Raw genomic sequence first — 72,089 nt, forward strand, 5'->3', positions numbered from 1 at the left:
TCCCACCTTAGATTAAATTCCTTATAAGGTCAGATGTGGTCTGAACAAGAATTAATTCAATCTCATTGTCACAAATGTCCTTCAGAGACTGAGCTTTGAAATGAGGACTTCAGAAAAGGGGGGAATCCTGGATCTCCCCAAATCATGGTTATTAATACTCATTTTTCTGATGTTAAATAAAAAGTAGTAGGCAAAATCAATCAATAAACATCTATTATGTGCCTATTATTCCAGGTCCTTGTGCTAGGCACTGCAGGGAGAAAGACAAGAAACAACCCCTTCTTCAAGCAGCTTCACATTTGACTGTGGCAAATAAAGGATATGCATGTAAATATAATAAATATAAAATTTAATAAGTAAATGTAAAACACATGCAAATTAATTGAAGCAGCATGACTTAGTGGAAGAGAGTCAGGAAGGCCTGGTCATATCCTTCTCCGACATTTCCTGCACAAGTCACTTAAATTGTCAGTGTTTGAGACAACTCTCTAAAATTCTAAGTTGGAGATCTATATGAGTAGAAGGAGCTTCCTCACTGAATGTTCCCTACAGCAATGAAATCATAGGCCCCAACAAAACATACGAAGATATCAGCTGTGAAAGGTAGCAGGAAGGACTCCGTGTAAGGAAGTAGAGCTTGAGCTGAATTTTGAAGGAAACTAGATTCCTAGAAGTAAAGCTGAAGAGGAAAAGTATTCCAAGTGAGGAGTAAGGGATACTCAGAAGTAGAGAAGCACATCAGGTGAGGTGAACAGTAAGTAAGCCAGTTGGGTGAGAATATAAACTGTATGAAGGAGAGGGATGTGTATTAAGTCTGGTAAGGTAGATTGTGAGGGGTTTGAAATGCCATATAGAGGAATTTGTATTTAACCCTTGAGGAAATAGTAAGTTATTGGTTCTTATTTAGCCGGGGAATGACTTGGTCAGACCTGTCAATATCCCTTTGGCAGCTGTATGGGAAATAGACTGAAAGGGGGAGAGACTTGGGGCAGAGAAACCAATAGGAAGGGGTTTGCAACAGTCCAGGTAAGAGGTGATAGGATGGTGGTCTATGTGAATGGAGAGAAAGGGAGAGATGTGAAAGTAGAATGAACAAGTCTTCTTGATCTCGAAGGTTCCCTCCAGCCCCAAATCCCAGAACATTTTTATTTTGCAATCAACAAAGGGTGAGGTCCTTTCTGAAATGATTACTTGGAGGTACATTTGCGGTGGGGTCGGAGCAAGAAGCATAAACAATAGTTTCCTACGGGTTACGCTGTTTTTGCAAAATATTTCTTAAACTGTGGATCCATAGTGATGAAAGGTGCTACTCTTTACCCACGTTCCCATATACCCACTCAACTTCTTCCACTCATTAATTCCAGCCACACACTCCTTTGTTGTTGTAGTCTTTCCAGATGATGACAAGGAGAGAGAAGTAGGGCATAAAATTAATAGACCACTTTTAAGAGCTTGGAGTAGACACCCTGGGACCACCTGAAATCCTGGAGCTTTCTCCCTCGCCACCGGCAGCACCCACAGAGCAGTTTGGGGAGGCGCCTAGGGAGGAGCTTCAGCTAGCTTTGTTCTCTGAGCTCTCGGCTAAGCCAATGAGCAGGGCGCCAGGCGGCGAAATCACTTGGTAGCCTAGTGAGAATCAGGCTTCTGGGGTCGGAGGCGCGCGCGCAGTTCAGGGTTTGGGCTGGGGTGGAGAGGTCCGTGGGGACATAAAGCGCGCGTTCGGGAAGAGAGTACTATGCGCCGCGTGGAGCAGGAGCTGCCCCGGGTGCTAAGCGGAGCGCGAGCCTGCCCCCGGCCCAGAATCTGGTCCTGGGAGCGCGCGAGCTGGAGAGAGCCAATTGCAGTGTCTCAACCTCGCCGAGAGCTTCGAGGCAGCTGCAGCCGCAACCACAACCACGGCTGTGCTTAGTACTGCCGAGCCTTCCGGCCCGGAGCGCGTGCTCAGCCACAAACGGGGAACAAAAGAACCTGGAATGAGACTGGTGAGTTTGCAAAAGGAAAGTGAAAGCCGGGCTAGGAGCTCTGAGGCAGTGGCTGAGTGAGAAACTGAGAGTCTGTCAGCCCGTCCCCCCAGGCGCAGCCGAGCGTCATGAGCTCCGGAATGCGGAGTCTCGCGCCGGGTTCCCAAGGCTAGTTTTCCCCGGCCGTCCTCGAGGGGACCAGCCCTGCAACCATGGCTATAGCCCACCTGGCCACGGAGTATGTGTTCTCGGACTTCCTGCTCAAGGAACCCACTGAGCCCAAGTTTAAGGGTTTGCGCCTGGAGCTGGCGGTGGATAAGATGGTTACTTGCATCGCCGTGGGGCTGCCCCTACTCCTCATCTCACTGGCCTTCGCACAGGAGATCTCCATCGGTAAAGATGTGGGGGGAGAGAAGGGAAGAGGGGGGATTGGGCGGAGGAAGGGAGGAGCCCCGAGTGCTAGTTTGCCTTATCTGTGCAGATTGGGTCTGAAGTCTTTCTTGGCCTTAAGTTATCTTTCCACCCCCTGGGGTCAATATCTCTGCGTGCTCCTGGCAGTTCCTGTAGTTGCGGTTTGGGAGTGCATTGGTTTGTTTAAAGATTTAATGCATCGTTTTGTAGAAATACTTCACTTTGCCAAGTTGCACCTTAAAGTATAAGGGGTTATGAGGAAACCATTAACAAACCTTAGGTACCTGCTATGTGTCAAGCACCATGCTAAGGCACTAGCTAAACAAAAACAAAAGCCAGTCAAATCTTACCCTCAAGGAGCTAACATTCTACCAAGAGGATACAATATGTTCACAAATATGTATATAAAAGATATATACAAAATAAATAAAAGGTGTTGGGGAGGCACTGACTGCAATTGCAGTCTATTTCGGAAGTCAGTTACAGAGTATTTCTGGCTCTGGGCCCGCACTGTATACTTTTTCATTCCCTGACATCCACCACTACAACCACCACCACCACCCACTCTTACAGAGCACATTGCTCATAAAAAACCTGTGAGGGAGGTAGGGTAAATGTCGTCTCCGTTTTAGAGCTCCATTTTTCGGGAACCCAGAACAGCGGCGGAGCCAGAAGTCGAATTTGGGTGTTCTGACTAGTTGCAATGTTCCTTGTACTACACAGTGGTTCTAGGATAATTATAATATTTTCCATGTTTTTCCAGAATTAAATATAGTAATGCAAAATAGATTTGATAAGGTTCCTTGAAAATTATTTTTCAAAGGGCAATGTTGATCAACACTTCTACCATGTTTTTTGATAATAGGCTCTCAGCTATTAGCACTGTATGGAGCACTAGAGGGTTAGAGAAGGAGATGAAATTGACTATTAAAGGGCAGTGGTAATGCCAGATCAACAGGCATTTATTAAGTGCCTACTGCATTCCTGGCACTTTGTTAGGCACAGTAGATACAAATGACTGAATAAATGAAAAATCTTTTATTCTATGTTATACTGTACCTGGGCTTACTATGCCCGGGGAATCGTTTATCTCATTTGATCCTATGTGAGATAGGAAGGGCAATTATGGGAAGGTAGCTGTAGTACAAAGGGCATTGGTTTGGGAGTCAAAAGAACTGGGTTCAAATATAAGCTCTGTGCTTACTATCTGAGTGAGCTTTGGTCTCAGTCTCCCTTGATGACTCACTGAAAAATGAAGTTTGGATTCAATGGACACAGAGGACTCAGATGTCCATTATAGTTCTAAATTTGTGATTCCATGGTCTTCATTTTTCAAGAGGAAATTGAAACACAGAGAGGTTGAGTCACTTGTCCAAAGTGAGGAGCTGTTAAGGCTTCCACTGTAAATTTAGTACTAGAAGAAAGCTTTTCTCATCTTGTCAGTCTGTGAATTGAGGTGGTGCAGTGGATAGAGTGCCAGACCTAGAATTAGGAAGGCTCAGGTTCTCCAGTTCAAATCTGACCTCAGACAGTTACTAGCCCTATGACCCTGGGCAAAATGAGCTGGAGAAGGAAATGCAAACCATTCCAGTATCTTTCCCGAGAAAACTCCAAATAAGGCATCAAAGATCTGACATGACTAAACAACAGTTGACTTTTTATGTTGGCAGCAGCTAGGAACAGCTGAGCCTTCCAACAGTGATCATCGTGAGATTGATTTGGAACACAAATGCATGTGTTCCTGGTGTAAAATGTTTATGTTTCATATGATTCTTTCTCAGAGTATTTGGGAATTTCAGCCTTGATCAGAGTCAATTCAGCAGGAATTCTGCTAAAATGACGATTGGTAGGGGAGGTAATGCAGAAGAAATCCCCATTTTTATGAATCATCAGCTTACTCTGCTAAATGAAGGGAAAGCAATGAAATGTAGTTAAAGTACTATGCAAATGTAAGATATTAGTATTGTAGTGGCACATATTTTTACACATATTAACCTTCTGCCCAACAATTGTGTAAGATTGGTAGGCAAGTATTAATATCCATATTGTATAGTGGAAGAAGCTACAATCTGAGATTACCCATCCAATGAGAAACCGTATGGGAGTAATGTATAGAATACTGAACTTGAAGTTAGTAAGACCTGGGTTCAGATCTGTGAGAAAGGGTACATATCAGCACAGTGGAAGAGTCCTGGCCAAGCTGAGCTTTGTTCCATAGTCAGGGTGGGGCCTAAAACATTTGCTTAGTCTTGCTCTGATGTGGGGCCAGCACTCTTTCATAATAAACATCAGAAACAGAAATTTCGTTGGGCTACCAGCTAGTTATTTTAGCTTTAGATTTGGGGCTGGAAGATTTTTTCTTTTTCTTTTTCTTTTTTTAATACTTTGGATGGTCAACTAAGGCTTTTGGAGTGTGTGAAGCAGCAAAAAAAAAAATTATTGTCTTTGTGGATGAATTGGATTACTCACACTCTGTCCTTCTGGTGAGTTTGTGCCTGGTATGGTAATATGGGATAGAGGGGCTTATAGAGGGTACCAGGAACAAAAGATATAGAAGTTGAGTTTTTTCCATCCCAACTAAATTGGAAGTTCCTTGGAGGCAGGGGTAGGTGGCTAGAGAGATTATTTATTAAGTGTTTATTATGTGCCAAGTGCTGGGCTTAATAGATAGGAAAGTTGTGAACTGTATGAGACTGTGTATTGAAGTACCAAATATTGGCTTTAGGAATGCCTAATTATAATTGATCACTATATAATGCTGTAAGGGTTATAAGATGCTTTCCCCACAAGAAGCCCATGGAGTAGGTTGTGCTAGCATGACACAAGATCTCCATCGGATATGTGATCTCTCTTCTATAGGTACTCCTAAGGTTTGATGGAGCCTGCTCCTACAGAGAGCTAATTATTAAATTTTCAGTGTGAGCATTTCCATCTCAGAAATGCAGACCAGGGCTTAATTTATTGTTTTGTTGATTGTCTAGATGTAAGAAAATGATGGAGAAAAGGTTAATAAGGTTAAAGGTAACCTTCAAAGTATGTCCTGCATGTTTTGGAGAGTTGAGTTAAACCTTTACCAATATACCCTTGACCTAGTATTCCCTCTAATAATGCATATTATAACCAATTCATCCCAGTCTAACCTGTAGAATTCTTGTCCATGGTCTCCAGAAAGGATCTACCTATTATACAGAGGCCCTTCATGAAGGTCTTGTAATACTTAATGGGTATTGTTGTTTATCATGACCATCCCTTTATGATTTCCTCATTCTCCATGCATGAATGGCCCATTTTTCTTTTTTAACAAAAGGAAGTTTACTTAACAGTAGTATAGAAAAGATATTGAGCAGGAATACAGCACTTCATTTTGTTGGCCCATCTTCTTTTACAATTGCATATCTTTTGAATATCTTTTATGCCACCTGTTGCACCCATAAGTCTAATATAGCCAACTTATGCCTAGCGTACATTTCTGTGTTATCTGTTGGGTCACCTGCAATTTTGGTTATTTGTAGATAGTAGTGTCACATAATTTGTAGCCATATAGCATTCCCAAGAGAATGTTAATGTTAAAAATAGATTTTTGTGTTAATTAACAGCTTGGGATTATTGAAAACACTGAATGATTTCTAACATGTAATCAATCCAGTTCGCTCTTTTATTCCTATTTAATATGGCTTTAGTTCATTGTCTATTTGCAGTGCCTAAGATGCAGGATAACTAATTAAATGGATTGCCCACCCAGCTGCACGTCATGCTTTCTTTTTTCATGGGCATTCTTCATCAATGTTTTATATTGTTGTACTGAATGAATGAATGAGTAAAAGAAAAAGCACTTGGTATGTGGTGCATATATTTTGCTAAGCACTAGTATACAAATACAAACACTCAAAGGCAATCCTTGTCCTACAGGAGCTTATATCCAAAGAAGAAAACAGATAAAGAGGTATGGTAGCAGAGAGAAGTGTTTTGGAGAGGAATGGTCATTGGAGTAATAGGGCAATTGATTGGCTTGGCCTTACAGGGAATGGTGATGTTGGAGAGGGTTGGACTTAGGGGACTTAAGGTCTCCTTCAGCTCTAAAATGATGATCCTATGATCTCTAAAGCCCCTTCCAGGCCTAAAATTAGGATCCTGTGGTAGGTGTGTCTATTCCAAGTTGGATTTATACACACACACACACACACACACACGTGTATATATCTATTTATGTATATATGTGAATGTGATATGACACATATTATGGAATATACTGTATATACATGCATATATATAACACATGTGGATATTATATGTATACATACTACATATACATCTATAGATTACATATTAGCCCCCTTCATTCAAGCACAGATATAGTATGTGAAGCTTATATATATATATATACATATATATATATATATATACACGTGTGTGTGTGTATGTATATATATATATATACCTATATATATGTTATCTATCTCTGTGTGTGTATGTGTATGTATGTATCTATATGAGAGAGAGAATGACGATGACAGCATCTGTGTGGGGGAGATGGAGATTGACTAGAAATATAGATTACATGAAGGCAACCAATGTAATTTAAAGTTGGAAAGATAGCTTGGATCTAGATTGTAAAGGACCTAAAATTTCCTGAGAAGAGATATGTGTTTTGTCATGTAGTTAAATAGGGAGCCACTGAAGACTTTTGACCAGAGAATGACATAGGTCTGATGTGTGCCTTATTGGCAGTTGTGTGAAGATGAATTGGAGGCAGGGAGACCTGCTAGAATCTTAGAATGATAAGATTTAGAACTGGAAAGGACCTTAAGACCATATGTTCTGATCCCAGGCCCCTCATTTTTTGCAGTCAGTTAATCAACATGCATTTATTAAGTACCTATTATATGCAGGTCCCATGCTAGGTTCTGGGGATACCAAATCAAAAGTGAAACAGTTCCTTTCCTCAAGAAACTTAAGAGTCTGTTGTGGGTATGGAATCAAAAGTTACTCAAGACCCAGAAAAAAAAAAGTTTTTGGTATACCAAAGTCCTAGGCACATGGTTCAGCAAGAGAAATGGATTTGGTTCCATGCAATCAGGAGGGTGGGGGGTAACTCCAGTTGTTAGGAAGTTTGGTTTCTTGTCTGTCTGTCCATCTGTTTGTCTTTCTGCCTAATCACCTAACAAATAAATGGTCTAAGCCATTGGAGTTCAACTCAAATAGAAACGGGGATTACTAAACCATATATAAAGATCCCTGCAGGTACATACTGACTTAGAAAAACCATGTATTAACATTATCTATATTCTATTGTATTTTTATTTTGTCAAATATTTTCCAATTACATTTTACTTTGGCTCTGACTCCAGCCTGAGAGCTGCATGTTTAACACTTCTGCTGTAGGTAACTCTCAAAGAATAGAAGTTTAAAAGAAGAGGAGTGTGACTTGTATTGGTAGAAGGAGTTCCCTCATCCCAGAATTCCCTAGTTCAGTGAAATCACAGGTTTATGATATCCTAGATCTATAAGTATATCTATACATGTGAGTAATCTACATCCATGTATTTATACATACTTGTATATATGTTTATATATGTATAGTTGTATATATACATGTGTGCATACATATACACCAATAACTTTCCCTCTCTTCTTCAAAGTTCTGCCTTCTGGACTAAATCAGAACAAATCTAATTCCACTGAATCTTCTGTTTTCCAGAGGTCTGAGTGACCAGGCAAGAACCGGGGGCAGCTGAAGAAAGAGGGGCTACCAGCTTAGTAACTCAGGGATGTGGCCTCTTTTTTCCTTCTTTCTGATGAAGCAATCAATCAATCAATCAGCATTTATTGAAGCAATTCTAGTTCTTTGTTATTTACAATTCTTTATCTAGAAGTTTACTGACTATACACTTAATATACAATCTGGAAGTTTACTAGGAATTGTAGTAAAGTTCACAGTCCTATAGTTGTAGATTCTGTTTTCTTTGGTTCTTTGAAAATCAAGATATTTGCCCTTCTTAGATTCTGCCATGCCTTTCTCATTCATCAACATCACCAACAGTGGCTCAACAATCTCATTTGTCTGATTTTTTTTTCAAATCCTTTTATATTTTTTCCCCATTTACATGTAAAAACAATTTTTAACATTCATTCTTTCAAAACATTGAATTCCAGATTCTCTCCCTCCCTTCCTTCCTCCTCATTAAGAAGGTAAGCAGTTTGATATCGATTACACATGACTTAGCTATTCTCAGCAATACAATTCAATAAAATATGTTTCTCAGCAAAACAATTCCCAAGGACTTATGATGAAAAATGTTATCCACATCCAGAGAAAGAACTGATGGAGTCTGAATGCAGATTGAAGCATGCTTTTTTACTTTCTTTATTTTTCTTTTTTTGGTGGGGCATGGTCTGTGTTTTCATTCATAATATGGCTATATGTTTGTGTGTAATATATGCATGTGTTATAATCATAATATAGTATGTATTACATCATATACATACACACATTTGTTTGTGTACATCTATAAATCCAACCTGGAATGGACATACCTAACCACAGGATCCTAATTTTAGACCTGGAAGGGTTCTTAGAGATCACAAGATCATTCCATCAACTATAGGCAGTTCACTATATATCTTCTTCATCCTTAAAGCAAGAATATTCTCTAAATGGAGTCTTTCAAACAAAAAGTAATATTGTGAAATAAACATCAGTGTGCTTAGTGAAACCATCATAAAATTTGTGGAAATTCAGTGTTTGAGAAGACACCAAATAAGCTGGGGCTTCATCAATAAATAAAACACCTTATGTGTTCATTTATTTGAGAACCGTTTATTAAACACTTACAGTTTGTAGAACTGGATGCCAGTGGAGATACAAGGTCTAGATAAGATAAGCTCTGCTATTGTACAGTAAATAAGTCTTTTTTGTGAGTTTGAGTCACAAAACACAGTTATTAAATAGATAGTGTCTCATGGTAAGGATATTGGAGAGTTGTGAAACCAAGAGCTAGGGAGACCCAAGTGAGAATGTTCTTACCATTGGGAGGGGCAGGGAAGTCTTCATGGAAGAGGGGCATTTGATTTGGGCTTTAAGGAGTAGGAAGGACTTTAACAAGCAAAGACAGGGAGGGAGGATGGACCTGTAAATGAGTGTAATACTTCAAGTAGCGGCAGGTCTCTACTCCCAGATATCAAACTGACAAATGAACATACAGCCATTAAGCCATGATATGTCTCCCCATAGTAACACCGAAAACTTTGCCAAATTTTTAGAAACATTTGCACAGTATTGCAGTAATACCTGGTGTGAGGAAACTGACTCAGTTGAAATAGGCCTTGGTTCTTATACCTGAGATCCTGTCTCAATTCCATTTGGTTTTTGATTTTTTCACACTATTACTGTTTTTTATTCTTTCTTTACTTGAGGTGGTTTTTTTCCCTATAAGTCTGTACTGCTCCTTTCCGTCCTTTTCCAGCCAGACCTGGATGCAGGATCACAGAATTTCAGAGGTGCAAGGGTGGCACTCTAGTCCAATGCAGACTTGAAAGGAATTTCTTAACAGCCATAGCCAGAAATGATTGTCCAGGCTCTGTTTGATTACCTCCAAGGAGAGGGAACTCGAAACCTCCTGAAGCAGTACTTTGCCCTTTTAGACAGCTCTTTAATTGTTGGGAAGTATTTCCTAACTCCAAGCCCAAATTTGCTTCCTCATAACCTCCACCTTTTCTCCTGGTTCAGTCCTCTGGGGTCAGACAGAGTCAAATCCCTGTTCCATGTGATAGCATTTCATATGTATGAAGCCTGTGACCGTGTCTTCCCCATGCCTTCTCTTCTCCAGGATTAATAGCTTCTTCCTCCATAGCTTATCCGGAAGTTAGAGTTTCCAAAGGGTCTCTACTAGTAATCAAAGGAAAGAAGGTAAAATAAAACATCTGGAGTACAAGATTGTTAAGTTACAGAGCACATAAATCTTATCTTAAAATATCTCTAAGTAGCCAATATGCAAACTTCCAGGACTAAGTAGTTCCTCTTCCTTTTTAGTTTGAATCTCAGCTTGGCATCCACAGATTTTTCTCCCTTCCCTCCCCCCCTTCCTGAGATGGTAAGCAATTTGATATAGGTTATACATGTGCAGGCATGCAAAGCATATTTCCATATTAGTCATGTTGTGAAAAACACAGATAAAAAATACATGAAAAAAATAAAGTGAAAAATAGCATGCTTTGATCTGCATTCAGACTCCATCAGTTCTTTCTGGAGGTAGATAGCATTTTTCATGGTGAGTGAAAGGGATTATTTAATATTCATCTTTGCACAAATGTAATACAGTGCCTAGCCACGGAGTTGGTACTGAAATGCTTGTTGGTTGGCTATATGGTTGGTTGGATTCTTTGATCATTACTTTAGGCCCTTCTCCCTTAAACCTTCATATTGGCAAAGCTACATCCAGACTAATAGAATCATAGCTTCTACAAAAAACCCCATAGGTCTCCTTTAGTTTCCACAAGTCATAAGGGATGAGTCATTTCTTTACATTTTAAATGCTTATTTGAGAGCCTAGTGTAGTCATAGCTGCTGCCATTCATATTTGCCTCTTGGGGCAGCTAGGTGGAGCCGTAGATAGAGCACCCACCCTGGAGTCAGGAGGACCTGAGTTCAAATTCCGTCTCAGACCAGATCCTTGACACTTACTAGCTGTGTGACTCTGGCCAAGTCACTTAACCCCATTGCCTAGCAAAAACAAACAAACACACAGAAAGGATGTGTCCTATTTGCCTCTTGATACGTGATGGTATTTATGTAAGGGATATTAATAAAGACCACATGATTTGGATGTAGATGGAACTCTAGAGAATATCGGTAGCAATATTATCATTTATAGATAGGAAATTAGAGTTGAGGGAGATCATAGAATCATAGACCCAGAACTACAAGGAACCTTTGACATTTTTTTTGGAGGAGATCAGGGGGTTAAGTGATTTGCCCAGGGTCAGACAGCTAATAAGTGTGCGAGTCTGGATTTGAACTCAGTACCTCCTGACTCCAGGACTCTATCCACTGTACTCCCAAGAACTAGAAGGAACCTGAGAATCAAGTCCAACCCCCTCATTTTAAAGATGAGGAAACTGAGGACCAGGTTGGTTAAGATGTATGAGCCCAAAGTCACACAGGCAGTAAATGTCAGAGATAGGATATAAATCCAGGTCCTCTGACTCCAGAACTAGTACTCTTTCAGCTGTGCTAAGCCAGATCGTACATCTAACAAGTGGCAGAATCAGGAACCAAACCTAGTCCCTTAACTCCAAATCTAGTGCCCTTTCAGCTACTCCGGAAGTAATTACTTTACCTTAAGGACTCATCCTTTCATCTCTGTGGGCAAATCTTTCCAATAAGAGTATGTCACACGTTGCCAAATGTGGCCCCAAAATGCCAATTCTCATGAGCATGAGGGAAAATGACATAGCAGATAGGGCCCTGGACTTGGAGTCAGAAAGACCTGGTTCCACTATTGCTTCTTACTAGCTGTGGGACTCTGGGCCAGTCATGACCTCTCCAGGTCCCCCATTCTTCATCTCTGCTATAGGGGAATCAGACTCACTGGCCTCTGGGCCCCCTTTGGACTCTGAATCAAGTATCCTTAAATGACAGATGGTGTGTTGTTGGACCTCTAGCTTTTTGAGGAAGGTAGGATTTGCCAGTACTTGAGTTCTGCTGAAACTGGCCCCAGTTATCTTAGTCCCATGATGTGTTATCAGAGTAGGCCTTTATTGAAGAATCTTAGTTAATAGTCTAGGAAATTAATTTGGTTTTCATTATAAACAGGTTTTTTCACTTCTATTTCTTAATGAGCTCTTGAGAAATTAGACTTTTTCTCAAAAGGGACTTGTGACTCATTTCATATGTCAGCTGAAAGGAAAGAATTTTTGGTTTCATTTTTGAGTCTCTCTCTTTCCATTTGTAGTGATTTCATTTATTAACAAATATCATTAACAAATATCACAAACCAATTTGGTTTGTGAAATCGTTGGCATCAGCCACACGGTGTCTTAAGAATGTCTTAACATGGTCAAACCTGGTCATTCACTTAGCAAATACATTTATTGAAGTCTACTTACCCTTCCAGGTACAATACAAAAAGAGTACTTGCTTGGGCTGGGGTTACAGAATCACAAAATGGAAGGAACTCGGGAACCATCTAGTCCAATCCATCCACAAAGGAATCTTCTACTATCACATAATCTAAGTTGTCCACCAGCCTCTGCCTCTCCGAAAGGAAGGAACCCATCACCTTTTGACAGTCCATTCTACTTTTAGACAGCTCTTACTGTTGGGAAATTTTTCCAGATATTGACCTCAAATTTGCCTAGCTGTGTGACCCTGGGCAAGTCACTTAACCCTGTTTGCCTCAATTTCCTTATCTGTCAAATGAGCTGAAGAAGGAAATGACAAACCGCTCCAGTATCTTTGCCTTGCAAACCCCAAATGGGGTCATGGAGAGTCAGATATGACTGAAAAATAACTACACAACAAAAACCAAAATATGGCCCACTATGTGCCAGCACTGGGCTAGGTGCCAGGCTTGGAGTCAGGAAGATGTGACTTCAAATCTAGTGTCAAATACTTGTTAGCTGTGTGACCCTGGACAACTGATTTAACCTCTGCCTGCCTCAGTTCTTCAACTGTAAAATGGGGGTCATACTACAGTTGTTGTGAGAGTCAAATGAGATTTGTAAAGTGTTTATCACAGTGCCTGGCACATAATAGGTGGTTTTAAAATGCTTGTTTTAAAAAAGGGTCTTCTAGGTTGGGGAAGCAGGCTTGGAAACTATGCTTGCTCTCCTGAAGTGGTAGAAAAACTGTTAAAAGTTCCCTTTCTTTCTCATGGTCTATAAACAGCAGAACTTTTGTGAACTTAGAGTGACCGACACAGAAAGAGAAATGAACTGTCAGAAGGGCTGAGTTCTAGACCTACCTCTGCCCCTACCTAGAAGTGTTCCATCTATAGTTTTCTCTCCATGCTCTTGCTTACATATAACATCTCATCTCCTGTCTGCATGGGTTTATACAGTCTATCCCCTAAGCCTGTAGTGCATTCATTCCTTACCCCTACCTCTTTAATATCTAATTTTTTTCAAAGCTCAGTTTATATTGTTGGTGTTCAATCATTTTTCAGTCATGGCCAACTCTTCATGACCCCATTTTGGCGTTTTCTTGGCAAAGATACTGGAGTGGTTTGCCATTTCCTTCTCCAGCTCATTTTACAGATGAGGAAACTGAGGCAAATAAGGTTGAGTGATTGCCTAGGGTCACACAGCTGGTAAGTGTCAGAGGCTAGATTTGAACGCAGGAAGGTGAGTTTTCCTGACTCCAGGTCTAGCACTTCATCCATTGCACCTCCCAGCTACACTATGTCCTACCCTAAATATGAGTCTTTCTTGATCTTTCCAGCTGAGAGTGTAAGCCCTCCCTCTTGTTCCCCCAACTACCATATATTCATGCACTTGATGCTAAAAGTCCCTTTCCTTTGAAATGCACATCAAGCACTATCTTCTGCGGAAAGCCTTTCCTGTTCCCCACCAACTGCCCTTCCTCCCAAACTATCTTGTATTTAATTAATTTGCATTTATTTATATTTAGTTTATCTCTTCCTCTCAGTATCTGTACACACACACACACACACACACTGTAATACTTGTATGTGTACCTTTTGTCTTCCTCATTAGAACATGAACTCCTTGGGAGTAGGAATTGCTTTATACTTGTATCTCCCTGTTTAGCACAGTGCTTCAGCACACAGTTGGTGCTTAAAAAATGCTTACTGATTGTTGACTTTATTTTGTATACATATATACGTGCATTTTGTGGAATATAATTCCTTTAGGGCAAGGACTTTTTTTTTCCTCTTGTATCCCCAATGCCTAGGACATTACATAGAGCTTAATAAATCCTTGTTGATTGATTGAGTGACTTTACCCAGACCACTACCTCTATAGCCCTGCTTCCTTAACTGTCAAATGACAAGCATTGGTAATCCCCTAGAGGTCTGTCAGGTTAGAATGTTCTCTAATTCTATGCCTTCCCCCTCCCTTGCTGCACACTAATCACCTGAAACCTGTAATAACCTTTTAGCAAATTGCTGTGTTTATAACCAAGTCCTATGACCATTTAGAGCAGCTGTTAACGCTTCCTTTGATTTCATAAATCCTGGCAGCAGTCACAGTGATGGCATCTTTGTTTTTGGACTCATAGACCTTTGATGCAAAATCTAGTTTAGGTGATCTAAGTCATTCCTGTGATTTAAAAAACAAACAAACTTCTTTTTAAGCAAAACAGTTTACTTATGTAATAATTGCAAAAGATGCATCAGAAACCTCACTGTCCCTAAATGTGTGTAGGCCTGACTTTTCTGAAGGTGATAGATGATCATCTCATTTGTGTATTGTCTCTTTGCAGCATTTATTAAGCATCTACCAGGTACAAGGCACTGACCTTAACTTAATTAAAACATGATCCCTGCCCTCATAGAGTTTATAGTATTTGTAGTTTATTTTAGTGATTACTTATCTTTATCTTTTTTACAGGAATTGTGTCATGTTAGAAAAAGAATAGGATTTGTATTTAGAGAATCTGGGTTTGAATCACAGCTCTGCTACTTATCACCTGTGTGACCCAGAACAGACAGGTCCTGTAACTTCTCAGTGCCTCAGTTTCTTCAGGTGATCTGAGGACTTCTTTAGCTCCAAATCTATGATTCTGTGTCTCAATCCTATGCTTCAAGTTTAGTGCTTTCTAAATTAATTATTGTGGAGGTGGAGAACAATTAAGCATAAAAATGATCTTTTTATATTTAAAGGCATTTGTTTCCATTTATTTTTAAAAAAGAATTTCACTATAAAGTTAACAACCTATCAATAAAACCAAGAAACAAAGCAAGGAATAAAATAAGACTTTTAAACTTTAAAATACTGAATTATTTTCAGTTTATTAAAAAGAAAAAAGATCTTATATATATTGGTAAAGTGATATCTTACCTGCTTTTGTGCCCCTCCAAGGTTTTCTTCATCTTTTAAAAATGGGAAATTCCCAAGTAAGCCCATTGCCCAGTGCTTGAGCAGAACCAAGTATATGGAGCAAGAATGGGTTTCCCAGCTGTGTGAGGGCTTTGTATTCAGGGCCCTCCCAAGTCATGGTTATTTCCGCAGAACTCACTTCTCTCCGTTTTATGGACTGACAGGGAGGTTTCTCCTTATGGGACCTAAACATAGAGCAGAAGCAGCCCGAGATTTAGAGTCAGAGAACCTAGAATTTAGTTCCAGTTCTCGTTGTGTGACATTTGAGCAAAGTGCCTAATCTCTCTCACTCTCAATTTCTTCATCGGTAAAATAAATGCCATTCTCATGCTTATTCATGCACTCAAAGGATCTGGCAATATACTTTGTTCATTAAGCTTCAATGTGGACCCGAGGCACAGAGTTACAAATGACCTCAGCCAACAGCACCAGCGCTAATAACCTTTACCCTGCCCTTCACCCATCCCTTTGCACAGACTGTGTCCTTGTGCTTGGAGCAGTCTTTCTTCTCCCTTCTGCCCTTTAGAATCTCTCACTTCCTTTAGAGCCTAACTCAAATGCCATCTCCTAAGTGAAGCCTTTCCGGCTTGCTTTCTTCCCCTAATGACTTGATATTTTATGTACTTAAGTCATGTACGTGTTATTTTCCCCAATATAATGTAAGCTTTCCCAGGGCAGGCAGTATTTTGGTTTTGTCCTTATATGAACACAGCCTAGCACAATTCTAGACACATAGTCAGCAATTATTAAATGATTATTAATTGATTTAAATGAAGCCCTTAAATAGAAAGGTTGTCTGGATCAAAACAATGTAAAAATAATGATAATGATGATGATGGTAATGATAATGATCATTGTTGTTGCTAAGTCATATCTGATTCTTCACATGACCTCATTTGGAATTTTCTTAGTAAAGATACTGGAGTGGTTTGCTATTTCCTTCTCCAGCTCATTTTACAGATAAAGACCTGAGACAAACAGGGTTAAATGACTTGCCCAGGGTCACACATCTATTAAGTATCTGAGGCCACATTGGAACTCAGTTCTTCGTGACTCCAGGTCTGGCACTCTATCCACTGTAATACCCAGTTGCCCAATAATGACCATAGCTAGCATTTACTAGACGCATTAAGGTTTGCAAAGCACTTTACCACTATCATCTCATTTAATCCTCACCAAAATCCTGTAAGGTGGGTGCTATTATTGAATTGTAGAGAAGTGAAGGTATCTGTCAGAGGTCACATAGCTAGTAGGTATTCGAGGCAGGATTTGAATTCAGGTCTTCCTCATCTGGATTCAGTGCTGTATCTACTGCTTCACCTAGCTGCCTCAGAGCTATTGCTAATATGTACTGTAACAACTGTAAGACACATAGGCCCAAGAAGTATCTGTAGGGCTTTAGGGAGACCTTATTTTCAATTCAGCAGACTTTTCTGTATCAGATACCAAGCTAGATCCTGGGTGTCAAAAACCAAAAATGAAACAAAGCCTATCCTCACGAAGCTTATATTCTACATTTCTCATACCTACGTTAAATACACTAGCCATTGCCTGAGCATTGCCAGCAGTTTATCATTTTAATGGAATGGTAGATATGGTGGGCTTGCTTTCCAGGGTACACTAGATGTATTTTCCATACATTATCGTTTCTTCTTTTTTTAGTCTTACACTTTTTTTTTCTTATTCCTCTGGGTCATGGTGATTTTTTAGGACAAAGGACAAAGAGTTCTTTTTGGTTTGTGTCTTCTCATTCTTTAGCATGCTAACTTGAATAGAAATCCCAGCATTATTATTATGAATATGTGGCACATGTGACATTTTAAATGTGGCAGAGCTCTTTACATATATGCTTAGTGAAACATAAATAAGGAGGAAAAAAATGCCAGTGTCATGCTCTTATCTCCGGTCTTGATCTTAGCCCTGTTCCATTCTGTTCTTGGCTATGGTGGTAACCACACCTCCCTGCTTAGCCCTGGTCTTACCTTTGAGACACTAGCTATTACCAGGTAACCAAACATGACTCCTACCTACGTTTACTACTGCCTCATGCATCAAACTTTAAAGCCAGAAAGGACTTAGAAATTGATCATCTAGTCCAACTCTTTCAGTGTACAAGTAAGAAACTTTAGGTCCAGAAAGGGTATTAGGTATCCCCAAGGCCACACAACAAGGAAGTCTGCTGACTTGCTCTTCCCACTACATTTTGCCATCTTCATTCTTGCCTAAACTAAACGAAGTACCTTTTAATATTCTGTAAAGTAATTAAGTTGTATATACTTGAAAAGTACACATTTTCCCTCACAGTGAGGCAATATTACAGATATACTGCTCAACAGTGCCTGAAGAAATTGCTCTGTTTAATCAAATTATTTGCCTTCCCCTGTTGAATAGCCTTTGCCCAGTCTTCTATAGAGACAGAAGAAAAATGATAATTCTCAGCCCTTGAGTAGTTTAGGGCAATGTATCTCAGGATGTGGATAGTGAGAAGGACAATTTTCTAAGCCATCAATTTGTACTCTAGAGAATGAGATTTGATTGGACCAATTTTAGTGGAACAATTGTTACTTTGTAAGAAACATCATTTTTCTGTCTATTGAGGTTAAGATCAAGTGTATTTCTGCTCCTCCTTTCATAAGCCAGTTCTAGTAATAAACCAAGGAAGGCTTGCAGGAGTGGAGAATCTTCAGCCTCAAGGCCACATCTGCACATGTGGCCCTGAGGCCAAAGGTTCCCCACCCCTGGCCAAAATGAATGTATTTTCTTTTACAATTCCAGCTTTCTAGTTTGAGACTCAAAGAGTGCTAGTGTCTCATGGATTTGAAAGAGTTGGTTTTTTACCTTTTTTACCTTGGTGGGAGGGGGGAAAGTTTAGAAGCATCTGTTTTATTCTGGTTAACATTTTTTAGACTTTGGGATTCTAGGATTTAGAAGTGGTAAGGACCTTAGAAATCATTTAGTCCAGGGTCTTAACCAGGAGTCCATGAACTCCCAAGGGATCTGTGGACAGATTTCAGGAGGGTCCATGAACTTGGATGGGAAAAGAAGTTACGTCTTTATTTTCACTAACATTTGGTTTCCTTTGTTAATCCTATCTATTTTATTTTTATATTTAAAAACATTATTCTGAGACTGGGTTTATAGGCTTCACCAGACTGCCAAAGAGGATCAAAGCATAAAAAAAGGTTAAGAACTCCTGTTCTGATCCAACCTCCTCCTGTAAAAGATAAGAAAATGAGGCCCTGAAAAGGGCAAATGACTTGCCCAAGATCACACAGTACTTAAGTAGCAGAGTCAGGATTCAAGTGCTCTAATTCCAAATCTAGTGCTCCTTGAAACTCAATTTTTACATTTATTTCTCTTATTTTAAAGCTTCTTTCACCAAAGTCCTGTTCTGATGTTTCATCATAGCATAGAGGTGGTGACTATTTGAAGGCTGTTCCAAACAAGCATTATCTCTGATGCATTTAATTAGGCTTTGTGATTTAAACCCTATTCATGGGAAGTATGTTTTTTTTGGTTTTGTTTTGTTTTTTGTTTTTTGGTCTGGTGACCAGCCTCGCTAGCTAAGTGCCAAAAAACTCCTAGATACAACTTTAGATAAAAAAATAATGAATTTATTTTCAGCCATAGCAAATCACAAAAAATGTAATCTGTGTAAGTGAAAGGACTCCTTACAATGATGAAGTCTCTGGTACTTGAAGTAAGAAAACAAAAGGTACTTGTAGTAAGGTACTTGGCCTTAAAAGACTTAACTGCTGTTGTTCCAACTGATTGAGGTCTTACTGAATTCTCACTGTCATGTTAGCTATCCTTTCCTGTTTGTGTCCTCTGTAAATTTAATAAGCATTCCTTTTATGTCTTTTTCTGTATTGGTGGCAAAAATGAAAAAAAGGACAGGGCCAAGACAGAATTCAGTGAAAAAAGTAACCCCCTTTCAGGTTCACAATAGTTCATTAATCAACACTCTTTGGGTATAGCACATCCACTAATTATGAATCCATTTAATTGCTTTATCATTGGGCCCAAATTTCTCAAACTTATCTCAAAGGACAAGAGAAAGCTTGATGTAAGAAGGCAGAGGTATCAAACTCATGGCCTGTGGACATTTGGCTTACTACAGCCCTAAGTGCTACAGGAAGCAGATTAAAATGTAATTGGCAAATGTTAAACAAAATAGATAAAATTCAGTAAAACATAGATGATATTAATTTGTTGTTGTCTAATATTCAGCCTGCAGGAATCAAACTCCATTTAAGTTTGATTCCATTTCTCTAATGGATCCAGAGCAAGTCTCGTTCAGCAAGACCTTGGTTCAAATTCTGCCTCTTAACATATACTAGAGCATGACCATGAGCAACTCACTTAACTTGCCTACATCCCCAGGTGGCCCTCAAAGACTGAAAGTTAGGGATGAACTGTCATTTGCATTATAGGAGAGAATTTCCATGTGGAGAATTCCTCACACAGATAAAATCATGTACACCCTCTCCTTGCCTTTATACATTCCCTCATTATGCAAGGGCATCATGAGAAAGTTAATATATATGATTTTCACCAATGGGTTTGACAGTTTTGACAATATTTTCTTCATACTACAAGTTTACTACTCTATCCAAAAAAAAAGAAATTTATTTCTCATTGATTTACTCTTTGGAGAACATTTATTGGTTCATTGTGATGACTGCTTCCTTCTGGTGTGCATAGTACTTTGGTTTAATAATTCAGGCTAGAATTTTATCAAATATCACTTTTAAAATTATTGGTCCACAGTTTCTTAAACTCTTGTTGAAAGGAACAATACATGGACCTGTCCAGGCTTCTGCCTCTTCCATTATTCCCCAGCATTGCTGAAAAATTCACAATTATATCTACAAGTTCTTTTAGTACATAAAATGTAATTCATCTGATATTTAATCAGATGAAAATTGGGAGAATGCTGTAACTGTATTGGGGAAGAGAGGAATATCAGACACAAAAAAAGACCTCAACTTATAGTGCATAGGTTGATGACGATAAAAGAAGAGGAGAAGCTATTTCTTATTTAAATTTTGTTTTCTCTGCCATAGAGAAGGCACTTTAGTCTAGAAAGAATACAGTAAAATGACCAGTTGGGAGCTGATTTCAAAGACGAGTAGGGTGATAGTAAAGACCGCCTCTAGTTGTCTTTGATGAGCTGCTCACCACATAAACTGCATCTGAGACTATTCAGAGAGTGGATAGATGTCATCATTGTGTCCCTGTCACCAACGTCAGCAAAAGATCTCATAAAATGGGAGAAGTACCGTAGCTCTGGAGGGGCAAATGTTTGAATAGTCCAAAAAAAAAAGGCAAAAAAATAGAATACTTAAGCTGGAGGTCAATGAGCTGGACTTTTATTCTTAGCAAAATTATAAGGCGTATTTTAAAGGGATGGCTAGTGAACACAGAGAAAGAGAAACCACGATGGCTAAATTAACCATAAACTCATTTGCTTGGCATTGAAAGCCCTTCAAAATCTGGACCCCAACCTGCCTTTCTAGACTTACTATACAAACATTACCCCCTTTTCCAAACTCTATGGTCCAATAGACCTGGCCTTCTTGCTGTTCCTTACATGCACTCCAACTCTTGTCTCTATGCCTTTATATTGGCTCCTCCCAGTGTTTGAAATGCATTCTTTTCTAGCCTCTATCTCCATATCCCTTGTGTCCTTCAAGACTCAGCTCAAGTCCTTCTATCTAACCTCCCTCCATGTTCCAGTACCCTACATCTCAAAATCACTTTGTATTTGTACATCATATTCTATGTATATACATGTATACCTGTATATATACAGACATACACACATGCACCCGTTGTCTTTCCCAGTAGAATGTGGGTTCCTCAAGGTCAGGAATGGTTTCATTTTTGCTTTCGTTACTCCTGTGATAGATGATTAATTGGACTCCTATCTTATTCCAATCAGTATTAATCAGTTTGACATGATTTAGTGATTATAAGTTTTGATATTAGGCCTCAGAGCTGTGAACTGCAGACTGTAAGTTCACTTGCTTAGTCATAGGAAGCTAACTAGAGGATCTCCACCCTTGTTTTTCCTTATTATGGTGACCGAACCCGGCATGGCAGAGGTGACTCAAATTACATGGAGAGTAAATAAATGTTAGCTATTATTATCTATTAACTCTTGTGCTAAGTGCCGTATCACCAACCACCCATTAGATATTTTGATCTGGAAGTCCCATATACATACATCTTAAATATATCATGTCTAAAACATATTTCATTTTCCCCTCAACTCACCCCTCTTCTAAATGTCCTGATTTCTGTCAGTTCACACCTCAGTGGCTTTCTTGATTCCTTAATCTCCCTAATTCTGCATATCCAATCAATTGCTAAATTTTATCATTTCCACCTCCACAAGATCCCTCATATCAATCATCTTCTCTCGACTCACATGGTTACCATGTTAGTTCAGGACTTCAGCAGCTCTCACCTGAACTATTACAGTAACTTAGTTGGTTCCCCAGATTCTAGTCTCTTCCCTTTTCAGTCCATCTTCCCCACAACTACCAAAATTGTTTTCCTGAGGTGCAGGTCTGACCATGTCACCTGCTTCCTTAATAAACTCTAGTGGCTCCCTGTGGCCTCTATTTGATAAAAATTGCTGGGAAAACTAGAAAGCAAAAACTAGGCATAGATCCACTTTTCACAGCATATACCAAGATAAAGTCAAAATGGATACATGATTTAGACATGAAGAGTGATATCAAAAGCAAATTAGGGGAGTATGGAAAATTTTAGTTGTCAGATCTATGGATAAGGAAAGAATTTATAACCAAACAATGGATAGAGATGATCACAGGACATTTAGTGGATAATTTTGATTAAATGAAATTAAAAAGTTTTTGCACAAATAACACCAAGGGAGTCAAAATTAGAAGAAGAAAAAAATCAGGAAATAGGGAAAGAATAAGAGCTATTCCCCAGTTGATAAATGGTCAAAGGATATGAACAGGCAGTTTTCAGAAGAAGAAATCAAAGCTCTCCATAATCATATGAAAAAATGTCCTAAATCACTACTGATTAGAGAAATGCAAGTTAAAACAACTCTGAGGTACCACTTCACACCTATCAGATTGCTTAACATTGAAAAAAATGAAAATGACAAATGCTGGAGAGGATGTAAAAAAAAAATAGAGACACTAATATACTGTTGGTTGAGTTGTGAGCTGATCCAACCATTCTGGAGCAAAATTTGAAACTATGCACAAAGAGCTATAAAAGTGTGCATGCCCTTTGACCCAACAATACCATTACTAGGTCTGTACTGCAGAGAGATCAAAGAAATGGGGCATAAATGTACAAAAATATTTACAGCAGCTCTTTTTGTATTGGCAAAGAATTGGAAACTAAGGGGTTGCCAATCAATCGGGGAATGGCTGAACAAGTTGTGGCATATATATGGTTGTGATGGAATACTACTGTGCTATAAAAATGATGAGTAGGATGCTTTTAGAAAAATCTGGTGAGACTTGTATGAACTGATGGAGAGTGAAGTGAGCAAAACCAGGAGATCAGTGTTACATAGTAACAGCAATATTGTAACAATGATCAACTATGAAAGTCTTAGCTACTTTGATCAATACAATAATTCAAGATAATTCCAAAGCACTCATGATGAAAAATGATATCTGCCTCCAGAGAGAGAACTGATGAACTCAGAGTACAAACTGAAGTATAATTTTTTCACTTTCTATTTTTCTTGCTTTTTTTTATTGCAACAGGGCTAATATGGAAATATGTTTTGCATGATTTCACATGTATAATTGTTTATTATTGCTTGCCTTCTTAATCAGTGGCAGAAGGGTGGGAGGGAGGGAGAAAATTTGGTACTCAAAATTTAAAAAAAGAGTGTTAAAAATAAATAATAAAAATTTTAAAAAGAACATCTGGCCCTGGTGGCTTGCATTTATTAAGAGCAGCTCTCCTTTCTTCTCAAGAGTTCATCAACTATCCTCACTTAATATTCCATTCCAAAAAATGACCAGGATTCATCATTGATCTCACTGGCCTAGAGTCTGAAATGTATGCCTTTTTCTTGCCTTTGAAATATCAGGAAACTTGTCTGTCTCTTGCCTTGAGGCACCTTTCCCTTTTGTGGTGATTTTTCAAAAATCACTCATGATACTTCACAATCCCATCTATACATTCTATGTGTACCATTGAAAATAATTCCAGAAAGCCAGGGGAGATCATCTACCTCCTCACTTAGCTTTTCTAAATTTTTTTAAAAATCTGTTCTCCTTAAGTTTAAATTTCATGTTTGACCATGCTAAGCATTGTCTTCTTCTCTGTTACGAACACAGCCTAACAAGTAGGAGTATACAGTATGGCAAAGTAGAAGTTCAAGTTGACTCACTTTAGATGTCTCCTGTGGAAATGATCTACCTTTCTGACAAAGGTATTAGAGAACAAACCAGATGGAGCTGTAAACTGGTCCGGCCATTCTGGAAAGGAATTTGGAACTATGCTTCCAAAACCACTAAATTATGACTATTGTCCCAGTGATACTGTTAGTAGGTATGTACCCCCAAACATGTCAAAGACAGGGAAAGGATCCATGTGTACAAAAAATTTGTAGCAGCAATTTTAAGAGTTGGGGGAAAAAAAGTGAGTGCCCAGCAGTTAATGAGTGGCTGGTACAAATTGTGGCACATGGATGTAATGAGATACTGCTGCACTGGGGGAAATTACGAATATGGCAAATACCCTTGTCTATCTCAAAGGAACCTGGGGTAGACTGGTATGAACTAATGTAGAGTACAGTGAGCAGAACCAGGAGAACAATTTATACAGTGACCACAATATTTGAAAACACAGCTTTGAAAGATTTCAAAACTCTGATTAATGCAAAGATGATTAAATAATTCTACCCATTTCTTGGCAAAAAAGGGTAGAAAGAGGCGTCCATTTTCAGATCTGCCCAATGTATTAAATTGTTTTGATTGACTATATGTCTTACAAGAGACAGCTTTGGAGGCAGGCTGAGTTTATGGCTAATGATAGAGATGCAAAAAAAGTTTTAAAAATTACAAAGAAGAAAACAAAAAAGTTCAGAAGGGGATGTACATAGGACAACTTTGTCCTATGTACATTTTTTAAAACTATAAAATAGTTTATGGTTTTATGTACAATCTTCTCTTGTTTTTCTTTGCATATTGAAATGTTTATTTGTTGATGCTTAAGTTTGTAATAAAGAAGAAAATAAAAATTTCTAAAAAGGAAAAAAAAGCAGAGCAGAAGATTATGGAGACAATATTCCATCAAACTCTGAAAACCTCAGTATAATCTGCCACAGATATTTTGTTATCCAGAGAAGCTAATGGGTGACTTTGACTGTTTGGAAATGGTTAGATAATTGAAGGATTTTTCTCATGTGATGGGTCCTTATTCAGTATCCCTTCTTACCCGGCTACACCCACAGAAGATCAACCCTCTGGTATCCTGGCAACCTCAATTCCATTGGTCTCCTTCTGGTATTCTTGCCCTATTTTCTTACCCCACTTCCTGTTTGCTTCCTGCAATAAACAGGGATCCATGCATACTGAGACGTCCTCATGAGTGGGCAGTCACTGACACTTGGCCCAAATAGTCATAGAGCCCTTTCGAGCAAGCCTCCTTAAAAACAGAACCAACAATAACAGCATACTGAGACAGAATGCCAAGAAAGAATTGGCCAAACTCAAGTCTTATCTGAACCAGACTAAGGAAGTTGAGAAGCTGTTTACATGCTCTTGGCAATACTTTCCACCTGTCATCAGGCCACTCAGGGCTTTCTGACCCTGAGGTGGTGGTGTCTGTTTTCTCTTAGTGATGTTATACCCGACTTTGCCAATCCTTACAGCATAATACAGGGCCAAGCAATGGCCCAAGTGTTGCCTGGGTTTCCAGCCAGCAAAAAGACTACAAGTAGCCTGGAGACACAGGGCTGAGGCAGAAAGAAAAGTAAATCTGCGCTACTCTAACTTACTTAGCAGGGTTACCCTTTCCTGCCCAGAGTGGAAGTGGCTCCTCATAGCCAATAGAAGGTTAACCTGCTCTATTTCTTACCTGGGCTGGTTCACCTGTCTGGGCAGCCTGGTACCTCCTTCCCCCAAAGGGCTCACCATCTTAATGCCAAACTTAATGACACCCAGTGTGAACAGCCTACCGCAATGCTGAACACCCAAGCTTGTGAGACCTGACCCTCCATTTTCCCTGTAGCTGTGCTGTGCACTGCCACATTTGGCAATAACTTGACATATCTTGCACAGGTTTTGACTAGACCTTCGTGAGCACATATTTCCTTCCCTTGATGTTCAGTTACACTTGGTCAGACACAAAATATCAGAGGTGGGAAAGAGTTCAGGGACAACTATGATAATCCACATGTAAACAGGAATTCCCTTTAGAATATACCTGACCAGTGCTCATTGTCTAGTACTTGAATACCTCCAATAATTGGGAATTCACAACTTCCTAAGACCATTTAATCCATTCTGCTTTTTAAACAGATCTCGTTCTGAGATTATCCTCATATGGACTCAGAATATCTTTCTGAAACATCTATCTGTGGGATCTCATTTCTGCTGTCTGATGTCAAAAGCACTTGCAACATGAAGAGATTTGGGGGTCAGTACCCCCCTTCCCAGCCAGTACCTATAAGGACTGCAGTATGCTAGGTCATAAGACCCCCCCCTCCAACTTTTTGGGAGAAAAAAGACAAACTTCCTCTATAGAAGAGAGAGATTTAACAAGGGTTCAGTGTGCTCAACAAAAGACTCCCCGTTGGCTAATTACCCAATACCTTTTCCTTCTCTTAATGTAAATTTATAATACTTCTTATTTAAAGGATTAGCTTTTATATTAACCGTAGGTGTGGCTTATTCATACTGCCCTCCAGTACCCACTATCTTGTCCTCCTAGGCAGGTAGGCATGTATGGTGCACCCCCTCTTCTCCCTTGTTATAAAACCTCAGTGTATTATAATGCCTTGGTTTTAAATTACCAAAACAAAAGGCACCTTCTTATTATTCTTTAGAAATCCATTGCTGTTGGGCGCCCAAGTGTTTCTTATCTATGTAATTTTCATTCTTGATTGTGGTCCCATGGCCACACTTAGAACACAATGCTTAAGAAATCAGGCTTTAGGCTTGATCCCTGGAGAGATCAGTTAGCAACAGTCTGCTTCTTTGTCTCAAATTGGCACCCATAACTAACCCCCTTGCAAATGTACAGCATTATAAGGCTAGCTAGTCAGCCTGCAGAGACATGCCTACTGCTCCCAAAGCAGAGGGGGAAAGCATGCATGGAAGCAAGCATATGTACTTCACCGGGGTCGGGGGTGGGGTGGGGGTGGGAACCTTGCACTCTTTGTTAACAGTGGATGACATGGTAGGCTGTGTTCATTACACAGATAATACCTTTGCACTTTATTACATGATGTCTTACATTGTTAACATAATGGAAAGATGACTGTGACCAAGAGGTCCACACTATTCACATCAGACCTTTTAAGAGCAAAACAAAAGTTGTAGATAGAGCTCTAGACTTAACTTAAGTTCAAGTTCTGCCTCACACTCTTCCTAGTTGTGTGACTTTGGGTAAGTAACTTTACCTCTTTCAGACTCACTTTGCTCTTCTGTAAAATGGGGATTTAGGAGAATCAACTGAGATAATTTATGTAAAGTGCTTTGTAAACATTAAAGCCCTATGTAAACATCAGCAATTAGTATTTATTATCACTTTATTTCAATTCAGCCAATATTTATTAAGCCCTTATTCTGTGCAAGGTATTTGTGCTAAGCCCTAGAGATAAGAAGACCAAAGGACACATTCTCTGCTCCCAGAGAATTCACATTCCACTGAAAGTTTGGGGGTAAGGGGTAAATATTCCTCCATAGGGAATGTGGGGACAGAAAAATTTAACTGGATGTGTAGCTTGAGGAGGCTGGGTTAGTTGAGTGCTAAGGTCTCTTCCAACTTTAACAGCTGGGCATGCTCTGTCTTCCTAGCCTAGACTGCCGTCAGATTCCTGGCATGGTCCAAGTTGTCAACATCTAATGAGTCTTGTTCTATACAGCCTCTCCCCATCCCCTGCCACCCTACCAAGACGGTGCTTTGTGTAGTTGCCAGTTGAAGTGGATGCTGTCTGGGGGAGTGAATGCGTGAATGAATGGGTCAGAAGGCACATTACATGTGTCAAGTGCTGAAATAAATCAAAGTCAGGAGTTGAGGGATGAAGTGTCTTAAAGTGAGATGACCAGGTAGCAAAGTTGCCACCTTGGGAGATGTCCAGTGGGTTTCCTAACCAAAGAAGTTAGGAAAAGGTTTTTATAGTTTTAGGAGGAGACAGGGAGGAGGCAGTATGAGGCCTGGTCATGAGACCCCAGGAGGCCTTGGCAGTCCAGGCAAGGAAAGCTACTTCATTCTGACTGTTTTGCCTTTCATGCCCTGAGTCCCAGTGGAAGCAGGCAAGAACACTAGCTGAGATCTAGCTTGAGTTGGGCTCCCCAACAAGGCAACATCCCTGGGTGGGGGGACCTAGGGTGTGGCTCAGCTCAACCTAATGGAGAGTAAATATCTTAAGAGCAGGAATGCAAGGACGTTACTGAAATTCTGACATTGCAAGGGAATGGCAGCCCATATTACATTTGGTATTAATAATTCCTGTCATATTAACAATGATATTAACAATTTTCTGTCACAAAGATGTTTTCAGTTCTTAGCAATATTGTACTTTGTTTCCTAGGTACACAGATAAGCTGCTTCTCTCCCAGTTCCTTCTCCTGGCGCCAGGCTGCTTTTGTGGACTCCTACTGCTGGGCAGCAGTTCAGCAAAGGCATTCCTTGAACAGTGATTCAGAAAACCTCCCATTGTGGCTCCATAAGGTACGGTGTAGGTGTAACTCCATGACCTCAGCTTAGAACCTGAGAGATAGTGGGGCAGCTAGGTGGTGTAACAGAGCCCCGGACTTGGAATAAGGAAGACCCAAGTCAAATCCTTCCTCATCTTCAACTCTTCCTCCTTCTTCTTCTCTTTCTTCTTCCTCCTCCTCTTCTTCTCCCCCTTCCCCTCCTCTTCCTCTTCCTCTTCCTCCTCTTCTTCTTCTTCCTCTTCCAGATGAAAATAAAATCTACCTTACAGTGTTGTGAAGCTCAAATGAGATGATGTATGTAAAGCTCTTTACAGACTTTAAAGCACTGTATAAACTAGTGGTCAATTGTTGTCATTATTGTTGTTTTTGTTGTTCTTGTAATCTGTCTAACCCTACTAGAATGTAAGCTTATTGAAGGCAAGGATTGTCTGACTTTTATATCCCTAAAGCTTAGTGCTGTGCTCGCTACATAGTGAACATTTAGTAAATGTTTTTCTTTCATTCAAAACCCTCTTATATCATGGAGAAAGAACTGCAGAGTGGTTTGCCCATGTGTGACAGGATCAGGATTGGAACACTCCTCTCTGATTGACCTAGAAAACAAAATTACTAATATGGAAACTAAAGTGATTTTCAGTGCTTTTCTCTTCTGAATTTGTTGGATTACATGGAATTGTATACAGCAGCTTTGATAGGGCTCCCCGCCCTTGGAGCTAGAGCTAAATGTTGTATGGAAGATAGACTATCACAGAGGGTGATGCTTCTCTGCCTGGAAGGCAAAAAATAACATCAGATAACTAACTCTAATGTTGATGAACTTTGCTGTAGTGTTCCAAATGGCATTTTTCAAGAAGAAATCTCCCTTAGTGATGAAGTGGCTCATAACTGCCTTTTATGCGTTAATGAAAGCAGAGCCCTGTTTCAGCTGGCCTTCAGTACCAGCCACTGATTCCTTTTGTCCGTCATGAAAACAAATGGAGTAGTTGTGCATCTTTTATAATCCCCATCTGCCTAGAGGAACACAAAGATGCAGCTCTCAGCAGGCTTATCCCGTCCTGAAAAGCCAAACACTGGAGTTTACTTTGCTCTGTTCTGCTACAGGACACAGATACAACACTAGCATTCTCCCTCTTTTTAAAGTAGCTTTTTTGCCTCACTCACTCTAGTCTCCTTAACATTTCTTTCATGGAATTTAGCTTATTGTTGGGGGCCCGACAGTTGGCACCCTTATAATGTTTGTGCTGGGTCCCCCCTCCCCCTTGACTTTTTGGCTTTCAGCCCTGAGGGTAAGCAGGGTTTGTTAACTATAGACTTTGGTCACCAGGGAAGCAAAATAGTCCAGAAAAACACAGTTCTTGAGTGGAGTTCACAGGTGCAAATTGTACAGCCAGGAGGGACCCAAATATTCTAAAAATATTTGTCTACATGCTGGGGGGAGGAGTCATATTCCTTTGGTAAAGAGCTAGAAGTGTCCTCAGGAAGCCCCAAGTTCAAATCCAGCCTCAGATCTTAATAGCTGTGTTACCCTGGACAAGTCACTTAACTTCTGTCTGCCTCAGTTCCCTCTTCCATAAGATGAGGATAATAATAGCACCTACTTCAGATTCAAATGAGATAATACATGTATATGACTTTGTAAACCTTAAAACACTACAGAAATGCTTACTATCGTTATCTTCCCAGAGCAGATGGATGGTTTTCCTCTCAGAGTTAAAGCCCTCCATTTGCAGTTTTAAACTTTTTGTGTTATTGTCTCCTGAAAGTGCTAGATCTTAAAGCAGCAAGTGTGTGTTCTTAGTTAATGTTATACAGCCCTTTCTGGTTTACACAGGATCTTACCTTTATTATCTCATTTGGTTCCACATGACAAGAATGGTCAGCACAGTAGTAAGTACTTATTTATTTATTATGCTCACTTTGCAAAGGAGGAAACTTGGGGTCCAGAATGCTTGTGTCTTGTTCAAAGTCACAAAACTAGTAAGGGTCAGAACCAGGACCCAGGTGTTTTTACTCCAAATCCAGAATTCTTTCTTCTCCGTCTACCACACCTCTTCATCTGTATTCAGACCTGTGCTGGTGGGGAGGGTGAGAGAGAACACACGAGAAAAATAAAACAGCTCCAATCCTTCAAGGAATCTGTTATCTCATTGGGGAGAGATCACCAGGGCACCTCAAATATTAGACAACACAAATTGCTTTTACATGTAATTAGGGGAAAAATAAAATAATATTTTTTAAAAAGTTGGACAACAGGACCATAACCATGATAAATGATGTCATATAAATGGTAAGCTTTATAGGAGTTCCGTTGCTCCCAGTAAAATATCAATTGTCCTAGGGCACAGACTGTTTTAGGTTTTGTTTTTGTATCCCCAGAAGCTAGTATGGTTACATAGATTTAGAGCTGGAAGTGACATCTTCCTGATCTGATCCAACCCTTCATTCTACAGATGAGCAAACTGACAATGAAAAAAACACTTATTAAATGCTTACTGTGTGCAGGTCACTGGGGACACAAATATCAATGGGAAGTTGCTATAATCCCTGCCCTCAAAAAGCTTATATTCTAATAAGGGGATTCCACACGTATAGGGGAATGTTGGCCAGGGAGGACATTTTGGTTTGAAATCTACGGAGATGGTTAATGGAACCATGGGGGAGCAGATTTGTACAACATCCTTACTAATTGCAATGGCTGTATTGAATTGGCTGTAGTTTCAGAAGTAGGAGGTGGGAGTGGTAGCCAAGGGGCAGACAGTGGTTCATGCACAATGGTTTATATAAGATGTCTAGAGAAGAAATGACTGGGGAGTAAAGGAAAGCATGATCAGAGTCTGTCTAGGCTGGTCAAGTTAGGCTATGTGAGCCACTCACCCAACAGAATAAAACTCTAATATGTCTCCTAAGCATCCTCTAGGTTTAACACCTCCAGTTTTGGAGATCCAAAGGAACTCTTAAGGCTTTTTGTCATCTTGGTTGCCTTCCCTTAGCTAGTTTATCAGTATTCTTCCTCTTTAAAATAGAGTCCATAAATGACTGTAATGCTGCCAGTAAAATCTGACTAGGACAGAGGACAGAGGGATTGTTCCCTCTATAGTCATGGAAGCTTTCTTTTTGCAGACCAAGATCACATTAGCTTCTGAAACCTGCCCTTCACACTTGACTCAGTCCATGAAACTTTTGGGTCTGGCCATTCAACTCATTTACTAGGAAGTTTGGGAGGTTTCATGAAAGAGTAAGACTTTAAAGGACAGGTGGGCTTTGGGTGGCTGGAGAGGAGTGGAAGAGGACTCCAGGCAGAGGAAACAGCACAAGCCAGATCAGAGAGGTAGGAACATGGACATTTATATGGGGGGAAATTAAGGACTCTGGCTCGACCAAAAGGAAGATTTCATATTGGTGAGTGGTGGGGAATGCACAATGTTGGGAACATAGAGTTTAATAAATAAATACTTTTTTATTAATTTATTCATTCAAATATAACCTGTTATGTATTCAACAATGCCATACTTTTTCATCTAAACCAAATAATTTAATTCAATTAATATCCTTTGACTACCTGTTTTGTGCTAGGTATTTTGGATACAGACAACACAGACCCTTCTCTCAGAGCTTATAACCACCTGATGGCTTGTAACTGTGATTCCCTAGCATTTGAATTATTTAACTGTCTTATGATCCTATAAAGGCTTGTACCCCAGACTACAGCAAGGAGCTGCTATCATCCTAGGTCTGCCCACTTCCTAGGGGAGACGTTCCCCTAAACCAAAAGATTACCATCACTTTCCCCTTGTCCTTTCTTAAGTCCTACAAAAGTCCCTCTTGGTAGTCACCTCTAACCAGTAATTACAGTATAAAAGGAACTTTTTAGGAATCACAGGTGAAGCACACAAAACCAAAATAAATAGGCAAATACAGCAAACTAAGACACTCAAAACCTGACTGTAAAGATAGAAATTTGTTCTGATATATGTCTCTTCCTTTCTTCAATGATATTTCTTGTTGCACCCCTGCTCTCCACACAAACACTTTTAGCCAGGTTTATCCAAATGGATTTGTTTAGAGAGGGCTGTGGATGTGTCATCTTTCTGGAATGTGATTCTCCCAACCCTTTGGCCTGGAGGGTGAAATCCTAGTGCTTTTCTCCTATAGTTAGTTCCGCTGTTTAGTCTGGCTTTCAAGATTAGGCTTTATTGCACCTAAGTTTGCTACCTCAGCACTCCAATAAGGAGCTCTCCTTGTACCCCCACCTCCTACCCCTATGCCTTCCAAGCTCTCTCCCTCCTCAGGGTTCAAAATCTAGCTGTTCTGTAGATCCCTGTGCTTGGGTCATGAAAATTCTGTCATTGTTACCTTCTTTCTTCTCCTTAATTATTATTATTATTATTATTATTTTTTTGGCTAGGCAATGGGGTTAAGTGACTTGCCCAGGGTAATAAGCTAGTGTTATGTGTCTGAGGCTAGATTTGAACTCAGGTCCTCCTGAATCCAGGGCCAGTGCTCCATCCACTGCGCCACCTAGCTGCCCCTCTCCTTACTTATTTTTAAAAATTATTATTGCTACCTTTAATTTTCACATCCCCATCTTTTCTAAATGTATTTCTTTTCCCTCCCCCCACTTCAGAGACTCTATGTCACCTCTTTCACAATTCAATAAACTTCAGTGACTCTCTATTTCCTCCAGGATCAAACATAAAATCCTGTTTGGCTTTTAAAGCCCTTCCCAACTTGGCCCCTTCCTATCTTTACAGTCTTCTTATACCTTATTCCCTTTTATTCCCCTGACCTAGTACATTCCAAACATTTTTGCTGGCTACAGCCAGGTTTGCATGCCTGGAGCTCTCTCCTTCCTTCTGTCTGACTCCTGGCTTCCCTGGCTTCTTTCAGGTCTCAGCTCAAGTCCCATCCTCTTCAGAAAGTCTTTTCCAGTCCTCTTTAATCTTGGTGTCTTCCCTCTGAGACTACCCCAAATTTATTTTGTCTTTCTCCTTTGTAGATAATTGTTTGCGTGTTGTCTCTCCATTACACTATAAACTCCTTCAAATCCAGAAAGTTTTTTGTTTTTCTTTGTAACCCCAGCACTTAGCACATAGTGCCTGACACATAGTAGGCACTTAATAAATGCTTACTGATTGATTGTTTGGAATATTTTTTAGAGAAAGAAAAAAAATTCAACAAAATTCTAACTAACTTCACCCCAAACTGGTGATTGTCTTCACTGTTTCACACCCGTAGTCCCCCACTTCTGCAAAAAAGGGAGGTGTGTTTTCTCATTTCTTCTTCTGGGACAAGTTTGGTCATTATAACTAGATGAAATTAGGTGTCATTTTCTTCTGAATTCTTTCCATTTACATTGTTGTGGTTATTATGCATTGTTTTAGATACAGATAGGTGAGTGTAATAGAGACAGGGTTGGCCTCAGAGTCAGAAAGATGTGAATTTCAATCCTACTTCTAGCCTTTGCTAGCTCTGTAATGATGGGCAACTGACTAAAACTCTCTCAGCCTCAGTTTTCTTACCAATAAAATAGCACCTACTTTGAAGGGTTGTTGTGAGGGTCAAATGAGATAATATAAGTAAAGGACATTGCAATCCTTAAAGTGCTATATAAATGCTGCCCAATACAGGCGTACCTCATTTTATTGTGCTTTGCGGATATTACATTTTTTACAGATTGAAGGTTTGTTGCAACCCTGCACCAAGCAGCTCTCCCCACACTGTTTTTCCAATAGCACGTGCTCGTATCATGTCTCTGGTTCACATTTTGTAATTCTTACAATATTTCAAACTTTTTCATTATTATTATACCTATTATGGTGATCCATGATATTATTGGAATTGTTTTGGGGTACCAGGAACCACACCCATGTAAGAGAGTGAACTTAATGAATTTTGTGTGCTGCTCCAGGGTCCAACTCCATCTCTCTCCCTCTCCTCTGGCCTCCCTATTCCCTGAGACACAGCAATATTGAAATTAGGCCATTTTAATAACACGACAATGGCCTCTAAGTGTTCAAGTGAAAGAAAGAATCAATGATGTGGCAAACTTCACTGTTGTCTCATTTTAAGAAAATGCCACAGCCACCCCAACCTTCAGCAACCACCAACTCGATCAGTCAGCAGCAGTCAACAGGGAGGCAAGGCCCTCCACCAGCAAAAAGATTGTGACTCACTGAAAGCTCAGATCATGGTTAACATTTTTTTTTCAGCAATAAAGTATCTTTTGATTAACGAATGTGCATTGCTTGTTTTAGACATAATACTATTGCACACTTCATAGACTACAGTATAGTGTAAACATAACTTTCATGTGCACTGGGAAACCAGAAAATTCATGTGACTCACTTCATTGCAATGTTCCCTTTATTGCAGTGATCTGGAACTGAGCTCACTCTATGTCTGAGGTTTGCTTGTTATGCGTACTTTGTATCAGTTATTGTGTCTATGATTTTTTGCATTCTTTTTATTTACCGTTTCCTACAGCATTATATTATTGCAGGACGTTCATGTTATTTTGATCTACTAGAAGCAAAATTTCCCTAGATGAGTTGTAGCATTCGGGTCTGCTCTTCATGGTCCTGTTGTTTCCTCTATCTACTGCTTTAGGCTGGCATTAGTTCCAGGACCAGAATTCTTCCCATCCTTCTATTAGCCTGCTTTCCTGCCGATGTTACATCCACCCAGAGGTTTCTTCAATGTGTAAAGATCTTAGAAGGAAAGATAGCATGCTTAGAGGCAGCTGAGTGGCACAGTGGATGAAGCATTGGACTTAGAATCAGGAAGACTTGCACTCAAATCCACCTTTAGACACATACTAGCCTGTGACCCTGGGCAAGTCACTTTAACCTCTGTTTGCCTCAGTTTCCCCATCTGTAAAATGAAGATGATAATAGCCCCTACCTCCCAGAGTTGTTATGAAGATCAAATGCAATAATTGTAAAGCACTTAGCATAGATTCTGGTATATAGTAGGTGCTGTATAAATGTGAGTTGATGTTGTTATTCAGTTGTTTCAGTCACACCCAACTCTTTGTGACCCCATTTGGGGTTTTCTTGGCATCGATATTGGAGTGGTTTGCCACTTCCTTCTCCAGCTCATTTTACAGATGATGAAACTGAGGCAAACAGGGTGAAGTGACTTGCCCAGGCTCACACAGCTAGCAAGTGTTTAATGTTAGCTAATATTATTCAAATTCAACTTTAGATACTAGTTTTGTGACCCTAGGCAAAGATGTCTCAATTTCCTCCACTATAAAATGGAGATAATAATAGCGCCCACTTACCTCCTGGAATTTTTGTGGGGATCAAATGAGATAACATTTGCAAAGCACCTAGTATGGAGCCTGGCTCATAGCAGTCGCTTAATAAGTACTTGTTTCCTTCCTTCGGGAAGGCAATTTTCCACATTTCTTCATAGTGGTGAAGACTCAAACGAAGAATATTTATCTGAAATGTTGTTAAATCAGAGAGTATTAGAGCTAGAAGCAATTCTAGTCTAATGACCTCATTTTACAGATGGAAACACTGAGATTCCATTCTGTTGAGAACCTAGCTCTTCTCACTCCTATTCTGCTGCCCTTTCATCTGACCAATGCTAATACACATTTGGTGTGTGCATCCATCATTTTTTTTTTAGTGAGGCAATTGGGGTTTAGTGACTTGCCCAGAGTCACACAGCTAGGAAGTATTATGTGTCTGAGGCCAGATCTGAACTCAGGTCCTCCTGACTCCAGGGCCGGTGCTCTATCCACTGCGCCACCTAGCTGCTCCTGTGTATCCATCATCTTGTCAGCCCTCAAGATGAAGTTGAAAAAACTCAAAAGAGCTTATAATCCCCAGCAGAAATTGGTTGCTGTCTTGTTTCTATGATTTCTTCATGCCTATTGAATCAAGTCCAAACTGCTTAGTCTGGCATTCAAGCACCTATTCCATATGGTGTCACCCTCCACTTCTGGCTCATGTCTCACAAATGCCTTTCCTGTCTGGGATGCTACAACTGATCTGGGCCATGAACATGAAGTTATCCAGTACTCACTCCATACATTGGCTTTTGTTCTTCTTTATGCGTGAAAGCCCTGCCTCATCATTGAGGGCCAGTTGAAATCCTGCCCATTATTTCAGTACAAATACCATTTTCTTCCTGAAGGCTTCCCTGAATCCTTCCATCCCCATCCTCTTCTTGGTGAGGAAGTTGTATTGTCTTTTATTTGTACCTCTCACAGATTTCAGTACATGTGTGACCTATCTCAGGGAAGTAGGTATTCCTTCCAGTGGTACAGATTGCCACTCTTCCCTTCCTTCTCACCTTGCTTGCCTCTTCTGTGTATCCTTCAGTGAATCCTTGACAGGGTATTCACCTAATATGGTGGGGGCCTTCAGATCATAGATTTAGAGCTTCCTCTAGACAAGATCTGATGCAGCGTCAGGACATCTTGTCTAAGACTTGTTCAAACTCAATCGCTGTAAAGCACTTAGCATAGATTCTGGCATATAGTAGGTGCTATATGAATGCTAGCTGTGGTTGTTGTTGTTCAGTCATTTCAGTCACGTCCGTCCCTTTGGGACCCCATTTGGGGTTTTCTTGGCAAAGATACCGGACTGGTTTGCCATTTTCTTCCCCAGCTTATTTTGCAGATGAGGAAACTGAGACAGACAACATTAAATGACTTGCCCAGGATCACACAGCTACTGTCTGAGACCAGCTTTGAACTCAGGAAGATGAGCCTTCCTAACTCCAGACCTGGTGCTCTATCCACTGTGCTATGTAGCTGCCCTTGTTCAAGACTAGCCCTCTTCATTTTCCCATTATGCGCTTTTTGATGACACTTTTTCCACTGCTTCCTGTGTGTAATTCTTCTTCTTGAAAATGTAGTACAGCCTGTTTATACCCACCGTGCTTCTCCCCCATGGTCCTTTGGATGGCTTGGAATTTCCAGTCTTCAGAGACTGTGGTACTGTGTTTATTCTGTAATATGGTCATCTATGCCTGCCTTTTCTTCCCTGCTTATACACTCTAAGTGTCTTGAGTACAGAGGCCCCTATCTTACTTTTTATCTTTGTATCTCCCTTAGTCTGGCTTGTTGATTTGCAAGTATTAGTCATCTAATGAGTTTGTTTAATCAAGATGCTTACTCCCTCCCCCCATCCACTTTCCAGCATCCCTTTATATATTGTCTCCTGTTAGAACATAAGCTACTTGAGCAGGGACTCTCTTGATTTTTGTATTTGTATCTCAAGTCTTTAGCACAGTGGTTCGCACATATTGAGAGCTTAATAAATGCCCCGTCTATCTAAAAACAATACTAATAGCTAGTGTTTAGGTAGCACTTTAAGGTTTGCTAAGTTCTTTACAAATAATATCTCATTTTACCATCATAACAACCCTGGGATTTAGATGCTCTCATTATTTTTATTTTATGAATGAGGAAACTGAAGCGAACACAGATTAAGTGACTTATCCAAAGTCACACAGCTAAGTTAGTGTCTGAGACTGCATTTGCATTCAGGACTTCTTGATTCCACCCCAGTGTTCTATCTAGCACACCATCTATTAGAGGAACCACAAAGTGTCCCCATATGGACCTCATTCTTTTCTCTTTTTCTCTCCTTCCTCCCTTCTTATATACTTTCTTTTTCTTCCCCTTTTGCATAGGCTTTGCTTGATGGCTCTTATAGAAGTTGTGGATGCTGGCAGTTGAGAATTAAATAGAGCCCAGCAGATGGCAGTATAGTATCATTTATTCAAAAAGGTTTGGTGATGTAATACTGCTTACCTCCTTTCTGCAGCACTGAAAAGCTCAAAATATAGCTTTTTTAAAAAAAATTCAAAACTTTTTTAATCAATTTTTTTAACCAATTTTTCTTTGACCCTTGGCTTCTAGGAACAGAAATGTCAATAATGACATTTATCAGTGATAGCATAACATAATAGCTGGTAGGGCACTGGGTTTGTAGTCAAAAAGACCAGGGTTCAAATCCTATCCCCCCCCACACACACACACAGAGGCTATGTAACCTGGGCAAGTTTTATAACCTCTGTGTAGCCTTTGAAGTCCCTTCTAACTCCAAATTTAGGTTCCCCTTGACTATCAAACCCATATCCAGTGATTATGTAAAGTCCAGTAATGAGCACCTTTGACACTGGTAAGGACCCAAGAATAAGATATCTTTAAAGCTAGACAGCTGAAAATTCTCTTCTACAATTATGCGCTTCCTTTTTGTGAGGAGGGGGGACTACTATTAAATCACTGGTAAGGGTAACAATAGTAATAATAATACTGGCAATTAAGTAATTTAAGTAATTAATTTAAGCATTTAAGTAATTAATTAATTTAAGTAATAATGGCATTTAAGTAGTTCATTAAGGTTTCCAAAACATTTTCATATACTGAATCATTTCATTTCTGTGGCCATCTCCTCTTCCATAAATTGAAGGGGATTGGACTAGATGACCCCTAAAATCCCTTCTAACTCTAAATCTGTGGTCTGATTATTTTATTTAATCTTTACAATTCTGTGAGGTAGGCACTTTAAGTATTATTCTCCCTATTTTTCAAGATTCAGAAACTCAGGCTCAAAGAGGTTGTGACCTGTCCAAAATCATATAGCTAGTAGCATCAGAGGTAGGATTTGAACCTCAGGTCTTTCTAGACTCCTCTTGTATACCACAGTGCCTCTGACAAGGTCTTTATATTCAATAGTATAGTCATGCATTTGAGAGAGGATGGATATCATAAGATTTAGAAGAAAGAACCTTAGAGACAATCTAGTACAATCCCCTCATTGTACAGATGAGGGAAGTAAGGTGGAGAGATGTTACTCAAGGTCATAAAAGGCAAGAAGTTTCAGAGATGGTATTTTAGCCCAACCCCTCTGACTCTAGATGTAGCCTTTCTTCTATGCCACACAGAAGCCTTTGCTAACTTGTCAATTTATCTATCTCTGTTTTCCAGTGGAACCAAAGCAATCACTAAATCCTGAATCTGACCAAACCTTTTATTCAGTATTGCTGCCCTCTCACCCCTCATGCCCATGGATATTCCTGAGTCTTCATTGCTCCTCCATTCCCATGATGGAAACCTTTCTACAATCTAGACTCCCCATTCCTTCCTAGTTCTAGCCCTCTCCCTTCCTCAAACCACATCTGGGTGGATAGCAGGAGAGCTGGAGGTAAGGGAACAAAACAAGTGTTATGGATGTCTGAAAATTTAGAAATGAAGCCACTAGTGAAGGTCTCATGACTGTTTGCCCAGGCCCCTCTACCCCAGGCAGAAATGAATGGACAATATCTTTTCAGCAAATGACCTACAGCTCTCTTATGAAATATCCTAAATCAAATTTTGAAGGGAGGAAGTTTGTAGACACATACACAAACAGCAGGTCTCTTTTACTAAGATGCTTTTCTCCCATATTTTTCATTGTTTTTTGATTTCTCCCAGTGACCTCTCCCTCCAGACTCCCCACCCTAACCCATCCATCGAAATAAATTCCCACATTAGCCACATCTGAAAATGTATGTCTCTGCATTTTAAGTTTATCACCTCTCTGTCAGAAAATGAATGGTTTTTTTCATCTTCCTTCTTTTGGATTTCTGGTTTATTATTGTGTTGATTAGAGTGCTAAGAAGTCTTTCAAAAGCCATCCTCATGTTTTGTCCATGTTCTTTGTTTGAGTGAAGAGAAATATTAAAAGCTATAATTGGTCACTTTTCTAAGTATGTATTGGTGAATTAACTTTTAATCCCATCTTCTCACGAACTCACCCAAGGTTTGACCCCTTCCTATCTTTCCAGTTTTCTTACATATTAATAATGCCCACTCTGCTGTCTACGAGAGACATCCATACTGGCTTCTTGGTGCTCCTTGTATAATGTTTCATCTCTTCTCTGTGCCTGTACTTACTGGCTGTCCCCCATTCCTGGAATGTTTCCCTCCTCATCTCCTCTTCTCAGAATTCCCAGGCTTCTTTCAGGAGGCCTTTCCAAATTCCCTGCCCAACCACTCTCACTCCCCCCTCAGCTGCTAGTGCCTTCTCCTCCAAGATGTAATCTTGTATCTAATAATCTACTCATTGTCTCCCCCACTAGAATATGTTGAGAGCAAGGCCTTTCTTTTGTTTTTTTTGTTTTTACCTTTCTTTGAAGCCTGGCTACTTAGTAAGTGCTTAATAAATCCTTGCTGATTGTTTGATTGGTAGATGGGGAGAAAAGTTAGGCATATGGAGAGAAGCAGGAAACAGTGGTGGTGGTACAGGTGGTCCTCATTTCTTCTTTCCTATGAACATGGCCTCGGTGTGAGAAAAATTCAAAAGAAAAAGTAAATACCCAGAATTTAATACATTTAAGTACCCATTTTTCTAATTATAATGAGCCATGGTGAGCTGTTCATTAGCACTGATTACCACAAGGCTAGGGCAGGTGGGCAAAATTGCAGTGCCCAGTGAACAGGCAGTTGTTCATTCATTCATGCAGTTTGAGATAATATACTATTATTCTGCTGCCTTTGAAACCAAGCTGGCTTAGAAATAGATTTCTTGAGAGCAAGGTGAAAAATCATACTTTTCTTCTGTGGGCTGTGTTAGGTAATGCCTGGCTTTTGAAACTATGAATCCTGGCTGACTTTGTTATCCTAGTAAATACATTTCACAACAATGCAAATTCTCCAGCCTGGGCCTGGGTAAAAACTTCCCTTGCTGTGTTAAGCGGGAATCTTGGAATGAGGCTGCCAGGGCCCTTGCTAATCTCCCACCATTATATGCCCAGTGGGATCATGGGAAGCAGGCTAACATTTTTTGATAAACCTGGTTACATGCAGCTATGAGATTAGCTGGAGAATGAAGTCTGTGTAGTGGCGGGAATACCACAGTGAGTTGTTCATGTCTCCTCAAATCATTTGTGTTTCCCTCAGCAAGGCTCTTGGAGGCATTCTGGACCCAGGCATTCTGAACTGAGAGCAGAGCAGCCTTTCTCCAAGATAAGGGACAGTTCCTCCTCATGAACAACATTTCTCTTTGCTGCCAGCTGTGGGTTATCAGGGGGAGGGGAAAGACATTTATAGTGATGGTGGTCATGGCATTCATACCTTCCTGTGAACAAAGTTTTGATATGAGGACATTTCACAAGAAAAAGTAAGCAAGCAAAATTTATTTCACATGAGAGACTTACATATGGACATTCTGAAACTGGTTCTGGATGGTAAGAGCTTTTTTCTATTGCCTGTATAGCGGAACTGTTGGCATATTCAGCTCTGGCTATCTCTTTACTGTATTTGTGTCTAGGAGAACAAGGGGACTCCTTCACCAATGGCATCTAGTGAGAGACTGTGCTACAAGGGGTATTTATGCAGAATCTGGCCTAGATTCTGATTTCTGTATTCCCATGACTCACTCTCCTAGCTTTTGAAACTCCCAAGGTCAGAGACTCTCCTTCTAGCACCTAGAACAGAAAAGAACAAATGACCAGGCCAAGGAGGCCCTGCTTCTTTTCATATGAGCCATGTGAGCCCCCTCAGCTGGGGGAGGGGGAGCTGTGAGGAAAGGAGTCCTCATGGCTCTTCCTCTTATAGCATAGTCCAGAACCAGTTTCAGAATGCCCACATGTGAGTCTCTCCAAGCCATCTTCATTCAAATCCTGGAGACAGCTCCCTAGTGTCCTCCTCCACCTGGAGACACCATCTTAGCAAGCTGATAGGGTCTGCATGAGCACCTATTACAAATATAATGAAGGCTTCATTCTTTAATCTTGTTATCTTATCTCTGTGGTTGCATTTGCTAAGGAATTGTGTATGATTTTAATATCCATATGAGGAACTTCTTGTTGTCAGGGAGGTTTTCAGGGAACATTTTGCTCTAGAAAGCCAAGCATTGCAAAGACTATTTGGAAGAACAAAAGGTGAGGAATTTCAAAGAAACCAAGGGAAAAAAAGATGTAAAGTCAAGGGATTCGACAGAATCAGACTTTAAACTATATTATGAGGTAATAGCATTGTTGAAGTATAAAAGGGATAATTTTGATTATTTTTAGTTAAAATTTTCTTGTATAAATAAAACCAATGTAGCCAAGAATAGAAGGAATGTAGATAATTGGGGGAAAATCTTCCATGGACAATCTCTCAGATAGGATATGATTGTGTTTGAATATTGCTGTAGTGTAGGAAATGATGAGCTGGTTGATTTAGAAAAATATGGAAAGACTTGGACCTATGAAGGAAAATGCTATCCACCTTCAGAGAAAAAGATCGAAAGTGGAAATGTGCATAGGTCTTACCTATATGTGTATGAATGTATATGTGTATGTGTGTAGATACTTATGTATATGTGTGTGTATCTCCAGGTTTAAATGTAGCCTTGGGGTGGGGGTGGGGGAATGAGAATAAAGTAAAAAGTGAATAGCAGAGAACAAAAGAAAACCTACAAAGAAGCAAAGAAAAGCTGGGCAGCTTGGAAAATAATGTGGAGTATTTATTATATAAATTTTCTTGGAATGGAAATTTTATTGTTTTATGTTGAATCCTCTCTTATGTTCTGCTATGTACATGGCAATGTTCTTTTTTTCTTTTTTCATTTTTCCATTTAAGTTTAAAATGAATAAACAATTTACCAAAAAAAAGAAAGAAAGTCAAGTGTCTTGTTGCTAAACAACAATAGGTATAGCAGGTCCTTTTATTCTCCATTATCTTCAGTCAGTTGTGATACTAGATATCCCCCAGCTGTAAATCTAGTAGTGTCACTGAGGTTCCAGCATCCATGTCTCTAGCTAACCTCCCTATCCCATCAGCAGCAACCAATAAGTACAAATGTAATAAGCACCTGCTGTGTGCTGGGCACGGTGCTAAAAACCCAGCAAAACCCAAGACTGTAGTAGGTTTCCTACTGTGGAGACTAAGCACCCAAGGACAGTAGTTAGAGCATCATATAATCCCCAACTCGGGTGTGTTCAGTCCTAATAGAAAAAGCCATCACAACAGAATCCACTTTTGCCTTGGAGTCTCTGCTTATATGCTGCTTCCTAAGCTTGCTTGAGAAGCTGATCATCTGACTTTCCCACAGAGGGTGGAGGGAGAGAGCTCCCGCCTCATTTTGGGTACAGGTATAAACCTTACAGACTGTAACTCTCTCTGACCTGTAGTCCCCAGCTGACACATGACCATGTAAAGGCCTTCCCACTCAGGTCAAAGAAAGGAGATCTTTGTCCAAATACTTTCATGACCCACTTGGGAACTTAACCAGGTATGGACTATGTTCTGTTAACACCCAGCTCCCCATGCATAAGTTCTGTCCAGTTCCAGAATACGTCAGTCATACATTCCAAACCAATGCCTTTTCTTCATTAATCACACACCATACATTAGATACCCACACCCTTCAGAATGGGAGGGAAATTGGAAATAAAACCATAAAGCCTCAGTTAGCTCATTCAGCAAGGGTTTATTAAGCATTTGTTATGTGCCAGGTACTTTGCTGATTGCTAGGGATAACCACAGATGAAAAAATGAAAAAGTATTTGCCTTTAGGGAGTTTACATTCTGTTGGGGGGAAATGCATAAACAGAAAATTAAGTACAAAGGTAATTTCGAGAGGGGAAGCTACCAACAATTGCAGCCAGGGATGTGGGGGGAGTGGGAAAGGGAGGGAGAATACACATCAGGACAGGCTCCCTGAAGCAGGTGGCATCTTAGTTGAGCCTTGATGTAGGCCAGGGATTCTGTGAAGTAGAGATGATGAGGGAGTGTATTCCAGGCAAGGAAGAAAACTCATACAGTGGCACAAAAACAAGAGATCGGGGAGAATGGGGAAAGGCAAGCAGTCTACTTTGGCTGTAATTCAGCATGTGAGGGAAAGTAATGTGCACTGAGCCTACGTAGATGAGCTGGAACCCAACCAAGGAGGGCTTTAACAGCCAAGTAGAGGAGTTTGTATTTCATCCTAGAAGCAAGAGGGAAACGTTGGAGCTTCTTGAGGAGGGGACTACCATCATCAGACCTGTGCTTTAGGAATATCAATTTGACAGCTTTGTGGAGAATGGATTGGAGAGGGGAGAGACTGGAGGCAAGGAGACCAATTAAGAGGCTATTGCAAATGGTCCAGGAGAGTGGTGATGAGGTCTTGAAATAAGATTACGGCTGCATGGGGAGAGAGAAGGTGGCAGATTCTGTGAAGGTCAACCCAAGGAGACTGGGCAATTGACTGGATCTGAGAGATAACTAAGAGGAGGAAATTAAGGACGACTCTGAGGTTGTGAACCTGACTAATGAAGGTGCTCTAGAAGGAAGAGAAAAGTGGAAGAGGAAACCCAAAGGAGGCTCCTGGTTTGGCTTAATGATGTTTTCTTTTTTTTTTTATTGATTAATTTATTTTTTAGTTTTCAACAATGACTTCCATAAGCTTTTGAGTTTTAAATTTTTCTCCTCCTCCCTCCCTTACTCTCTCCCCAAGATGTTGTGCAATCTGATATAAGGTCTACATAAACATTTCTATTAAACATACTTTCACATTAGTCATGTTGTAAGGAAGAATTAAAACCAATAGGAGGAACCACAAGAAAGAGGAAACAAAACAAAACAAGAAAAAAAAAGAGCAAGTAGTATGCTTCGGTCTGCATTCAAAATCCATAGTTCTTTCTCTGGATGTGGATAGCATTTTCCATCATGAAACCTTTGGAAATGTCTTAGATCCTTGATGCATTGCTGAGAAGGGCTATGTTTATATCAAAGTTAGTCATTGCACAACGTGGCTGTTACTGTGTACAGTGTTCTCCTGGTTCTGCTCACTTCACTCAGCATCAGTCCATACAAGTCTTTCCAGGTTTTTCTGAAGTCAGCCTATTCATCATTTCTTATAGCACAATAGTATTCCATTACATTCATATACCACAACTTGTTCAGCCATTCCCCCATTGATGGGCATCCCCTCAATTTCCAATTCTTTGCCACCACAAAAAGAGCTGCTGTAAGTATTTTTGTATATGTGGGTCCTTTTCCCATTTGTATGATCTCTTTAGGATACAGCCCTAGAAGTGCTATTGCTGGGTCAAAGGAAATGCACATTTTTATGGCCCTTTGGGCATAGTTCCAAATTGCTCTCCAAAATGGTTGGAACATTTCACAACTCCACCAACAATGCATTAATGTTCCAATTTTCCCACATCTTCTCCAACATTTATCATTTTCCTGTTTTGTCATGTTGGCCAATCTGATAGGTGTGATGTGATACCTCAGAGTTGTTTTGATTTGTGTTTCTCTAGTCAATAGTGATTTAGAGCATTTTTTCATATGACTATAGATGGATTTAATTTCTTCATCTTAAAACTGCCTATTCATATCCCTTGACCATTTATCAACTGGGGAATGACTTATAGTCTTACAAATTTGACTTAGTTCTCTATATATTTTAGAAATGAGGCCCTTATCAGAGACATCGGTTGTAAAAATTCCCAGTTTTCTGCTTCTCTCCTAATCTTGGTTGTTAATGACTGTTTTCTCTCTCTTTGTTTTCTCCCTTTAGTTTTTCCCTTACATTTTGTTGCTGCTAGCCATACTGTTGTACATGCCTACATTGTTTTGGCGTTTCACTGCGGCCCCTCACCTTTGTTCGGATATGAAGTTCATTATGGAGGAACTTGACAAAGTTTACAACCGGGCCATCAAAGCTGTGAAGAGTGTTCATGGTGTTGATGTGAGAGATGGTGCCAGCCCATTTGTGAGTGTGGCTGAGAATGTTGGGCAAAGGTAAGATTGCATGGGAGTTCTAACAGACTCTTGGTATGTGGGGACCAGGCCTCCCTCTGACAGTCTCTTGCCCCATTCCTGAGGCCTAGACCAACTTAAAACCAGTCTTCAGAAATCTCTATCTAATCCACCTGTCATAATGCCTGCATTTCTACCACTAGAATCCTGCTCCTTCCTTTAGGTTAAACAATCAGGGATAATTTGAGAAGGTATTGGTGCTTCTAAAGTGTGAATTAGTTTATCAAGTTGCTTAGTATTTTTCTTCCTGCATTATAGCAACTCTCTTTGGTGTCATGGTGTATATTCAAATATGCACACAAACACACACACAACACACACGAATGTATGGATGTGTATATGTATATACGTGCATATGCACATACACATTAAAATATACATACGTGTGTGTATATGTATATACACACACATATGCATATATATGTATATTTGTGTATGCCATTTCCCCCCTTTCTCTTCTTTTTCGGTTGTGAGGACTCAGGCAATTATACAGCTAGGTCTCAATTAGTGGGAATATGAATCCCCCGAAATGTCTACATGTATTTGAATTCACACTATTCAAGGTTATAATAATATAAAATATAGCAATTGGTTCCAGCCTATTAGAAATATTCATTGTGAATTTGAATAGTGGGAATACTTTTAAGGATTCATTTTTCATACTTTATGCTAATTGTAAAGTTGTTATATGCATTCCTTCCTTGGCCTACTATACCTATGTCTTTTAGTTGCCTTTTGGGGATAAAATAATAAGACATTGCTTTACTCTTCAGTGTTTGGGTTTTGCCTTGAACAAGGATGGTGCTCTCTTGATTGTTGGATCCCATCATGTCATGGTAGGAGAAGCACTGACCTTGGAGTCAGAAGACCTGGGTTGGAGTCCCACAAACTCACCATGTGGCCTTTCAAAAGTTACTTACCTTCTTTGAGCTTCACTTTCTTCACTTATGAAATAAGCATCTGAACTTGACATTCTCTAAATTCCCTTCAAAAGGGCTGACTTTGGTGACAAAAAGTATATGAATCACGGTCCTTATAAAATATACTATGGACTATTAGGACCCAATAGGGTGGAGTAGAAAAAGGACCCAGCTAAGCTCTCCCAACATTGCCCTCCAAACAACTTTAAAATAATACCTCAAGTCAAATTCTGGAATGGCAGAGCTAACAAAAGGTCAGACTGAAATATTTTTTCAGCCCAAGACAACTTAGAAAGTAGGAAAGAGAGATCAGTGATATGTGGGTGGAGGCTGGCCTGGAATCCACACAGATGAAATACCAGGGGTAGGACTAGTTGTGGCAACAGAAGCAGCAGCAGCTTTGGAGCTCTCAAGCAAGAGAGGGTAAGGGGACCTGGTAATGGGTCAGAAAGAGATTATAGGAGATGAATGCTAACGTATAGGACTGTTAACACTGAATACAGGACCAGACACTATCTGGCAGCTCCATTGCTTATACCCACTTCTGGGTTCAAGGGCAGAGATGAACACTTTGGGCCAAGAGGGAACAGAAGATCTGAGGAACATTATTATTTCTGGTCCCAAAGGAATAGGGGCCTTGAGTCCCTTGTATTGATTACAATTACAGGGGATCAGGGACCTCTGCAGTAAGGACCAGAGTGCAGACCAGGAATGATCACACCTCTCGCCAGATCATACCATCTTAGAAGCACTGAAAACTTCCAAACCCCCCAGAAACAGCTCTGAAAACAGCAGTGGGAAAAAACCTAAAGGTTGAGACACATACACACACACATACACAAACACGGAACAGATCCCAACTTTAACATGAAATAGTAATTATCAACACAATCTTACTGGATAAGAAATAGAGTGGTGGATCAGTGGAATAGACTAGGTATGCAATACACAGTGGTAAGTGACCATGGTAATCTAATGTTTGATAAACCTAAAGATCCAAGCTTTTGGGATAAGAACTGAGCATCTGACAAAAATTGCTGGGAAAACTGGGAAGCAGTTTGGCACAAACTAGGCATGGTATACCAAGATAAGATAAAATGGATAAATGGTTTAGACAAAAAGGGTGATATCGGATAAATGTACCTCTCACATCTATGGATAATAGAATTTGTGATCAAAAAAGAGATAAAAGGGAATCACAGGAAGTAAGACAGATAATTTTGATTACATGGAATAAAAAAAAGCTTTTGCATAAACAAAACTAATACAGACAAAATTAGAAGGAAAATGAAACTGCGGGAAAATTTTTATAACAGATTTCTCTGACAAAGGCCTCATTTTTCAAATATAAGGAACTGAGCCAAAATTACAAAAAATAAGAGCTATTCCCCATTTGATAAATGGTCAAAGGATATGAACAGGCAGTTTTCAGAGGAAGAAATTAAAGCTATCAATAGTCACATAAAAATATTCTAAGTCACTATTGATTAGAGAAATACAAATTAAAACAACTCTGAAGTACCATCTCAAGCCTATTAGATTGGCTGACATGACTGAGAAAGAAAATGACAAATGCCAGAGGGAATGTGGAAAAATAGGGACACTAATACACTGCTGGTGGAGCTGTGAATTGATCCAACCATTCTGTAGAACAATTTAGAAGTATGCCCAAAGGACTATAAAACTGTGCATACCCTGTGACCCTGCAACACTACTAGGTCGATATCTCAAAGAGATCAAAGAAAAGAGGAAAGGACCTATGTGTTCAAAAATATTTATTGCAGCCCTTTTCGTGGTGGCAGAAGATTAGAAATTGAGGGAATGCCCATCAGTTGGGAAATGGCTGAACAAGCTGTGGTATATAATTGTGATGGAATACTATTGTGCTATAAGAAATGATGAACAGGATGGTTTCAGGAAAACCTGGGAAGACTTCTGTGAACACATGCAAAGTGAAGTAAGCAGAACCAGGAGAATATTGTACACAATAATAGCAATATTGTAAAGATGATCATCTGTGAAAGACTTAGCTACTCTGGTCAAGACAATGATCCAAGACAATTCCAAAGGACCCATAATAAAAAATGCTATCCACTTCCAGAGAAAGAGCTGATGAATTCTGAATACAATTTGAAGTGTACTTATTTTACTTTCTTTATTTTTCTTGTTTTATTTTTTTGTCTCTTTTTGCAACATGGCTAATATGGAAATATACATGGAAATTTTGCATGACTTCACATGCATGATCAATATCAAATTACTTGAGGCAGGGGGTGGGAGGGAGGTAGAGAACTTGGAACTCAAAATATTAAAAAATGCTTGTTAAAAATTTTACATGTAATTGGTAAATAATGAAATAAGTAAAAATATATTTAAAAATAAAGTAAGCTCTGCAAGATTTAATGTAGAAACACCATTTCTTTGACCACATCTATTCATGCCCTTATAAAGTTGTAGCTTTGGTTCATTACATAATAGTATTGAATGTATGGAAGTGTAGACCCATCCCACCTATTCTATGAGGTTCTAATTCAATTTTTACTTAATCATTCTAATTTTTCTTTTCTCTCTCTTTTTTTTTAAAGTCTCTGGGAAATCTCTGAAAGCCACTTCAAATACCCAATAGTGGAACAGTACTTGAAGACAAAGAAGAAGTCAAAGAACTTAATAGTCAAGTACCTCATCTGCCGGGCCGTGACCTTCATAATTATACTGCTGGCCTGTGTCTACCTGGGTTATTACTTCAGCCTTTCCTCCCTGACTGATGAGTTTGTCTGCAGCATCAAGTCGGGAATCCTGAAGAATGACAGCACAGTTCCAGAGCAGATTCAGTGTAAGCTCATTGCAGTTGGGATTTTCCAGCTTCTCAGTTTCATTAACCTGGTGGTTTATGCTCTGCTGGCGCCCGTGGTCATGTACACATTCTTGGTTCCCTTTAGACAGAAAACTGACGTTCTCAAAGTCTATGAAATCCTGCCCACCTTTGATATCCTGCACTTCAAGTCAGAAGAATACAATGACTTGAGTCTCTATTATCTTTTCCTGGAAGAAAATATAAGTGAGCTTAAGTCCTTTAAGTGTCTTAAAGTCCTGGAGAACATTAAAAACAACAGTCAGGGGATTGACCCCATGCTACTCCTGTCTAACCTTGGGATGATCAAGACTGATGTCGTAGATGGTAAAACCACCAAGCCTGCAGAGAAAAAGGGAGCGGAACCTGGGAATGATGTGACAGAGCTCAACGGTAGGGATGTCTTTAAGGTCATTGGTGAAGGGCAGCCCCCAGAGTACTGTTAGCTGCTCTTTCTGGGGTAGACATAGATATTATCACCACCTTTATTGAAAGTTCAAACGATATTTTAGTGTTATTTTAGGTGAAGATGATAAGGAGTGTGGAGAAGGACAGTATCATCCTAAAGACTTCTAAAGAGGAGACACCCACAGAACCCCTTTTACTCTCCCTCCTTTCATCTTCCTTTTCTCTTTCCCAGCTTCTTTGCCTCCCTGTCTCCTATATGTCTATTTATCCATCCGTGTTTCTGTATTTCTATATAACATAATATAGCATATAGTATAATACATATATAATGTATATTATCTATCTATGTTTCCATCTATAACCATATCTGTATATCTATATCTACCCATATCTATAATTATCTTTATATAACTCTTTCTCCCATCTATCTTCCATCTATCTGTATCTATATTATATCTTTATCAATCTCTATATCTATCTCACATGTTTATATCTATCAATCTCTAGATCTACCTGTATCTATATCTATCTTTATATACCTTTCTTTCATCTATTTCCTATTTATCTCCTGTCTTTCTTTTTCCTACCTATCTATGCATATGTGTACCCCTCCCATTACAGGGCTTCCACACTCCCTCCGAGTTCTGAGGATCTCTCCAGCCTTCAGTGAATTATGTCTCAGACAAGTACTGACTCAGCTGTGTTTTGTCTGCCTCTTGAAGTTGAGGTACAGCTTGTGGTATGGTCAAAATTGACTAAAAACAAAATTTAAATTCTAAAATTTGCTTAAATCATTTGATACTTCTGGGAAAACCAAGCCAGATCTGTTGAAGTTGAAGTATAACTATGAAGATATGCTTATTTGTATGTGAACCCTCTGTCTGTCTGGTGAGTCTTTGTCAGTGTAACAGATTTCACAATTAACCCACATACTTCTATAATGGAAAGAACAATTTTCAGATTATTGACAAAGGGGGCAAATCAAAGGGTAGCTGGCCAACTAACGAGAATTCATATATGCTTCCTCTGCCCCAGCGAGCTCTATTTGCCTCATCAGCCTACCAAATGCTTAATTAAGCTGACTAAAAGACAAAATTTAAGTTCTCAAATGTAGTTAAATACTTTGACAGTTTTGGGATGCCAAGCCAAATCAGTGTTCATGTTTTCAAAAATATCCTATTTCCAGTTTCCATAATTCTGGTAGAAACTTTTAGTGATTTTTTTTAAAAGACATCGTATAGTGACAATTAACCTTAGACTCAAAAGGGTCAAAGTTCTCATGTAATTGTTGATTTGAATGGTTGTCTCGGAATGACTTAAAAATGCTTACAAATACCTAAAAGCCAAAACCTGGTGAAGTAAAGGGGGACCTTTTGCAGAGTCCATCCAGATCAGTTAAGAGAAAAGCGGCTTCTAGAGGTTGAGACTGGTTCCCCTCAATTAAAGCTGCCATCTAAAATGTGGGGGTTTTGTTTTGTTTCAGTTTTGACAGATCAGGATTTAAGCAACGAAGCCAAAGCAAACAATGAAGAGAAGAAAATTCGCCAGAGACTTCTAGAGTCTTCACAATGACCCTTTCCCACTAACTTTCAGTGTTGTGACTTTTATGAAGAGTGGCATCCCAGTTATGGTGCAAGCCTTGCTGATTAGAGAAGTCAAAGGATCAGGCTCTTACCCACCTTGAATTGAGCCCAACTCACAATGGGTACACATTTGGTGAGGATGGCAAGGAACTGATCTAGTGTCTGCACTGGGGTGATGAGCTCAAAGATTCTCAGTATTGTGAGCAAGAGGCAAGGTAATGGAGGTTTAAGAACATATTGAATGAATTACCTGAGAGCTAAGCAGACTGCCTCCAGTATAGCTGCTAGAACCATTTTAATACATAAATAATAAAACAGTTAAGGTGTAAAAAGAAGTGTGGCACTGGCAAGAGATCTAGAGAAAAGCTGTTCTGTGGAAGATAATGATGATCAATTTCACATCAACATGAAGATATGAACTTACAAAAAATAAAAGTCAAGTATTATTAAGCTCCTGGGGTACTTAATGATCACTGTTGGACCACAAAGTGTCCTGCAAGGTATATGTGGATAGCAGGTGTATAGAAAAAACTGACTTCCTCCTAAGTGTCTTATTTTGGGGATAATAAAAATTAGACTCTATTGTTAAAGCTTTTGTACTATATTGTAGGTTTTTTGGTCTCCATTTAAGCAGTTTCTATGTCAGACCAGTCTAATGCCTTCAAACAAAGGCTTTAGTTTGGGTTTGGTTTTTTTTGGGGGGGGGGTTTGGTTTGGGCTTCTTGTTGTTGTTTTTGCAGCAAAGTGTTGTCAAACAAACATATAAGTCAGGAAGTCCGAGGTGTAGGGAACACTAACCTGAAAGAGGCTAGTTAAAATGAAGACAAAAAGAACTTGTTAAGCCCACATCTGGATGACTCCAAATACAGCCTTGCTTTAAAAACCCAGGCACAGACATCCAAGCTGACAAAGTGGAAAACTACGGGAAAGAATATTTCATATTGCAAAGGGAGCCACTTCCCAAAAGGGAATTCCTGCGGGGTTTCTTCAAACCCTGAGCTCACCTAATGCATCTAAGATGTGATTCAATTGAAATACAGCTTCAAGGGGACATTTCTTTGGCTTAAAAGTGAGGCAAACCTGTATTGGATTTCTGTCAGAAAGCATTATGTCATTCCTGCCAAAATATGTACTTTTTGGAAAGGATTCAAGTCGTGGTACTAAAGCCATTTGGCCACTTGTTTTGCAGAAAAATTTTATAGGCAGTTTTTAAATAATAATAGGTAGAGATGTGCTATGTACAGGTGAGTGGATGAGACAATTCTTTCAAGTGAGAATTCAGAACCATCATGGGGAACCTGCGGCCTCGAGGCCACATGTGGCCCTCTAGGTCCTTGGGTGTGACCTTTTGACTTGGGTCCCAAGTTTTACAGAACAGATCCTTTTATTAAGGAGATTTGTTCTATGAAGTTTGGATTCAGTCAAAGGGTTGCAGTTCCCCACCTCTACCATAGATCTTACCTCCATTTAAATTTTATGATATAAATCCTCTTAAAAATTGCATTTGTGAACCTCTCATTGTGATCTTGATGGTAAGCCATGTTTATAGTTAGAAGTGAATAGTGGTTTTTAGCTGAGCAAACCTGAATCTTCACTAGTCAGGCCTGGTTATTCACCCAGTGTAATTATTTATGGAACAGTTGCATAAATCAGTATTTGCCTCTCATCGTTTTTTTAAAAATAGATTGATTTTTCTGTGACTGGAGTTCCGGAATAGCTGATGATGTGCATTAAGAAGTCAGTGTTTAAAAATCTTTTTCCGTTTCATGATACTCTTTGAGTTTGTAGTACTACCTTTTAGAATGTATTTCTTTGTGACCTTTTACAGGTTGACAGCTTGGTCTCCATGCGTTACATTATCATGTATGTGTTCGTATCAGAGATGCTCAAGCCCAGCTCTCCTGATGACAGGAGCATGGTTTACAGTATAAATATGTTTTTTTAGAAAATCTTGAGTGTCCCCCTCATGCAGCCTGTTTTAGTCTTATTTTCAGAGTTTTAAATACCAATATACTACCCTTGCTGATGGCTCTAGGTTCTCTGGGGCTAGCAGGGGAAACTAGCTAAATGTTCTGGATATGGAATCAGGAGAAATATGAACTGGGTGATCTTGGGCAAATCACTTAACATCTTTGAGCCTCATTTACCTAATCTAAAAATGGGCATCAAAAGTTCATAGTGTTAATAATATCTCACTGGGCTGTTGAGAAGATCAAGTGAGATATTGTATATTAAGTGCTTTATAAGCCTGAAAACAAGTTTACCATTTGTCTCACCTCTTTTTTTGTACAGCCCATGAGCTAAGAATGGTTTTTACATTTTCATTTTCAAATATAAAGTTATTATTTTAAAAAATATTAAAAATACCATTCTTAGCTCTTGGGACATACAAAAGTCAGAAGGGCTAGCTAAGTGGACCCTTGCCTTAAAGCACTATACCTAATGAATTTTATTATTTTATCCATTACTACCAACCAACCTAAAACTGTTCTGAATTTTGCCTTCTGTTATTTCTCTCTGACCACTTTCTGGCCAGAGGTGCTAATGAGTAGGAAAGAGGAAGGCAGAGGTTGGAAGAAGAAAGAAAGAAGCGGAAACACAGTCTCCTCCAGTCTTAACCTCTCTCCAGGTAGGTTGAATAGCTCTGGGTAGCTGGCTCCATTACATCTATGAAAAGCCCATCTCCGCACTATGTAGAGACTCTTTACCACTTAGGGGGAGATGCCACAGATGAGTTACCTTCTCTGTAAAGGATTGTGTGCTGCCCCATACCTTCCATAATTTCTCCAGAGTCCCACGTGCTTTGACTTGGCTGCACAGGACCTTATCTAGTGGCCAGTTCCCAGCCAGTCTTGATTCACAGGTTCCTAGAGCTAGAAGGGACCTTAGAGGTCATAGAGTTCTACGTTCTCATTTTAAAAATGAGGAAACTAAAGCCCAGGAAAGCTAGGTGACTTGTCCAAGGTCATCCACTAAGTGGCAGAACCACTGAACTCAGATCCTGTACCACCGTTAGCCCTCTTTCCACTATACCATGATGATTCCACTTGGTAATAGAACAATAATGATTTTGAGTAAAATCTTTTTGCTGTAGAAAAATGAAGTAATTTCCATATCTTTTGAACCTTTTTTTCTTTACTTTCAAAGATGTGGAAAAAATCTGCTCATTCTGCAGAGGAATATTTGAAACTTTCTGCAATGGGACTTGCCCAAATGTGGGAAACCCTCAAGTGAGGCCCTTTGACTGAATCCAAACCTCACAGAACAAATCCCCTGAATAAAAGGATCTGTTCTGTAAAACATGGGCTCCATCAAAAGGTCCACACCCAAGGACCTAGAAGGCCACAGGTTCCCCACCCCTGCTTTAGAGCGATTATCTCTGCCCTGAATGAAGCAGGTGGAACCATCTTTGCCCAGGTGGGAATTAGTTGAGCAGCTTTTTTAAAGGTCAAATCCAAGTTCTGAAAATCTAATCCTTACATAATCATAGGTTCATTGTTCTGTTTATTTTGCTGAGCCCAAGCCACAGATGATGGCATTTGTATTACTTTTAGATCCTATTCCATGTGAGTTGAGGCTTTGGTTTTTAATGGCCTTCTGTGATTCTTTGTACTTGGGCAAAACTAATGTAGTTATTTGTAATTCTGTGAAAACTACCAGGTTTCTGCATATGGGTAGTCAAGGGCCTTATATTCTCTGCATTGGGACAACATCTGCAAGCTATCAAGGACAATTTAATTGTTTAGACCATGACCGACCATGAAGACTTGAAATTTTGAAGGCCACAGAATTACATGGACTGATCTCTGAAGGAAAGGAGGTCAACTGAAATTTTCCATTTCCAGAAATTAAATTATTCTCTCTGAATGGTGTTCTTGGTAGTAATACCATTTCCCCCTACAACTTGATGTCTATCCTTTTTTTCAAAAAACTGATGAGATTGGCATAGTATCATGACACATGATTACTAGTAATTAACTCCAAATGACCACTGTGTAATGTTCTTTGAATTGGATGTGTTTTTTTTTTGCTTATGTTCCCATCTCAGCTATAAAGATAATTTGCCATTTATAGTGTGAGACTTGATAAAATAAATAATTTCTTTGTGTAGTCTTTGCAAGTTTGCCACAAATTTCTTGAACCTTTTGCTCTGTCTACCAGATGGAGGAACATATCTTACATAACAGGTGGTACAGCATAATAGATATTCAGTATATAATGTTAGACCATGAGTGACTCTTGTGCTTTGGGAGGAAGATAGCATGTTAAAATTTATTTGTAGATCTATCAGTCTTGTAGGTTAAAGGTCTGTTTCAAAGTGGTGCTCTTGACCAGGGCTTTTGGTTGGCATTCCATGGCCTGAGGGCATGCACAATGCAAACTCTGCATGCTTTGTGTTCAGAAGCAAGGCTGCAGTGAAGTTGCATGATGCAATACAGTCAAGCACTGTCAGAAGCACCTCAGATCCATTACATGTTTGATTTTGAATTAATTTTTGTTTGGAAACCTTTTACTGTTGCCAAATTTTTTGTGACCCACAGTTTAAGAAGCGCTTTGTTGACTTGAATTCTCCAAGTACTAACAGCATTTCCCAAATACTGCTTTTCAGAACCCTGATGCTGTACTTAATGAAACTAGGGGCTCCGGAAGACAATGTCAATGCTACTGATGTTTCCCCCTATAAAATATTAAGTATGAAATTACTTTCATGTCCAAAATAATAATTATTCTATACAATAATTTTTTGGATATGGAAGTAGGTTTAATTTGTTCTTTTTTCTGCCAAATCTCCCTGGCCTTTTTTTATGGAGATATTTTATACCTCCAGATGCCTTGGACCACCATTTATGGATCCCAGCAGTATATTTTGAAGTCTACAGTGTTTACTGAGCAAATTAATTTGAGAAATGTTGTACTCAGTTGTTTTTTTCAATTCTGAAAGAAAAATTATTTTTTCTCTATCTCCTTTGATAAAGATGGCCCCAGCAGACAGGGAAAGGATAGCAGCTTAGGACCTTGTAAGTCTCTCTCTCTCAAAAAGAAAAAAAGATGCAGCACACTTCCTCCTCCCCCACAAAAAACCCCCTTGAAATATCTTGAATATTCTTGAAATGTCTCTTCACAAAACACAAATGTCTTTAAAACACTGCAATATGATGTTTATAGGTACTAATACATTGCTTATTTCCTTGAAAAGGTCAATAACAAAGCTTTGCAAACTTTCATTAAAAAGTGGTGAGAGACTGAAAATGAAATGGAAATAAGATATAAACAAGGCTGCTGTGTTTACAGAGAAAGATTAAACGTAATGTTGTAATTTTGCGCTGTTGGGTGTTCCCTTCCCCAAGTAAAAGTTTTCCAAAGAAACAAAGTGTGCATGTGTGTACATGTATGTGTCATACTTTCTTTTTTATTAGTTAGTTTATTTTTAGTCTTCAATATTCACTTCCATAAGATTTTGAGTTCTAAATTTTCTCCCCCTCCTGACTCACCTCCCTCCTCTCCAAGATGATGTGCAATCTGATAAAGGCTCAACATATACATTCATATTAAATATTTAACATTAGTCATGTTGTAAAGAAGAATTAGAGCCAATGCAAGGAACCACGAGAAAGAAGAAACAAATTTTTTAAAAAAGAGAGAGAGCAAATAGTATGCTTCAATCTGCATTCAGACTCCATGGTTCTCTTTCTGGATAGCATTTGCTATCATGAGTCTTTCGGAGTTGTCTTAATCTTTGCATTGCCATACTTTCTTCACAATGGGATTCATGTTCACAGACTTTGTGAGAAGACATGCATAGCCCATCTGTCCCCCCTGCTCTCCCAATTGAATCTCAAGCACCCAGGATTTTCAGAAACCTGGCTGACAATAATTTAAAAAGGAAAGCCCCTGATTAAAGATCCCAGATCATGGAATTTCAAAGGCTTAAACTGCAGGATTTTTGATTGGGAATTTTATTGCTGGGCTAGATGAGAAGGAGATAGAGAATATACCTTCAGCTGCCAGGAATCATACATTCAGCTCTTCTCTCAAAAGGGAGACGTGGGTTTCATGGTGGTCACTGAACACCTTTCAGCCCTTTCCTGAACCCTCAGAGATAATCCCCCAAAACCCAAACTGACCTTGCTTCGTTTGATTTGGGAAGAGAAACTCCATGTGGGATATCAGCTTGAAGTCTCCCTGCACATTTCAATGATGCCCTTGGGCTCTTCCATCACCTTCCCTCAGGTACAAGCACCTGCCCAACTGGACAGATTAAAGTGGCTGCATATTTCCAATATGAGGTTTACTACTATCCCTTCTTATGCTTTTGAATGACCAGTTTTAAAAATAACATTTTATTTTTTTCCCAACTACATGTGACAATTTTTATATTCATTTTTTTAAAATGTTGAGTTCCAAATTTTCTCCCTCCTACCCTTACCGCCCCCTCCCTAAGACAATAAGCAATTTGATATAGATTCTATATGTGCAATCATGTAAAACCGCCCCCTCCCTAAGACAATAAGCAATTTGATATAGATTCTATATATGCAATCATGTAAAACGTTGCCTTATTAGTTATGTTGTGAAAGAAGAAACAGACTAAAAGAAAAAAATAAAATGAAAAATAGTGTGCATTCAGACTCATAAATGAGTACCACACAAACGCTCTCCAGAAATAAACACAAAAACATCTGACATTTGCTTTGCAGTTTGTTTTTTTACCAAATATTTTCACAAAGTGAAAGTGTAAGTTAAATATGAGAAGACTGGAAAGGTAAGAACAAGCCAAGTTATAAAGGCTTTAGATGACAGAGGATCTCATATTTGATCCTTGAGGTAATGAGAAGCCATTGAAGTTTATTGAGTAGGGGCAGTGACATGGTCAGATCTGCACTTGAGAAAAATCACCACGGGCAGCTGTAGGGAAGATGGATTGGAGTGGGGTGCTGAAGCAAGGGGAACAAATGAGAAGGCTATTAGAATAGACCATGCGTGAGTCAACAAGGGCCTTTTTTAGGGTGTCAGATAATGTAAGTGGAGTTGTTTAGTTATGGATCGAACTCAATGATGACAGATGCCCTTTCCACTCTAGAATTCTTTGATTCTGTGTGAAAGAGATCTATCAGTTCAGAGAGGAGCCAAGAGTAATGAAATGGAGAGAAATAGAGGACCAAGGAGAGCCCTACTATACTTCTCAGTCTCCTGTGCTGGTATTTCCTCTGTGACCTCCCACTAACTATAGGTGTCCCCCTAGGTTCTGTCTGGATCCCTCCTCTTTTTGCTGTTTAATCTCCCTTGGTGATCCCATCAACTCCTGTGTTTGGTTATCTTCTTTGAGCAGATAACTCCCCAGATTCATATATCCAGCCCTAGTGTCTCTGCTAAGCTACTTGCTTATCACCAACTGGTTTTTGGACATTCTAAGTTGAATGTTCATTAGTACAAATTCACTTCCAAAACAGAATCTGTTATGTTTTTCCTTAAATCTTCCCCTCTTTCCAGCATCCCTATTATTGTCCAGAGTACCATGATCCTCCCAGTTGCACAACCTTGGTATCATCCTCAGTTTCTCAGTCTTACCCACCACATACCCAATCTACTACAAACAACATCTCTCCAAGCCTTCATCACGTCTCACTTGGATTATTGCAACAGTCTTCTAATTAATCTCTCTGCCTCAAGTCTCTCCCCACTTCAAGCCAACTTCCACTGAGTTCCAAAGTGATTTTTCCTAAAGTGCAAATCTGACCATGCCACACCGTACCCTGACTCGGTAAACTCCAATGATTCCCTTTTACCTACAGGATCGAATATACAATCCTGTTTGGCATTTAGAGGCCTTTACAACCTGGCCATTCCTACCTTCCCAGTCCTCCATATAATCTGTAATCCAGCTTCACTGGCCTTCTTGTGGCTCTTTCACAAAATACTCCCATTTCTTACCTCCAGGCCTTTGTAATACTTGTCCCTCAAGCCATAGGTGCTTTCCTTTCCCACCTCTGCCTTCTAGCTTCCTTTGCTATTTTCCAAGGCTCAGCTCAAATCTCACTTTCTACTGGGAAAGAGGCCTTTCCCAGTCCTCACCATATTGCCCCCCCACCAAATGCCTTTTGTTTCAGAATACCTATATGGTGTATATTTTATATATGCATAATTATTTGACTACTGTCTCCCCCAGTAGACTGTGAGCTCCTTGAGAGCAGAATCTGTTCTGGGCTTTCTTTGTAACCCCAGAAGTTAGCATAGTGCCTGGCACATAGTAAGGACTTAATGATTGTTAACTGGCTATCCAATGAGTCCCTACTTTCTCATCATCCAAATTTCAGAATGTGAATTGCAGAAAGGAGTTCCCAGCCCTATCCCACTCCATTTTCCTAAAGTAATAATAATTTAAAAAAGCCAATATATATGGTACTTTAAGGTTTGCAAATAGCTTTCCAGAGATCTCATTTTATTCTTATAATAACCCTGTAAAGTAGGGACTATATTATTCCCATTTTAGAGAAGAGGAAATGAAATGCAGAATAAGTAAATGACATGCTTTTACAGACTTGGCCTCTCCTGACCCCAAGTGCAGGACCCATTTCACCACACCATCCACCATGCCATCTTCATAAATTACACCTGGCTTCTTCATCACCTCTAGTACATAGGTGGAATTGGGATAAGAATTTCTCTCAAAATATGTCAATCAACGAGAAAACATTTATTAAGTGTGTACTATGTGCCAGACATTCTAATGGAAGAAGAAAACACATAAAAAAGAAAGCTGAAGAAAGCAGAAAAAACAGGTAGACATTGAGGACAAAGATATAGGGGCATGGTAGAGGAAGTTGGGAGTGTAGCTTAGAGAGGAATGAGACATGGCTGGCCTGGGGTGCCCTCCTTAATGGGGGCTCTTGACTAGGTTCAAGAGTTAAGAATGATGTCAGATACACAGCCCTAAAAGGAACTTCAGTGGTTATTCAACTTCCTCATTGTTCAAAGTCACACATGTATTAAGATCATACCCAGAATTTAAACCTAGGTCCTTCATAAACTAATTAGATGATATTTCAAGAAGCAAGTATAGATATTTATGAGATCAGGATTTATTTATCAAAAGTTGTAGGTCCATGGCTAGAACTCAGCATAAAGTAGAAATACTAAATAAAGTAGAAATAGTCTTTTTTTCCCCCCTGTTACAAAACCTGCATTTTGATGGGAAATTAAGGATCCAATTGCACATAGGCTTCCATGGAAACTTCTTCATTTTAAAAGAAAAGTTTTCTGTCTTTGGTAGTTTGAGGTAGATTGGATACCCATAAAGATTTTAATGTGAAATAATTCAGTTCATTTTGAGAGCTATTACAACGAAGGAGGCACTGTTAAGTACAGAGGGCCCCATGAGCCCCTCATTCAGCTCTCAAAGTACTTTATAAAAATTATTATCATTTTGCATAAGCAATTATACATTCAACAAGAACAAACTGCTTAGGAAGAGACCAGAGGTAAAGCATTTCTGTACCAGAGCTAAGACTTGACCTACATTTCAGAATGACATCTTCTGTGTGTCTTCTGTGTGCCTGCCTGAGGTTTGGTGTCTTTGCTGTAACACATGGGACTGAATTTGTCACAAGATACCTCTGTGCCACAGAAATGGAAATTTCCTAGTGTTAAAAAATATGTACACTTATGAAATGCAATATATCTCTATGCATTACAACCTATGCAGTTAGCCCTATGTGATGGTTCAATGAAGTCAAAGGATCTGAATTCAAATACCACCTAGGGTACTTACTACCCATGTGACTCTGATCAAGTCATTTCAAGTCAGGCAGACCTCAGAGGTCCCTCTTAGCCCTGAAGTTATGATTGTGGGAGTTGGAGGCAAAGCTGTGGTTACAGAGGATGGAAGGAGCTGATGCATCGGGGGAGCCCTCTGACTGATCCTCAGTGGGAGTGGCCCTGCCCCTTGTCCTACAGGCCCTGATTCCCTAAAAGAAGAAAATTGAGTTACAAAAAATGGCCAGTTTTGTCTTCCTTCAGGGAGAAATTTATCTTGTTTTTACCAGTTTATGTTCAGATACATACTTTGCTAATAAAGCATATAGCGTATAAATAAAATATATAGTACTGTAAGATCTGCAAAATGCTTTACATATGAAGCAGCTAGGTGGCACTAGACAAAATGCTGATCCTGGAGTCGGGAAAATCTGGGTTCAAATCTCACCTCAGACATTTACCAGCTGTGTGACCCTGGGCAAGCCACAACCTCTGCCTCAGTTTCCTCATCTGTAGAGTGGGGGGTTAATAATAGCATATGCCTCCTGGGATTGTGAGGATAAAATGAGATGTTTGTAAAGCGCTTTGTAAACCTTAAAATGCTATATAAATGTTAGCGATCATTATTATATATGATCACATTTGATCCTTACCACAACCCTGGGAATTAGATGCTATTATTATCCCTGTTTTTCAGATGAAGCTAATGAGCTTCAAAGATAATAAATGACTCACCCAGGGTCAAACTACTAGTAGTGGACTGAGTTGAACCCAGCTCTAGGCTTCTTGTTCAGTCATTTCAGTAGTGTCTGACTCTTTGTAACCGGAGACTGGACTCCTTATGTGGATATCTTTTTAAGTAGAAAGATTAGGATGTAATGTCTGTGCATGAGAACTCAGGAAAACTCAGCATCTAGCTCCAAGCTCTGCCGCTCATTAGCTGTGTGAGCAATTTTATTTTTCTTGCTCTCATAAAATAAAGGGGTTTGACTAGTTGTTGTTGTTCAGTTATGGACAATTCTTCGTGACCCCATTGGGGGTTTTCTTAGCAAAGATATTAGAGTGGTTTGCCATTTCCTTCTCCAGCTCATTTTACAGATGAGGAAACTGAGGCAAACAGGGTTAAGTGATTTGCCCAGGGTCACACAACTAGTAAGTATCTGAGGAAAGATTTGAACTCAAGAAGTCCTGACTCCAGGCCTGGTACTCTATCCAATGTGCCACCTAGCTACACTGCTGCAATTAAAAGAAGGCTGGATCTGGAGTTAGAGTTTCCTGGAGTTAGGAAGTCCTGGGTTCAAATCCTCTACCAGCCATTTAATCCTTGTGTGATGATCTAATTTACCAGGGATGTTTTCTTTGAAATTTTAAATGCAATAAATACTTGGCGTAACTTCTATGTTCCCAACACCAGCTCCTCATGTCTCCTCTATGAACATCAGCCTGCTTCTCAGTAAAAAGGAGATACCGATACTCGCACTACTTTCTTCATAAGATACTGAAGTGGTTTGTCATTTCCTTCTGCAGTTCATTTTGCAGGTGAGGAAAATGAAGCAAATAGGGTTAAGAATCTTTCCCAGGGCTGCACAGTTGTGGCCAGTTTTGAACTCAGAAGGACGAGTCTTCCTGACTCCAGGCCTAGCACTTAGTACTACCTTAGGAATCTTTTTTTATAAACTCTTCAGAGGGCAGAACTAAATAGGAGCTGGGGTTTTCCTTCCTTTGCCCTAGGATAAAAATTATTTGGAGCACCATTTGTTTTCTTGGAGGACAAGGCTGGAACATGTGGTCTCACTCCTTGTCCCCACTCCTGTCGTACTAACCCACCCCAACAGGTGCAGAGAAAATAAGAGTAAAGTTGAAGGTGGTGACTGAAGCGAATTGCCAGGCAAGAAGAGAAAAGTTGTGGCCAGTCCTCATTGGCAATGCCCACATTCCAAAGGTGGAGAGGCTTTTTCCTTTTGGCTTCACCTTCTACCCCAAGCCTATTCTGTTTCCGGATAGGTACAGAGAAGCTATACCACCACACTCCTGTGTTCCACTCTCTGTCTGTCCTCACACTGAAGCTCCTGTTTTATGGCTTGTGCTCCTAATTGGTAAGAGGTGAGGAATTGGGTTTTACTTCTCTTGTATTCCTCATTCAGGACATAATGTAAGGCAAGATACACCAACCATGAAAAGCTTCCAGAATGATCCACTCTGAGCTCTTCATCTTTCAGAGGAGCACACTCATGATGTGAAAAGGGTGCTTCCTCTGGGTACCCCCAAAGTTCCCATATCCAGGGGCCATTCAGTTCATCTCAGTCTTCTAGCTGACATGTAGACATTAAATTCTGAAAATATTTATAAAAAAATCTATGTAGCATCTGAAGGCATGCCTCAACTCATGGGACAGACACCCTAGAAGTAGCTATCCCAAGTTCAAGACACTCTATGCCTCCAACTCCCCTAAAGCCATAGCTCATAAGCTTCCACCTATACATTTCCCCTTAGTAGTCAGCCAGAACATACAAAAAGTTCAAAGCAAAGGCATTTAATTAATTAGTAGTCAAATGTTCACCATATAAATCTAGGTCTCACTTTCCCAGAAATGCGCAATTTAGCTAGGATGCCTGCATAGAGGTGCACGCACATAGAAGAAACACTTATGGCCACAGCATATTAATGAAGAAGCCACTCATGCCTCCAACACCATGAGCTCACTTATGTCTTTTAGTCATAAAAATCGTGAGACATAAATAAAATAAAAGACATAAAAGATGTCATCCTATTCCTCCCATTGGGGCAACTAGTCATGTAATCTCTGCTAGGTGCTGCTTAGATGGATTATGTGTGAGTAGGTATATGGTGTCCACTGCTGCTCAGTGCTTCCAGCTTTAGGCTCAGCTTAAATCCTTTGCCACCTCTTCCTTAAGGGGAGAGGACATACTGTCATGTTCTTTTAGCTTGGAGCTCAAAGCCTTTTCCTCTTTCAGGTCTTGTAGAAAAAGGCAAAAACTTTTACCTTGGAAAACAAAAACAAACAAACAAAAAAAAGCGCCTTGCAGATTCTCCTGTCTTTGTTCCCTCAAATTGTTGGGTATTAAATATCTCATCTCTGCAGCAGGAGATTTTTAGAGCCAAGTGTCAAGCTCATTAGAACAAAGACAAGATTCTTAGCAGACAGCTAATACCCTCAGATTTATTATTTTCTTAAATTAAGCTTACAGGTTGCTAAGCTATGTAGAGAATAAATGCAATAAAGGTAAATTGAGGTACATATTCCATGCAAATTAGTTTACTAATAGTGACATGCATAACTATTAACAAAGTGGGTCAGACTGGCCACCTCAGTAACACCAGCAACCCCAATGAGAAGGGGCAGTATCTTCTTTATTGATGTGCAGGAATGGGTGGGTGGGGTGGTTACATTACATTGGTTATGTTGGGAAAAGTGGGTTGGCATTCAGGTATGGCTAATCATGCTTGCCCTGACAATTAAGGAATGTTCGGTTTATTTTTTTGTGAGATCCACCTGCCTCTTGTAATCTTTGTTAGGGTACTATAACCACCAGGTTTGATGCCCCCTTGGGAGAAATAAAACCTCCCCTAATTGTAGAAGGACAGGCAAGGACAGATGACATGTCTTGGGAGACAGGTGGTGGGTGACAGCAGGTGAAGCTGGTTGGGGTTTACAGACAACAGGCAGATTCCCAGGGCCTAACCCAGGGGTGGGGAACCTGCGACCTCGAGGCCATATGTGACCCAGATTTGTTCTGTGAAGTTTGGATCCAGTCAAAGGGCCATACTTGAGGACCTAGAGGGCCACATGTGGCCTCGAGGCCCCAGGTTCCCCACCCTTGATAACCACATGAGTGATAACAACATTCCCTTTCAACTTCTCCTTTAAACTAATTCAGACTAGGAAAGACCACATTTCAGAGTGAGGTGAATTCATGCAAATACTAATAATTATAAAAATCAATATAGCATAAAATTAATTACATTGTAAAGTTGATTCAGTAAAAATCAGAGATACTATTAATTTTTATCCTTTCACAGCTGGGACCTCTGTGAACAATGAGCCTTCTTTATACCTTCCATTTTAATCTGTGAAGACAAGGCTAAAAATGTCTCTGGAGAGCAGTAGTGCAGTTTTCCAAGTCCAAGTCTCTTTCCTTCTGCCATGTAAATGAATGGGTGGCATAGAGTAAATGCCAAATCCTGGGGGCAGAATCATTGCCTCCTTCCATCTGCTCAGCCACATTCCTGACCTTTCTTGCTAATGAAGAGGTCTAGAGGTTTTGGGGTACTGGGAACCCCTAGATCACAGTACCGGGCCCTGACTGAAAGAATTCAACTCAAATCTTCTTCCAGCCAGAGGAAAAGTTTATTAGTGATACAACACATAGACTAAGTGACGCCATAAGGCGGGCAGGCATGAGAAAGTCTTAGCCCTTTGGGCTTGAGATTCTCCGGCCCCTAATGAGGGCCAGGGGAGATCTTATATACTAACATGACTCTGGGTAATCAGGGGAGGGTCTGGGAAAAGGGTGTGGATGAGAATTCTAATTGGAAGGTCTGAGAGATTGAGTAGACAATGGGAATAGATAATGAAATAAAAAAGATGGGGGTAAGGCTTTCAAAGGGAGATAAGGGGATAAGGAACCTAAACTGGGAGCCAGATTCCCTTCAGGGCAAGGGGCGAAGACCTCAACTTGGGCCACACCCCATCACTAAGATGTAGACAGCAAAAGCCTGAAAGATGATATGTTAGACACAGTTGCACCTACATTATATGATGTAATGTTGAGCTAAGTATGGGGGGATGGGAAAAGTGGGGAAGAGGCACCTATTTACCATTATGAATGTGCTCTTCTGAAAGATGGAAAACTCAGGATTAATCAATCAAAAACTTTTTCATAGTCAATGTATCTTACCTTGTGCTATGTCCTGAATGAAGAATACAAGAGAAATAAACCCAGATCCTCGACTCTTAAAAATTAGAAGCACAGGTCATAGGAAGAGAACTTAAAGGAGGGGGAGGTAGAGAATGGAGCAAAGGAGTATGGTAGTGTAATTTCTCTGTATATCTGTACTATTTGTAGGAGACCCTGTGAGTACAGAGTCCCTACCCTTAAGATAATTATAATCTATTAGGTGGATAACAACCACAGATAGATAAATGATAGCTAGACAGAGATAGATAGATAGATAGATAAATTAATATAGACATATGTATATGTCAATACAATAAAAAATTTCCATTCAACAAACATTATCTACTATATGGAATGCACAATCTGAGGATTCAAAGACAAAAAAGATTTGGGCTTCATGGAGCTTACATTTTACCTCATGACACAGAGTTATATTATGGTAAGCAGATAGGACAAGTCCAAATAGAAGGGGAAAAGGGCTTTAAGGTAGGAAAAAAAATTTTTAAAAATGAGAAACTTGAGGATAAATGGTGAAAGGAGAGGTCACAAAAGAACTCAGCTCTTCAATATCCCCTGCAAATATAATAGACATGCAAACAATAGTAATAAGAAAAAGGAGAGCAGAGATATAAAAAAATCTCCTTAAAGAAAATTGTTTCTCAGAAAAAGAAAAGAAATAATAAAAAAAGAAAAGATCAAACAAAGGAAAATCTGCAGCTCAATGAATAGATATAATGAATTAAAAGAAAATGAAGTGGCCAAAAGGAGAATATAATGAATTAACATCAATAATGTCCCAAGAAAGGAAGCTAGAACTCTACTACAAGACACAACCACTGACATAATAAATATACTTCAGGAAATAAAAGAAGAAATTAAATTAACAAAAAAATGAACATAAGATTATAAAACTAATCAACTTGAAGGAATCACTTATAGCTTATACTCAAGTCCAGGGAGGCAGGAAGGAAATAATACCTAGCAGGGCTTTAACAGAAAAGAAGGTTTTCAACAGGCAGAACTCAGGGGAGGAAATCATTCCAGGCGTGAGGTCCAGAATGGGAAAAGGAACAGAGGTAGGAAAGAACAGGATGAGGCTAGAGAAGAGTGATTCTGATTTGTCTGAAATGTAGAGTGTAAGAAATGTAGAATGTGAAAATTTGGGAAGCTGATTGGAAGCTTGTACTAAACCTTGAATACATGAGCAAGAAGTTTATTTTTTTTTAAATTTTTAAAAATGTTAGTTCTGGATGCCCCGTTTTAAAAAGGACATTGACTAGCTGAAGAATCCAGAGAAAGATAATCAGATTAGTAGATTAGTTGAAGGAACTTTAGATGTTTGACTTGGAGAAAATAAGATTCATGGGGGACAGGCTAGCTTTCTAAGTATTTAAAGGGTTGTCATATAGAAAAGGGATTATGGATGTGTTCTACTTGGCCCTAGAAAATAGAACTAAAAGCCATGATGGGTGAAAGTTGCAAGGAGGAAAATCAGGCTCAATCTAAGAAAGAGCTTCTAACAATTAGAGATGTCCCAAAATGGAATAGAGTGCTTCCAGAGGCAGTGGCTTTCCACTCATTGGAGGTCTTAAAGTAAAGGTGGGATAACTTCATGAATGAATGAACCAAACAAACGAATGAATGAATGAATGAATGAATGAAGCATTTATTAAGTATGTACTAAGTGCAAAGCACTGTGCTACATACTAGGAATACAAATAGAAAAGCAAGACAGTCCCTACCCTCAAGGAGCTCACAGTCTAATGGGAGGAGACAACACATATGGAAAGTTTCAGTTATAAGTCAGATGGAAAAGTACCATAGTCCTTAAAGGGCAGTGGCAAAGCAGATATCGACATTTCTTCTCTAATGTCATTTCCACCAATAAAATCCTATCAGTTTCTCATGTTGAACTATGTGACAATGTCAAGGTTTGGCCAGAACTTTCCTTCCTGGTCGTCAGTAATTATGGCTGTAGCATCCGCAGAAGTGGTTTCCAGATTGCATCTCCACAGGTTGCTCCCCAGGATGATGGCTGAGGGTGCTGGGCTACTCCCATGGCACACGAGGTCAGGGTCCTGACAGGTAAGAGACACAGTAGATAAAAGTATGTGTCGTAGAACTAAATGTCATAAGACTAGAAGTCCAGAGCAATAGATTCTAATGCTGGCTCTGTCACTGAAGGGCTCTGTAACCTCTAGGTAACTTAATCTCAACGAGGTTTATTTTCCTTATCTATAAAATGAGGTAGTTGGACTGGCATTGTGGTTCGAGAACCACCTTTGTTACATACGTACTTAATAGTGAGTGCACGTGCTGGACATGCATATGCATGTATGTATTCTTAAATTCCTGCCCTTCTAGTAGCGTACATACACAAAGCAAATCTGGAGGGAGGGCTAACTTACTGGATAAGACTCAGGATTCAAAAATATCTTGGTGGGCTACATCATCAGACCAAATCTAATAAGATGACGTTTCACAGGAATAAATGTAAAGTATTAGGTAAAAAGAGGGATAGCTAGGTAGAGCAGTGGCTGTCGTGCTGACTTGAAGTCAGGAAGACTCATCTCCCTGAGTTCAAATTTGGCCTCAGATACTTACTAGCTACATGACCCTGGGCAAGTCACTTAACCCTGTTTGTCTCATTTTCCTCCTCTGCAAAATGAGCTGGAGAAGGAAGTGGCAAACCACTCCGGTATCTTTGCCAAGAAAATCCCAAATGGAGTCACAAAGAGTTGGACGTGACTGAAATGACTGGACAACAACATTAGGTGAAAAAGAAAATTAGATTCACAAGTGTGAGAGGAAGGAGGTATGCAGGACAGTTATCCATCTTAAAAAGATCTGAGGTTCTTTTGGATAGAGAGAGAGAGAGAGAGAGAGAGAGAGATGATAGTTTCCTACGCATGCATACATACATATGCATGTTGAAAATGGAAGCAACTTCGCTTTGTTCTTGTTTGTAATTATTATCCTCCTATTTGATTTTAAGCCTTTTGAGATCAGGGACTTAGTACTTACAGAGTGTAGTGTTGCTCAGTGTAAGGATAAGTTGTAACAGTCCCTTTCCACTCTTTGCGGGGGCTCAAATCCTGCCTTTGAGGCTTAGAATTAGTGTGACCTTGCTCAAGTCACTTAACTTCGCTACAATTCAATTTCCTCATCTGTAAAATGAGGAAGATTGAACCAGATGGCCTCTAAGGTCCCTTGCAGTTCTCAATCCTATGACCTCTGATGGTACTTTGCTATTCAGGGATGATTCTGTAAATCCAAACAAGGAGAGAATATCAAGAAGCAGGATGTGCTTAAGAGTGTCAGGGTCTGAAGGAAAGTCCAAGGACAGTGAAGGACAGAAGAGATGCACTGTTCTATCTACGTGAAGAAAATGGTGCTCCTGCCAAAGGAAGCGATGCATGTGTGGGTGATGCTCGATGATCTTGCTCTCACTTGGCTCACCTACGAGCAGTCTCTCTGGGATGTCAGCTAGGGATTTGGGCTTCTAACCAAGATGATTCATCCCTGAGTGCTGATCAGCTCAGGATTAATTAAACGGGGGTAGGAAGCCAAGACTATTTGGTTTTCCCTAGATGAGGAGCTCACAGGAGCAAGGAAGAGGCTGTTATGATCTCTCAATCAGCAGGATTGCAAAGGACCAGGGGATGGGAGAGGCAAGGTAGAGGCTTTGCAAGCAGACCTTCCTCTGTTCCTAGTAGTCACTCTTTGGACCTCAGTTCATCCATCTATAAATAAAGGAGGTGGAATCAGATGATCTCTAAGGACCCTTTGAGCTCTGACAATCTGATTTAGAGGCAGTATATTGTAGTGGCAGAATTTCAGTCTTGCAGCTGGAAGGACTGGATTCAAATTGTGTCTCTGACACTTGCTAGCTGGGTGATTGTGGGCAAGTCAGGCTCCTCTTCTATATAATGGGTATAATAATACTGTCCATTAGACTGTAACCTGCTTGAGAACGGGGACCATCTTGATTTTCTTTATATTCTCTGCTCTTAGGCCAGTGTCTGGCACATAGTGCCATAGAGTTGAAATTGAAATTGAATTTTCTTAACATTTCTATGGTGCTTACTATGTTCTAGACATGGTGCTAAGTGCTTTACAATTATTATCTCATTTGATCCTCACGACAACCCTGGGATGTAGGTGTTATTATTACTATTATCCCATTTTACAAATGAGGAAATGGAGGCAAACAGAGGTTAAATGACTTGCCCAGGGTCACACCGCTAGTAAGTGTCTGAAGCTGGATTTGAATTTAGGTCTTCCTGACTCTAGTGGTTTTTCTACTGTTTTCTATTATTCCACCTAGCTTAGTTTGGTCAAAAGAGTCCATTTGTAACTTAGCTTTTTTTGGGTTTGTTTTTTGTTTTTCCCAGAGATCAGTTCCTTAAAATGAACATTCCTGATATGGCAATAAAGAAAGAATGTCTGAGATGTATGACTTCCAAACAGCCAACTTCTTCATCCTTCAAATGTCTGTGCCAGAATTTAAATAAATTATTGTTTCCTTGTTGACCCCTGATGTAATATCTACCCCCACAAGGTGGTTGTGAGGCTCAAATGAGATAACATATGGAAAGCGCTTTTCGAATTTGGGAACACTTATATAAAGGTCAGTTATTATTATTATTCTAATTTAATTTGTGGGCAACTAGAGGGTGCAGTAGATACAGCACCAGCCCTATAATCAGGGGGACCTGAGCTCAAATCCAGCCTCAGACACTTACTAGCTGTGTGACCCTGGGTAAGTCACTTAACCCTGTTTGCCTCTGTTTCCTCATCTGTAAAATGAGTTGGAGAAGGAAATGGCAAAACATTCCAGTATTTTTGCCAAGAAAACCTCAAAATGAGGTCACAAATAGTCAGACATGAGTGAAAGGACTGAACAACAAAAATTTAATCTCTCAAACATTCTAGGCACTTGGACAGAAGCCCCAATCTGAAACAAATCCTTGGTATTTCATATCTCCTACCCTCAAGGAAATTATCTTTTTAGAAAAAAAAAACAGAATTATATGCACAGATACATGCATACATGGAAAAAAAATTTTTTTGATTCTTTCTTACTCTTCTCAGGGAAGGGAAGATGGCTAACAGAGTATGATGAGGCTTTAATAATATTAAGCAGCAAAAGTGAGAATAACCACAGAACCTCAGAGTTAGACAGGACCTGAGAGGCCAACTAGTTCTATCCATCCCTGATTGAAAAGCATCTCTATGATGTACCCAGTAAGTGGTCATCCAGCTTTTGCTCATTGAGGTTGAACCCGCTACTGACTCAGGCAGCAGTGCTTTCCACTTATCAACAGTTCTGATTGTGAGAAGGCATTTTCCTGACCTCACACCTAAATCTTCTCTGACATTTCCACCTATTCTAGCTCTCCTTCTTCAGGGTAAGCAGAAACAGTCCAATCCTCTTCTCTATACAAGCTTTTTCATTTAATTAAATTTTATGTTTTTTAATTCATAAGCATTTTTGCTCTCCTCCTCCCTCATTTAGGAAAGGAAAAAAGAAAAGCAAAACCCTTGTAACAAATATTCAGTCAAGCAAAACAAATTGGCCCAATTTG

At 39.7% G+C, this 72,089-nt stretch overlaps 1 protein-coding gene across 2 annotated transcripts; it reads left to right on the forward strand.

Moving 5' to 3' along the window:
- Positions 1 to 1,623: 1,623 nt before the first annotated feature.
- Positions 1,624 to 55,937, forward strand: PANX1 (pannexin 1). Of its 2 annotated transcripts, none has more exons than XM_021000694.2 (5): positions 1,624 to 2,354; positions 28,201 to 28,340; positions 45,826 to 46,049; positions 49,573 to 49,820; positions 51,730 to 55,937. In XM_021000694.2, exons 1-5 carry the CDS (start codon positions 2,174 to 2,176, stop codon positions 51,816 to 51,818), a joined length of 882 nt encoding a protein of 293 aa, XP_020856353.1. In that variant the 5' UTR covers positions 1,624 to 2,173; the 3' UTR covers positions 51,819 to 55,937. The 2 variants fall into 2 exon arrangements, with proteins under 2 accessions (XP_020856353.1, XP_020856352.1); XM_021000693.2 differs by having other exon boundaries at positions 1,628 to 2,354; positions 49,573 to 50,231.
- The last annotated feature ends 16,152 nt before the right edge of the window (positions 55,938 to 72,089 follow it).

The sequence above is a fragment of the Phascolarctos cinereus genome, unplaced genomic scaffold (genome assembly GCF_003287225.1).
Source record: "Phascolarctos cinereus isolate Bilbo 61053 unplaced genomic scaffold, phaCin_HiC Scaffold_726;HRSCAF=1367, whole genome shotgun sequence".
NCBI classification, from domain to species: domain Eukaryota; kingdom Metazoa; phylum Chordata; class Mammalia; order Diprotodontia; family Phascolarctidae; genus Phascolarctos; species Phascolarctos cinereus.

Excerpts from the sequence above, each read along its gene's own strand:
- PANX1 (XM_021000693.2), top strand. The coding sequence starts at position 2,174 with ATGGCTATAGCCCACCTGGCCACGGAGTATGTGTTCTCGGACTTCCTG. Across the intron at positions 2,355-28,200 it reads CGCACAGGAGATCTCCATCG|GTACACAGATAAGCTGCTTC; the intron begins GTAAAGATGTGG and ends TTTGTTTCCTAG. Across the intron at positions 28,341-45,825 it reads TCCCATTGTGGCTCCATAAG|TTTTTCCCTTACATTTTGTT; the intron begins GTACGGTGTAGG and ends TTCTCCCTTTAG.